Below are 68,594 nucleotides of genomic sequence, written 5' to 3'. Positions count from 1 at the left end.
GACTCTATGATTCCAGAGCAACTGGAAAAGGCTGTGCCTTGAGCATCCCTTGCTTGTGATGCAAAGAGATTTCTCAATTTCTTTTACCATTGCCTGGGGGAGGGGATGGGGGGGGAAATTCTTGTAGGATTTCAAGTTGTAAATTTGCAGAGTGTTTTCCTCTTCTTGGTGATGCCCAGCAACAGGACAAGGGGTAATGGGCACAGACCAGAACACAGGAAATTCCACCTGAACATAAGGAAAAACTTTCCCTCAGAGTGCTGGAGCAGGCTGCCCAGAGAGGCTGTGGGGTCTCAGTCTCTGCAGACCCTCAGAACCCACCTGGATGTGATCCTGGGAAACATGCTGTAGGCAAACCCACTGTAGCTAGGCTGGGGTGAGCTGCATGGTGTCCAGAGAAAGCAACTTCTGCCATTCTGTTATTCTGCAATCCTGTGATTCCTTGTTTGAGACCATCACTGCCTTGGGGAGAGGCTGCAGGTCCTCTTGCCATGCTTAGGACCTCTTTTACTCTGCAACTTCTGGGATCTAAATAAGACCCCTGCAGAAAAGAGACACTTTTCATGCTGAGCCTTTGTATCACAGTATCACAGTATCATCATGGTTGGAAGAGACCTCACAGATCATCAAGTCCAACCCTTTACCACAGAGCTCAAGGCCAGACCATGGCACCAAGTACCACGTCCAGTCCTGCCTTGAACAGCCCCAGGGACGGCGACTCCACCACCTCCCCGGGCAGCCCATTCCAGTGCCCAATGACTCTCTCAGTGAAGAACTTTCTCCTCACCTCAAGCCTAAATTTCCCCTGGCACACCCTGAGGCTGTGTCCTCTTGTTCTGGTGCTGGCCACCTGAGAGAAGAGAGCAACCTCCTCCTGGCCACAACCTCCCCTCAGGTAGTTGCAGACAGCAATAAGGTCTGCCCTGAGCCTCCTCTTCTCCAGGCTAACCAATCCCAGCTCCCTCAGCCTCTCCTCGTAGGGCTGTGCTCAAGGCCTCTCCCCAGCCTCGTCGCCCTTCTCTGGACATGCTCAAGCATCTCAATGTCCCTCCTAAACTGGGGGGCCCAGAACTGAACACAGCACTCAAGGTGTGGTCTAACCAGGGCAGAGTACAGGGGCAGAATGACCTCCCTGCTCCTGCTGGCCACACCATTCCTGATGCAGGCCAGGATGCCACTGGCTCTCTTGGCCACCTGGGCACACTGCTGGCTCATGTTCAGGTGGGTATCAATCAGCACCCCCAGATCCCTCTCTGTCTGGCTGCTCCCAGCCACTCTGACCCCAGCCTGTATCTCTGCATGGGGTTGTTGTGACCATGGGGTTGTCTCTGAGGCAGCTTTGCCTCTGGGAGCCAGACACTGCGGTGCTGGCTGGTAGAGCCTTTCATCCTTTGGCATCAGCAAGCCTATGGATTTGGGGGAGTTGCCTGTGTGAAGTGCTCACCTGAAAGCAAAGGGCCTTTCTGTTTGGTCCTTTCTAATTTCTGCTTCATCACACATTTTTACAGACAGGTGGAATGGTTGTACTGTTCCAAATTAAAAGACAGGTTTCTTTTGAAAAGGAGGCCATGCCTGGAAGTTGAGTGTGGAAAATGCTGCTTGTGGCCTTTTGTTAGCTTCATTCCCTCTGATCTATCTGCCTTGGCTGCCAAGGAAAGCATAAACAAATGGCAGGGCATTGGCTTTTCCATAATGAGGTTTAAACCAAGGACATAAAAAGCTTATCCTATCTGACACTACTTATGAAACAACTTTAGAATCACAGAACCAGTCAGGGCTGGAAGGGAGCACAAGGAGCAGCCAGTGCCAACTCCCTGCCATGCCCAGAGACACCCTACCCTAGAGCAGGCTTCACACAGCCTCAGCCAGCCTGGCCTCAAACACCTCCAGCCATGGGGCCTCAACCACCTCCCTGGGCAACCCAGTCCAGCCTCTCACCACTCTCCTGCTCAACAACTTCCTCCTCACCTCCAGACTCACTCTCCCCACCTCCACCTTTGCTCCATTCCCCCCAGTCCCCCCTGATATCCTCAGAAGTCCCTCCCCAGCTTTTTTGGAGCCCCCTTCAGATGCTGGAAGGCCACAAGCAGGTCCCCTGGGAGCCTCCTCTGCTCCAGCCTGCACAGCCCCAACTCTTCCAGGCTGTGCTCACAGCAGAGCTGCTGCAGCCTCTCATCATCCCAGTGAATATTGGCAATGCCTTTTCCATCTCCTGCAGGTTCCACATACTGCACACACTTCGATGTATCTCTCAGAAATGCCATGAATTCCAACTGGAGGATAAAGAGGGCAGTGTGCCAACACCAGCAGTGCTGCGGCCAGGTCTGCTGCCCACAACATAAGAAGGACCTTGACCTGTTGGAGCAGGTCCAGAGGAGGACACAAGGATGATCAGAAGGCTGGAGAACCTCCCCGTGGGGACCAGCTGCAAGAGCTGGGGCTGTTCAAGAAAAGTGAGGCTGTTCAGGTGTTCAGGAAGGGCCTGGCTGGGGCACTTAGTGCCATGGTCTAGCTGATTGGGCAGGGCTGGGTGCTAGTTTGGACTGGATGAGCTTGGAGCTCTCTTCCAACCTGCTTGATTCTATGGTTCTGTGTTCAGCCTGAAGAAGGCTCTAGGGATACCTTATAGGACAAGAAGGAATGGCTTTAAGATGAAAGAGGGGAGATTTAGGAAGAAATTCTTTACAGCAAGGGTAGTGAAACACTGGAACAGGTTGCCCAGGGAGGTCATGAATGCCCCCTCCCTAGAGGTCAGGTTGGATGGGGCCCTGAGCCACCTGGGCTAATGGAAGGGAGGGGTTGGAGCTGGATAATCACAGTATCACAGAACCATAGAATGGGGTCAGTTGGAAGGGACCTCCAAAGGGCATCCAGTCCAGCTCCTTCTGCAGTAAGCAGGAACATCCTCGACTAGATCAGGCTGCCCAAGGCAGGTCTTTAAGGTCCCTTCCAACCTAAACCAGTCTGTCATTCTAGGTCTGCGGCAGGGTAAACTTTTGACATATCTGCCTGTAAAATGTTTGGCTTTAAAATAAACAGAAGATGCAATCCTCTCGAATCTGCCTGTGAAGGCCCAGGGCGTGGCAGACAGAAGGCTCTGCTTTGGGTGTGTAATCTCAGGATTTGGATGTACCAAGTTGGTTTGGGTTTCAGCAGCTTATACAGGAGGTGCCAGGTGCCAGATCACAGCAATATAGAAGCGCAGGATGACAGAACCATGGAAGGTCTGGGGGCGGAAGGGAGCTCAGAGCTTTGCCATGGAGAGCAGCGCCCGGCAGCCAGCAGGAGCCTTCCCCTGCCGCTGCTTCCCTCTCGCTCCCACGCACCCAGGCGAGCCCGGGGGGCTCTGCCCGCTGCAGCACCCTCACCTGGAAGTGCAGAGGAGCAGGACGGGACCCGCGGAGCCACGTTCCGCGTCCCTCGGTGTCCACGCGTGGAGCCGAGCCGCAGCGGCGCAGTGCCGGGATGGCGCTGCCCGTGGTGCTGAAGGGGCGAGCGGAACGCGCAGGGACGCGCAGGGACGCGCAGGGACGCGCAGGGACGCGCAGGCCCCGCTCTGCTCCGCGCGGGTTAGCGTCGGGGCCTGCTAGTGCCGGGGGACGTAGCTCTCCACACGCCTTAGTCCTGTGTTCGCCTCTAGAACCCTCGCTACAAGAAAGACCTTGAGTGGGGCCAGGGAAGGGCAACAAAGCTGCGGGAGGGTCTGCAGGGCAGGTCGGGTGAGGAGCAGCTGAGGGAGCTGGGGTTGTTCAGCCTGGAGTAAAGCAGGCTGAGGGGAGATCTTGTTCTCTACAACTACGTGAAAGGAGGCTGTGGTGAGGTGGATGTTGGTCTCTTCTGCCTAGGGACAGGTAGAGAGGACAAGAGGAGATGGCCTCAAGGTGCACCAGAGGAGGCTTGGCTTGGGCATTAGAAGAAGCTTCTTCACTGAAAGGGTTCTCAGACACTGGCGTAGGCTGCTCGGGGAGGTGATGGAGTCACCATCCCTGGGGATGTTTACAAGATGCAGAGGGCCATGGTTTAGTGCCAGCCCGAGCAGAGCTGGACAGTGGTTGGACTCGGTGTTCTTGAAGGCCCTTTCCAGACAAAGTGATGCTGTGACTCTATGAAAGCTGTTCCCAGACAGAAGCGAGAGTGGTTTGGTGAGACTATCACACACAGCCCAGGCTGTGGTGGCAGCCTTGCATTGCTGTTCTAATTGCCTTGCCCACCCTTGTTTGTCACCTGAACATTTCAGAGCCGCTTATCAATAGCGCTCTGTGTGCCACGCTGCTGAGAAGCATCCCAATCAATACATTATCATTGCAGAGCCTGATTATGGAGGTGAAGGGCATCGTCAAGGGCATCTGGAAATTCTGATCAGTGTTCTGCAATCTCTGATCAGCTTCAGTGCTCTTCAAGCACTGGAACAGGATAACACCAGCATGGCTAACTCGAGAGGCAGTGCCTTATCTTCTGATTCATCCCAACCCTTGCACCAATAAATAAAGACGCAGACAAGCAGCAAAGGTGGCATCTGTACGTGAGTCCCTCAGCATGTTCTCTGCGCTGCACTCCATCGCAGCTGCCATGCACAGCAATGCTGTGCTGTGTGCGGTTCTCCTGCCTGAAATATCCAAGGCAACAGCCAGGCAGAGAGAATGGAAACATCTTACAAGTGGGGAGGCTGTGTCTGTGTGTGTGTTGGTTTTGCTGATGGTTTGTTACTGTTGTTGTTTGGGGAAGGTTGTTGGGTTTTTAGTGACAACGTTGCACAAATAACATAGATGTGGTACTCTGGGAATGACAGCAGAAGTACAGAATGGTAGGTGCTGAAGGGGACTTCCATAGACAGAACAAGGGGACACAGCCTCAAGCTGTGGCAGGGCAGGTCTAGGATGGATGTGAGGAGGAAGTTGTTGCCAGAGAGAGTGATTGGCACTGGAATGGGCTGCCCAGGGAGATGGTGGAGTGGCCGTGGCTGGAGGTGTTGCAGCCAAGCCTGGCTGGGGCACTTAGTGCCATGGTCTGGTTGGTTGGGCAGGGCTGGGTGCTAGGTTGGGCTGGCTGAGCTTGGAGCTCTCTTCCAACCTGATTCATTCTATGATTCTATGACTTCTGCACACCTTCTGCTCCAACCCTGCTGCTAAAGCAGAGTCGCCCACAGCAGGCTGCCCAGGACTGCGTGCAGGTGGATTTGGAACCTCTGAAGAAAAGAGGTTCCATGACCTCTCTTGGACAGGCTGTGATGTGACTCGAGGAAGGACCATTTGTAGTTTGGTGTTGGAGGAGACAACACTTACCCCACTGCAACAATTTCTTGTCCTCTGCTGCTTTATTTTTATTAGGTGACCACTCTGTGTATAGAATGGAAACAAGAAACTGTTTGTCTTCGATAAGGCTTTTTGTCAGGAATGTACAGAAATGTGATGCAGAAAGAAGCCCAAACCCCTTCTTTTCTCTGTCCTGCTTTGCAGAAATGGCAGAACAGAGCCTCTGCACCATGGGTGAGTACCTGAGCTGTCTGCACAGCTGAAAACATGCTCCAGCCGGAAGAGGTAGGAAAGAGCCTGCTGTGGTGTGCACATCTCCTGGGCTTCTTGGGATTCCTGAGACATTGTGCTTGCCTGAGGAGCAGCCTCCTCTGAGGAATGGCAGGCAAGACAGAGTCCTTCATGAGTGCAAAGCACACTGAGGTCTTGAGAAGGAAGCTCTTGTGGAGGCACAAAAGGGCCCCATCAGTCATTTATTTTGCAGCTGCCCAGGCTGCTGGCTCAGAGCAAGTTGATTCAGGCTGTGTCATTTACAACAGAAGTTCTGAGGGAAATCAGGGTGATCTCAGGGCCTTTCAATAGAATGGAAAGCACAGCTCATGTTCAGGAGCTGCATCAGCATAACTTTGCACAGCTGCCGAGGATCTCTGGTGTGAACAGGAGAGTCTTTCTAAGCAGCTGATTTTTGAGTCAATGGGCTGTAACACTTTTGAAATCAATGATTATTTAAGAACTCCTAAACCTGCACATTGGCTGCCTGCAGTGCACACAAACGTTGGATCTGCTCCACTCTCTCTTGGCTCTCTGCAGATGGATGATTTGGATCTGAGGTCTGAAGGCTCCAGCCAAGCCAGTAAAACATTCACTGTGCAGCTTTGCAGCACTTCTGTGTTTCAGCACTTCCCAAGTGTGGTTCCAGGACACTCATTGATTTTCATAGACATTCGTGAGCACAAGATCTGCTTGTTTAGGATTCCACCACTGCTGCTGTCCACACAGTTTATTTTCATCTAGTTTCACATTCTGGCTGACACCTTGGAGTTACAACCCACTGTACAACTTACAGATGGGACTGCAGACCTGGGAGCTGCAAAGCTAGCAGCTTAGCCAATGTCCTTTGGGTGCTTCTGTCCTGCCATACTTGGAAACAAATGAGTTACAGTAGAGCTCGTGTTTGGATGAAATGTTGAAGAACAGCTCCTCTTCTGCCTTGAAATCCTCCAACACTGCTTTTCACAAGAGATTTTCTCTGGGGTATTTGATCTCTGTTGTGTGAGTTAGCTTTTGAAAGCTGTAAGTGGTGCAGACATGACTAATGCTGATACAAGGATGGTCCTGCTTTCTAGCAGTGAAACTGGTGGGCAGGTCACAAAGGCAAAGGCAAAGGCTGTGTTCTGTGAGCTGGTGATGACTCCAGAGCATCATCTCCTGTTGTACAGACAATGTGTGTAGTGCTGAGTGAGGTGAAGTGGTCCTTACACAGCCCATATGCTTTGCACTACCTAAAGGGAGAGTGTCAAGAGGATGGGGCCAGACTCTTTGCAGTGGTGCCCAGTGACAGGACGAGGGGCAATGGGCACAAACTGGAGCACAGCAAGTTCCATCTGAACATGAAGAAAGACTTCTTTCCTGAGAGGGTGCCAGAGCACTGGAGCAGGCTGCCCAGAGAGGTTGTGGAGTCTCCTTCTCTTCACAGATTCCAGACCTCCCTGGACGTTACAACCCTGGCCAGTCTGCCATGGGTGACCCTGCTTTAGCAGAGGGGGTGGACTAGATTGTTCCCAGAAGTCCTTCCAACACCTAGCACCCTGTGATTCTGCAGAGCACGTCATTTGTCCGTCAGTCCTGTCCCCGTGGCTCTATTCCCAATTACCTGGAATTTGTTTCACAAAACCACCACAGCCCAGACGTCTTTCCTCCAAAAATGCCATTTTGTGAGTCAGACACAGCACTGTGATGAGCCTTGGAAAGCAAAGTCTGATAAATGAGACAACTGCTTTCGTGCAGTGCTCTCAGGTAGTAATATTTGTCAGGAAAGACTCTCTCTTGCCAGGAAGCTGCCAGAAAACAGAGCCTTACAAAGCCTTCCATTTAAAGGTACAAAAACGCCATTGTAAGGCATAATAGGAGAACAACTTTAACTGCTCCGAAATGCCTCTCGACCCACATGTGTCACATACACTCTAGGACACTCCCAAGTGAAACCTGAGATAGGCTATGAAGCACAGCTCCCTTGCAGCTTTTCTTGTCGTGACTAAAATGTCCTTATCAAACAGATCCTGCAAGAGACGTTCCTTTGGATGAGAAAGTAGCATCCCACTTCTGGGGAGCCTCTGGCTGTTACAGTCGTGCACTTCAGAAGAAGCCACTGAAAGAGTGGCAGAGAAATGCAATGCTTCTGAATAACTTAGGTTTTACCAAGGCCCCGGTGGTGTGGAGCTGGTGGTGGTGGGCAGGGCAGAGGTGCTGACAGCAGCTCGGACCTTGCAGTCGATAGTCTTTGGCATTCACAACACTGTTTTGAGCTGCCTGGACAGAATCACAGAACGGTTTGGATTGGAATGGACCTTTAAAAGCCAACCTCCTGGCAGTGAGCAGGGATGTCTTCAACTAGATGAGGTTGCTCAGAGCCCTGTCTAACCTGACCTGGAATGTTTCCAGGGATGTGGCATCTGCCACCTCTCCAGGCAGTCTGTGCCAGTGTTTCACCATTCTCAGTGTAAAAACAATGTCTTCTTTCTGTCTAGTTTGAATCTCCTCTCCTTTAGCTTAAAGCCACTGTCCCTTGTCCTGTCACAGGAGTCCTTGCTAAAAGAAGATCGTCCCCAGCTCTGTTATAGTCCCCCTGTAGGTACTGAAGCACTACAATAAGGTCTCCCCAACATCACAACAGCAGCTCTAAAATCTAGAGGTGAATTGATTCCTTTTGTTTGCCTGGGAAAGGAGGGTTTCTGCACGGGGCACGGCGTTGGCTAAGTTCTCATCCCTTCTTCTCCCTTTGAACATCTAAACACTGATGCAGGTAGGTACTTCAGCACTTCCCTGGGGAGGAAACTGTATCTAAAGGTAGCCACGAAATCAAGTAGTGACTTGGAATATTATTGTTTCCCTGCAATTACTGTGAGACCAAGTGCTGCAGACATCTACACGAGAGCACAGTGATCTGGGGAGAGACGCCAGGCTGGCCTGTGCTGCCTTCTGCTGTGCAGGAGGAGACCCTGCCACCATAAAGGGAAAGAAAAGGAAAACCAACAACCAACCAACCAACCAACATGAAAACAAACATGGCAAAAAAGCACACCTCAGCATTTCTGCCCTGTGAATCCCGGCTGCAATCCTCCCACAGCTGGGCTGCTGGGCACGCTCTCAGTTGGACAACAAAGGAGCAAGGAGACTAAACACTGCACTTTCCTCAGCCCCCCTGGAGATGGAAAAGAGGAAACCAAAACCAGAGTGACAGAAGTTTGTCCCCTGCCGTTACAGCAGAGACACTCAGGGATTGACAGCTATTAAAATGGTACAAGAATCTGGGTGATTGTGAGCTGCTGTGGGTGCCTTCTGCCAGGCTGCTGGCACCGTGCTCTGTGAGCAGGCAACGTCAGCAGGCTGGAAGGCAGGGCATCCTGGAGCTAAAAATGTGGGGCCACACAGAACCATGCAGTGTAGATTCCTGCTCCAGCCTAGCAGGAATGTAGCTCTTTAGAGAAATAATGGGAAAGAAGAGGCAGTGCTGAGACAGGGTAAATAAGGAGATAAATCACTTGGCAATACGGTGCGAGCCAAAAGCTGCAAATGAACAATTACTTTAAATCATATCAAGCACCCATCACAAACATCACATTTATACAATTGATCCATGTGTAAATTAGCCAATTAATTCCGGATTGGAACACTAATGAAATAATAATTATCTGTTTACAGAGGAATGGTAGGACCGTGGCTCTAGGAACAGAAATAAAGAAAGACTGCAGCAAAATCCACTCAGCTCCATCAGCTCTGGGCAGGGGAAGGGGGGGAGGAGCGGTCAGCGCCGGTCTTTAATGTTCAGTTGTTGCTGAGGGGACACAAATAAAATACATAAATAGGTGAGAAACCTGTGGGCAGCGAATGACGGGGAAAGGCTTTTTTAGAACATTAGTTGCCTTTTTTCCCCCCCAGGAATGAAGAATTGCAAAGTGGAAATGTAACATCTTCAGAGGCTGGAGTGGTTTCCTGTCCCTGCTTGGCTTTCTACCACGAATAGCTGTTTACTCTGAGAGACGCCAGAGGAACTGGGACCTCGCCGTCACCAAATCAGTGAAAGATGGATGGAAAGGGGTGGGAGTTTCACTACGGAATTATTTTAGTGACTCAGGGATGAAACGAAATCTTCCCTGAGATGGACAAATGCACTGGAGTCTACTCTAAGAACTTTGCACCCTCGGCTTTTCAGATCAGAGCTGTAAACAGATAGAATGGAGCTTTAGCCAGGTCCTCACAGGATAGGCGAGAGCCATGGTTTGGCGACTGTCGGCTGTTTTCTGGGTAGAAACTGCTTGGTTTATGTCTCCCGTTTGTTTTGCTGTGTGCTTTGCCTGGGAGCTGAGGAGTGCTCGTGCTGAAGTGGCGTTTCTTTGAAGAATTCCTCACGACCATTACTTTACCTGATGCCTTTAAGTGACACAGTTGTTAGCAAGCACGGGATATTTCTGTACACGTCTGTGAATTGCCGAGCCCCCATCCCTGAGACGTGTTTGGTGGATTTTTCACGTCTGCACCTCCCCGTTCATCTAAACTGCTCCTCACCGTGGCACTAACAGTTCAGAAATGGTCACAGAAGAGATGGGGGCTCTGAAAAAAAAGTCACACGTGCTGAAGGCAGATGAAAAAGCACGCTTTTTGCAGCCACAACTATTACATGCTTGGGTCTCTGTAAATGTTCCTGAGATTTAAAACCTGAAACGTTTGGAAGGAAGCAGAAGTCCTGGGGGTAGCTCGCAAACACAGAGAGAGAAGTCTGACTCAGATAGAAGATGTCGTGTTTCCAGCTGCCAAGGAATAGCAAGAGAAATCATTTGTGTCTGGTCAGGGCATAGAGACCTTTAACTGCAGAGCCTGTTGCCCGCCGTGCACACTTCCAACTCTGGCACTGCGTGCTCAGATGCGTTCAGGTGCTTAGAGCATGGCAGAACGGAGACCCTGGCATGCTTGCTTCTCTCTCCTTCCTCCTTCCTCCCTCATTCCTTCCTTCTTTCGTTTTTCCTTTTCCTTTCCCTTCCCTTTCCCTGATGCTGCTGTACGTTACCGGCTCAGCTGCGCACGGGACAGTGCTGCCTGCCGAAGTGCCGCCGACAGCGAGGCTGTGCCCCGGCCCATAGGTGGTATCGCCGCTGTACCGAGAGGTTACACCGCGGCCCGCAGGACCCAGGGCCGCCCGGCGCGGTGTCCTGGGATGCGCCGTTAGCCTTGGCCCTGCCGGAGCCCCGTGCCTGCGTGTCCCGGGACACGGCGCGCTCCCGCGGCCCGGCAGGGGGCGCCGTGGGGCCGGCGGCGGGGCCGGGCCTGGGAGCGGCAGCGGGCGGTGGCTTGGACTGGACGGGGCGCGGGCACCGCAGCCCCCCGCCGCGGCCAAGCTGTGTCCCGGAGCCCTCGCCGCGACCGGCAGGGTCGTTATCCCCTCACCTCGCAGCACCTCCGCCGTAGGCTCGACGTGTCCCGCAGCCCCGGCTCCCGATCTGGGGGGAACCGACGCCGGGAGGCAGAGGGACTCCGTGGGGAGGCTAGGGCGGAAAGGGCACTGCACGGGAGTCAGTGCCGCCCGGGGACAGCCCTCCCGCCGCGCCGCCGCGCACCGAGCCGCAGCCTTCTTCGGAGTTGTTTCTGCCCGAGGCAGCAGAGCCCGGCCCGGCCCGCGCTTGGCGGAGAGCGGCGGAGGGGTCCCGGTAGCCCGGCTCAGCGCGGCTCGGCCCGCCCGGCCGTCCCCCGGCGGCTTTTGTTACTGGCGGTGCGGGGCGGGGAGCTGGAGGCGGGGGGACAGGGTGGGGGGGTGGGAAGGCGGCGCGGTGGGGCGAGGGGAGGTTTTGTGGCAGGAGCGGCGCGGTTGGTGCCATTCTCCTCCCGCCGCTGCCGCCCTGCTTCGCGCCGAGCCCCGGGATCCCTTTGTGCTAATAGCCCCGTCCTCATTTGCTGCCTAATTGGACTATATAAAGCCAATAACGGGCGGGCACTCGTAGCCTCCAGCCACAGCAGCCAGCACGTCGCAGGCGGGGTTGGGATTTGGGGGGGTCTGGGGACGGGGGGGGGGTGGGGGGGGGTTGTGGGAGGCCGGGGCCGCGGCGGCTGCGGGCAGGGGCTGCGCGGAGCCTTCTCCTCCCGGCTGCCTTCCCCGCCTAATCCCATTTGCCATTGTGCGTGCCCAATCGTCGTGTGCTCCCCGCGTTTAACTTGGATGACATTTTGATTTCATCATTAGCATCCGGCGCCAGGTTGACGCAGCAGCGGCGGCGGCGGCGGCAGCGACGACCCCGGTTCTCCGTTTACCCGCAGCAGCCCCCCGGTGCCGCGGGCTGCGCGGGTCCCTTCGGCCCCCCGCCCTGCCGCCCCCCCATGCGAGGGGGCCCCGGTCGGCCCCGCCGCCGCGCTCCTACGCCGCCCAGCCTCGCCTCTCCCCCGCGCCGCCGGGAGCCGCCACCTGCGCGCCGCCGGGCGCGGGCTGCGGGGCCAGCGGCGGGCAGGAACCGGGCGGACACCGGAGGATGCCGGAGACCGGGCAGGAGCCGCCCAGCGCCCCTCCGCCTCCCCCTAAGGAGTCTTTCTACATCAAGAACCTGCTCAACGGCGGCCCCCCCAAGGCACCCCCCAAGCAGCCGCGGGCTCTGTTCGCCCCTTCGGGCAAGGCGACGGTGGACGGCGGCGGCTTCGCCCTCTCGCAGGTGGGCGACCTCGCCTTCCCCCGCTTCGAGATCCCGGCACCGCGTTTCGCCCTGAGCGCCCACTGCCTGGAACGAGCCCAAACCTGGTGGTACCCGTACGCCCTGACACCGGCCGGAGCCCACCTGCCCCGCACGGAAGGTACTGCTCCCCCCCCTCCCCTTAATTTTTCCCTCCCCTGGCGGGCTGCGGCGGGGGCCGGGGAGCGACGGCGGGAGGGAGACTGGCGGTGGGACTCGGCCGATTCGTCCCGTTTCCCTCGACGGGACGTGGGAGACTGGGCGGCGAAGGTGTCTCTTTGTGTCCCTTATCCCCCCTCCCTTCCCTCATCCTTCCCCTCCAGCCGCGGAGAAATCTCTTCTGAGGGACTCGTCCCCCGCTTCGGGCACCGACCGGGACTCCCCGGAGCCGCTGCTGAAGGCGGAGGGGGAGCAGAAGGACCTGGACTCCAAGAGCCCCGACGAGATCGTCTTGGAGGAGAGCGACTCGGAGGAGGGGAAGAAGGAAGGAGGAGCGGAGGACTGGAAGAAGCGGGAGGAGAGCCCGGAGAAGAAGCCCTGCCGCAAGAAGAAGACGCGCACGGTGTTCAGCCGCAGCCAGGTCTTCCAGCTGGAGTCCACCTTCGACATGAAGCGCTACCTGAGCAGCTCGGAGCGGGCTGGCCTGGCCGCTTCCCTCCACCTGACAGAGACCCAGGTGAAGATTTGGTTTCAAAATCGTCGCAACAAGTGGAAAAGGCAGTTGGCGGCCGAGCTGGAGGCAGCCAACCTCAGCCACGCCGCCGCGCAGCGCATCGTCCGCGTCCCTATCCTCTACCATGAGAACTCGGGCGCGGAGGGGGCAACGGGGGGCGGCGGAGCCCCCGGTACCCAGCCCCTGCTCACCTTCCCTCACCCCGTCTATTATTCCCACCCCGTGGTCACCTCCGTGCCGCTTCTGCGGCCCGTCTGAGCCCTCCCTCCCGCTGCCACCGCTACGCGGAGAGGCGCGGAGAGGCGCGCAAGTCACCGGCCCGCTTGTAAGTACTCCAGTCACTCGTGGGATTCATCCAGCCGGTGTCTGTGCAGCTGCGGGGGGTTGTGGGGGGTGGGAAATGTGGGGAGGGGAGAGAGAGTGGGCTACGGAGGGACCCTCTCGGCAGGTGGCTCTTGGAGGAAAGTCACGAAAATTTAAGATTAAAAAAAAAAAATCAAAACTAATAAAAATTGGGGGGGGGAGGGTTGGGGGGGAGGGAAAGGAAAATAAGGAAAGCAAAAGCGGGAAGTTGTAGAGAACCCTGGAGCTGTCACACCTTTTGTAAACGTGGACAAACGCTGCGATGGTCTCTGTGGCTTTAGTTTTATTTTTGTAAGAAAAAAAAAAAGGAAAAAAGGAAAAAAAAAATATACAAAACAAAAAGATAAATAATGCTAATTTAAAAAGAATAACACTAATGACCCCAGGCCACTCCTTGAGATTTGCCAAACGCTAACGGGAAGCTGAATTTCTGTTCCTTTTGGCCCTCTCCTTCTGCCTCCAAATTGTTCAGGCTTCTGATGCTGTCGTGACTCGAACTTCAACCGGCCGCGGCTCTGCGTTCCCGCAGGCTCGGCACCCAATTGCCTCTTTGCTCTCCCAGGTTTTGTACCTTTCGGTTTCTGTCGTGGGGCTTGGTAACGAGCAAGAAATACGGCCTCAAAGTGAGCCGCTAAACACCCCCCGCACGCTTTGAGTCACCTTTATTTATTATCATCTACTTAGGTATTTTAAATTCTTGTTTCTAATTCCCGGGTTCCTATCTGTTGGCTTGATTTTTTTTTTTCCTTGTACATTTGTTTTGTTTTGGTTTAATTAATATTTGTTTTATTTTAATTAATATTTGTTTTGTTTTAATTAATTTGTTTTCGGGGGTTTTTTTTGTTTTGTTTTCTTGTTTCTGGGCTTTGTTTGTTTGGTGGTTTTTTTTTGGTGTTTGGTGGTTTGGTATTTTTTGGGGGGGAGAAAAAAATCTGTACCTATTTGCTTTCTTTTGTAATAATTATTATTTTTATTATTATTAATAATTATTGTACTTTTGAACTGTGCAATATTGTATGATGATTCTTGAAGCACTGCTTTTATTTGAACGGTGAGGAAAGAGGTTTTTTTTTTAGCGTTGTATAATTGCATTCGCTCATGTTGTGAGAAATAAAACTTTAAAAAAAGAAAATGAAAAAAAAAAGGGGGGGGAATAATTAAAAGCAAAAGGAAGTGAGAAGAAAGGAGGGATGGGAATTCCCAGGGCACGGGAATAAGCATCAGCCCAGCTTGTGCAAATAAATACGGGAGATGGGGTGAGCTGGGCGCTTTTAAGTGAAGGACAATCAACTTTAGGGCAATTTTAATTTATTTGCTATGGTGTACAGTTTTCTTCTGAAGCCCATCGGTTACGTGGATTTTAGTAGGCAGAAATCAAGTGAGGAGTGGGCACCTCTAGTCTCTCTCCGTCTCAGTGTCTGCTCACCTGTTGTCTGACAATTGTTTGCTGTCTTCCCAAGAGTTTGGGTTGGTTTATTTCTTTGATTTTATTTTAAATACTGATATCCCCACCACCCCTCCCCTTTCGGTTCTGCCCTCTGCCCTCTCGCTTTCTTTTAGGGATCGGTCCTATTTTTAAAACAGCCTATATTGTTATAAACTTAATGTTGTGGTGGAAAAAAAAAATCAATAAAACCCGTTCCTTAACATTTCTTAAAGTGTGGCTTCGGGGAAGGAAAAAAAAAAGGTGACTAAAGCAAGGGTTGTCTGGGAGCGCTGCCGCCTTGCTCAGCCGGGGCTGCTGCCCAGGGCGGGGGCCGCGGGCACGGAGCTGCCCCGGTCGGGATTACCGGGTGTCCAAGGCCCTCTTCTAACGGGGATCGGACCGACGTGGCAGGGGAAGTGAAGCTTTCTGGGGGCATTTCGGCTGACTGACCCCGAACGAGGGGGTCCCAAGCTCCCAGAGTAGCCCCCCGGGGAGAGCGGGAGGGGTCCCTTCCCACGACGAGGGAGGCGCATCCCCGGCGGCTTCCCCTGAACTTCTTGCCGCCTCTTCCGGCTGTTCCATCTCCCGGCGAGGGGGTCGGTGCTACCCTTCCCCTTCTTCGCCGTTCTCCGGGGGTTTGTCTAAAGGCACCCCAGGGAGTCACGTCTCCCTCAGCCCGCGCTGCGCCCTTTGTCCTTCCAGAGCCGTCACTCGTGTTCACAGAGCCGGCAGGGTTATTTCGAGATAGGATCGTTCTCCGCTTCTCTCAGATTGGCCCGAATCGAGGTGTTTATAGCGCCAGGGGCAGGATTTGGGGCCAAAGAAATAAAAATAAAACTCAGCGTTGCGAAAAGCTAATCCTGCATTTTCTTTTCGTTTGGGATAAAAACCCTGGCAATGGGTCGTAAATGAAAAATAAACAGAGTTTCGGAGTCAAAATACGCTGCTCGCTGTGTCACCTACAAACAGAGCGATGCCTTTCCTGTTGGCAGTACTAACTCTGGGACAAGTCGCTTGCGGCTCATTAAAAATATTGTTGTAACAGCAAATACGATTTTCCCCCAGTTTACGGCGCGGTAGCACGATGTTATCAAACGGCGAGGGGGAAAAAAACCTGACTTTATTTGTGGTCGGTGCTCAGAAAACGATTCTGGCCCGGCCTTTCCCCAGCCAGGGAAGGAGCAAGGGGATGACACTTTGCGCGGCTTCATCCCCGCAGCTCAGCCCTTACGCCGGTGCGGAGAACGAGCACTGGCCTGTCCTACACGTCGAAGGGAAGGTTTGATCTCGGTGGGGTCTGATGAGGTTCAAGTAGGAGCTTATCCCTTTTTTTTTTTTTTTTTTTTTTTTTTTTTTTTTTTTAAGATTTAAGGGAAAAAAATAAAACTGATTTAAAGCGGCGAGTCAGAGAGCAGCTTTTCTATTTCTTGCCGCCCTGGCACAGCGTGAAAGCGACAGTAGACAGCAGACTGTGAAGCCCGCAATGAAGCTGGGTGATAGAGTGAGGGCGTGTGAGCCGAATTCGTTACCCTCTGACCCACACCCGTGCCGCAGCGGGGCTGCACGGGCAGGGCCGGGCTTTTCCTCCCTCTCCGGCTGTCAAGAGCCCTTGGAGAGGGATTCTCCTTTCTATTCGCAACCGGAGTCAGCTGAGTCTTTTTTCAAGCTCTGCAAAAGTCATCGCAAACTCCGTCCTATCCCCAAATGCTCAGTAAAGCGGCAGGCGGGAAGTCTGTACTCTCACTTATCGGGCGGACACGACATTTCGAGGGGGATCCCCACAGAGCACAGGCTCTGCTGCATTCCCGGCTTTCCCGAGCCGCTCTCGGCTTAGGAACACGGACAGGCTGCCAAGGTACCCGCCCCACCCCTCCTCCACCCTCCCACCCCGGCAGCTCTAGTCCTGCCTAAAGTTTCTGGAGAGCTCGCACCAACTAGCTGGATGGAGTGAAAGCAATCGCCCTGAGCGATGGAAGCGGGGCGGGGACGGGGGACGGGGACGGGGGACGGGGAGGGGAGCGGAGAGTGTGTGGGGGAGGGAAATAATAATAATCATCATCATAAAAAGTAAATGATCTTTACAAAGACAAAAAGTGTTTGGCGGGGAGGCTGGAGCGATTCGAAGAAAGTTACTTCATTCTTCTGAGCTGTAGCAACTCAAATCTCTGCCTTTGTTTGCAGTTCAGGAGATAAGGCGGTTTCTCTCGGCCCCTGTTTTGAGCCTGGCTGAGCAGACCTCGCTCTCCTGTTTGTGGTCGAAACATACATGTATTTCTTTTATTTGGTAGTAAACAGAGGCTTGCTGTGTACAGCAAACAGCGAGAGGGGAAGATATAAACTTCCCGGCCACCAGATTTGGGGATTCAGAAGAGTTTTGCCTCCCGGAGGGCTGAAGTAGGGACACAGGGTGCGGGGGTTCGGCCCCTCCAGCAGCCGCACGCTGTCGGCGAGTCGGTTTGGGAGGTTAGTATTTTTAAATTATTACCTTTTTCTTTCTTTTTTTTTTTAACTTTGATTTTTTTCCCCTCCCCTACATCCGAAGACCTACTTTCTGATACGGGTCGGTGGGAAATGCTTGATTATGCTAGGACGTGCAGGACAGGCGGCAGAAGTGGGGACACAGGGAGGCGGTCACAGCTCCGGAGGAATAATGCCGCTTTAAAACAGTGGTGGAAATAGGCACTTTGGTGGTTCGGAGAGGGGGGGGTCTTTTTCCTTTTTTATTTTTTCGTCCCCAAATATGCTGCAAGTGTCTCTGTAATAATCACTTTACTCTATCGACTTGGTCTAGTGTGCTAACGGAATGAGAAGACCATTAAGAGCATTAACAGATTGGTACAGCATAATGCTTCAGTTCATATTGATCGCCAAACGTCTGTAAAATATTGTTTCAAATGAATCTATTGTTCCTGCGATCTTTCCGCGGTGTTGATGACCTTGGTTTGTTCTCGCACATCCGAATTACCCTCCCGCCACTCCCGTCTCATCGGCAATGGGGCAGCGGGACCCACTGTCCCCGCCGCTGCCCGGGCTGCCCCCGAGGACCCGCGCCTAGACCGAAGTGCAGTCTGAGGGGTCGGAACCACCTCCAAAATGAGCAAAAATCGGAAAAGCTCGGCCGGGTTTCCCCTCTCTCTGCGCCGAGCGTGGCTGTCGGTGCGGTGGAAATCGCCTCCCCCGGACCGTAAACCCAGGGCCAGCCTGAAGAGTTGCCCAGCGAAGAGGTTTAGACCTGTTTCTATCGATCTCAAGTCGAAGCAGGGAGGCAGATCCTACAGCCCTTTCCCCCATCCCACATCCCCCTGGGCTGGCTCGGGCCAGGGCGAGGGGGGACGGCTGCGAGCGGAGTCGGTTCGTGTCTCTTCCGAGCCGCCCGTACGCATTTTACAGCCCGAGTCAGCCAATCTCTCGCCATCAGCGCGATGTTTCCGATGTAAATCTCCCTCACCTCACTCCCTGCCGCTCTAGAAGGGGCCGTGGGACGCTCGTGTCCCGTTCTCCCCCCTCCTGGCGGTGGGGACACACGTGTCGCCGGGGCAGCGTGCGGAGGAGCCCCGCGGGCGTGGGAAACGGCAGCTCGACGGGAATAAAAGCTCCGCTTCTCCCAGGTTTGGTCACCTGCTCTCGGCTTCCCCGAGCTCCGGTATTTAAAATAAATATAAAGAATCTCTCGCTCTCCTCAGCTCTATTCGCCTTCGTGATGGAGTGGAACCATCAGATTTTCATCAAAGTTCTATTAAGTGAAACATAGGTTGCAGGGCACCCTCTGATTGAAACAGTTTAAATTTTAATTGTGTTTTTAATTTGACATATAGTTGCAGAAAGGAATGACACTACAACGCCAAGGGGCGGTCGATTTTCTTAATTTCTCCCAGAGGAATTGATGAGTCTATCAGGCCACTAGATTGGAAACACATTAAAGCTCTCTGGTTAGGTTGTTAATTGGAACTTGATGGATAGGGGGCCTTGGATAGGCTATGCTGATCCAATCTTCATGACTTTCTGTTTTCCAATAAATTACACGATTCATTTTCCAGCCACAGATTACATAAATTGTACACCTCTAGGGCTCTCTTTTTCAAAGAGGGAGCCCTTTTCCCCAAAAGCCTATTGCAAGATGTCATTTGCACCAAAAAACGAGCAGCAGAGGCTCTTGAATGAAAATCGAAACATAATCAACGTTTATACTTAGAAAATTTATCGAGATCATTTTCTCTGGTATTTCCTTATTTTAAAGTTTGGACGCGTCATATATCATAATCCACACGTGTAAAGGGGACTGTGTTTAATATTTATCGAAGCTTGATTCCAAGATCAAACTTGTTTATGACTTCATCTGTCATTTCAGAGGGAACCTTCTCCCGATATTACGGCCGCTCAACAAGCCTATTTTCCGAGTGCTGCAAAAGCAGCGGAGATCAATTTTTATTAGGCTCCCTTTGAAAGCTTGCTCAGGGCCACTTTAATATCGAGCATTGTAATAATCTGGAGATCTAAACTTTAAGCGTTCGCTCTGTCTTTCAAAGTTTATCTTTGCCGCGGTGTTTGATCATCTGTGCCCTGACGGGACCGGCCGCGGGGACGTGGGGGGACGCTCCGGGTTACCCCCACGCCAAAGCTTTAACGTGGCCGCCCTGATGAATATTCGATCAGATGCTAATGAGAGCGTGGCTGGGCTGCTTCACCCACCACGGGGAGCGGAGCCAGGGCCGGTCCGACTCGCCGGTGCTCCCGTTGGCGAGCACCCCGGAGAGGTTACCTTGACTTCACTTCCTCGCCAGCGGAGCGGCCATTTCCCAGGTTTCTCCTGAAATGCTCGTTTCTGGGCGCTCTGGTGGCTTTCAGGCTGTGCCTGGGCCGTGCTTGTTAATTCCGCCTCGGCCAGCATCCCTCTCACCATCCCGCATCCCACCCGGGTACGACCTCCTTCCGCGGGGAAGGGAGAACAGAATCAGGGGCACACCGGTCTGCTGAGGGGCTCCGAAGGAAAGGAGCTCTGGCGTGGGAGGCAGTTGGAGGCCAGCGGTGCCATTGCAATGTCACGTCGAGGGACCGCCGGGGAAGTGGGATTGCTGCTTAGTGGCTCTCCTTCCCTGCTCCGGTCCCATCCCCGTGAAGGAACAGGCTGCCGGCCCCCAAGGGCTGCAGGCCGGGCTGGTTACCTCGACGGCTCTCGCCCAGAGCCCCCTTTCCCCGCTCGCCGCCCGCGGGAGGGGTGCTGTGCTGTAGATGCGGGTCCAGGCGAGGCGGCAGAGCGGGATGAAGGACGATTTCTTAAATTGTATTTCAGTGCGGGGTCTTTCCGGGTTAATGAGCTGACATCATGATTAAAGCTGACCATTTGTAATGTGTCGCGACCCTGTTGAAAAGCACTGAAAAGGTTAATGTGGTAAAACAGGACAGCACCTGCCCCTCACAGGGAGAGGAGGAGCTGGAACACTTTTCCTAATCAATTAGTCCATTAATGAGTCTATCAAGTAGTTAAGTAGTTAAAGATTATGCCGCTGGTCTGGGTAACAGTCGTCATCTCGCTATAGCTAATTATATTATAAGTACTTTATTCAATATACCAGACATAATATGGTGACTCGGAGTTAATGAAAATGTCATTTTAAAACGTCTTGACATTTGTCTCTATTGATTTGTATATTTCCATCTCATTCTTTGCTTCCCTCGATTTGATTGTTTCTAATTCTTGATTTTTTTTTAATACCTTTTTTTAAATTATTTTTTTGAGGGAGGGAGGGATATGTTTTGGAGAGGGGGAACGAACCGCACCGGGCAAGCGATCAGCAGCCGGAGCAGGGTCACCTCCGCCGACAGGGACACCAGCCCTATGGGCAATCCGAGGCTGAAGAAGCGCAGCCTGTGCCCCCCACCAAGGGTGTTGCGTCTAGATAGGAATCCCATCAAAACCAGCGGTATTTCCGAGGTGGAGCAGCGCTTGTCACTCGCTCTTCTCTGCAGCCTCCCTCCTCAGCCACACCCGAGGTGCTGCAGCAGTCCCCCAGTGTCGTTGTCCCCGGAGCTAAGGGGTTGGGGGGGCACTGGTCCAACCGGCTGCAAAACTCTCCCCGTCTTCGTGAATCAAGGATATTTCTGGGTGTGACTGGGGGGGCAGCCGCCGGCGCCTGGCAGGGTCTGACTCCGGACCCCAACAGTGAGGAGGGCGAGGGCAGAAGGAGAAGCAGGAGTCAGATCCATGCCGGCGGGAGAGGCTGCTCAAGGCAGCCGTCGGGGCTCGGCCTCCGCCTCGCATCTCCAGAGCAGGCCCGAGGGGAAGGCCCTCGCATAAGCGTGGTTAAGGTGACCCTCGGACCCCGGTGAGGGCCCAAGTTCTCAGCCCCCTTGCCCCCTCGTTCCTTTGCGGCAGGTGTGACACAGGGACTGGTGTCCCAGCCGGCCCACAGATTTCCTCTTCCAAGGGCGGGAGCGGCGGGGGAAAAGCAGCGATCGCCCGGATTTATTCCCCTCGAGACGAAGAGCCCCTGGCTCCTGACAAAGTTTATTTGGGGATGCAGAAGGATGTTCCCTGCCTCCCTGCAGACCCTGGGAAGGAAAAGCAGGAGGCATTGCATGAGACGTTTGTTAAGGCTGCAGTGCAAATCCCAGTTCCTCGGAGGTTTTCCACCCACCTCGCCGTAACAGTTGCTTTTCCTCTCCTCTAATGAATAAGAGAGGTAAAGATTCCCGAATAGGCACAAGATGTTTATCCGAGCATCCACCGCCCCAGCTGCCATAGAACATGCAGCCCACGTCCCTCTCGAGGTGGAGGCACGGCGGGAGCTCAGCGTTCCACCCCCGGGGGATGTGTGTGGAGTCAGAGCAGCCCCGAGGGCCGCAGTGAGGACCCCGCGGGGTTTCCCCCGGCTCACAGTGCTTACTACCCACCCCTCCCTCTCCATACACCCCATCTCTCCTCCCCGGACCCTGCGGGTTTCCAAACTTTCCGTAGACGCCACCGCCGTGATTGGCGCGGCGGAGGCCACCTCCATGCAAATGAAGCCCCGCCGCCCGCCGCCCGCAGATCAATAGGGACGCGGGGGAAGGAGCATGCAGTCCGCCTGGGCAGGCGTGGGGAGAGCCGGCAGCGGCACGCCGAAAACACCCCCCCCACACACCACCACCAAAATAAACCCCCTGGCCGGTTGCCGGCTTCCCCTATCCGCCCTCCTCTCGCACATCCCGGCCCCCCGAGCGCCTCTAAAGCGTGAGCTTCCCTCCTCTGCTTTCTTATGAACCCAGGATGAGCAGCAAAGAAGACCCCAGCAAATGCTGTCCGGCGGCTGCTCCCATCTCCAGTTTCACCATCCAGTCCATCCTGGGCAGCAGCAGCTCCGACCCGCCCCGGGAAGCCGGTGGCAGGGCGGCCGCCTGGCCCTCCCGCAGCCGGACCCTTTCCCTCTCCTCGGAAGACGAGGAGCCGGAGGAGAGCTGGAAACACCGCAGCTGCTTTTGCCCCGAGGCGCAGGGTCCCGCAGAGGCGTGCCACAAGCACCAGTCCCTCAGCTTCACCTGTATCGGTGAGTACCAGGATGGGACGGGGCGGACGGGGCCAGCCGGGAAAGGCCGCGAAGGGCTCGGCCCCAGCCTCTGCCGAGGTGGTTGTGTGCAGGGGCATATCGCACCCTCCCTGGTTCCGAGTCATAGCGAATCTGCGCCGTCCGTGGCTGAAGGAGGAAGAGGAAGGAATTCCGTCAAAAATAGAGTGGCTTTTTATTGTCCTTCCCACCCGTCCTGGGGCTGATGCTCCCGAAGGGGCGCGGATGGGATGGATAACGCTCGTTTTCTTAGATCCTGCGTGTTTATTTGTTAGCGGGCAAGGGGAGGAAAGACGTTTAGGGTTTTAGCGTTAATTCTGACTAAACGGTGTGCCACTTGCCGCGCTAGGAAGGCAGGTTTCAACCTGCCGGTACCCTAGCCTGGTACTCAGGTGCATTCAGCGAGGCATGCACAGCCACTTGTACATTCCTCCATCCTTCCATCCCTCCACGTGATGGAGGACAGGGATAACCCTGGAGGAGATGTCTTCCCCCAGTTAGCGATTCCACGGGCAGCGGAGGCGACGGGTACCTGCCCTGGGTCTCTCCTCGGTGCTTCTCTCAGCCGAAGCGGCAGTGGGGGTGCGAGCTCGGCCCTCGAGAGGTGCCGATCCCGGCCGGTGTACGACCCCCTCGTTGTCGCTCTGTTACAGGCAGCTCTAAGGGGAGCGGAACGGCGGGCAGCGGGGATCGGGGATCCTTCCTCTCTCCCCCCCAGCAGCAGGACTGTAAGGAGGAGAAGGAGAAGACGCTGGGACCTTCCTCGCCCTCCTGCGGGGACCAACAACGAGACGGCGGGGACCGGCAGGCCGGAGCCGCCAAGAAGAAGACGCGCACGGTGTTCAGCCGCAGCCAGGTCTATCAGCTGGAGTCCACCTTCGACATGAAGCGCTACCTGAGCAGCTCGGAGCGGGCCTGCCTGGCCTCCAGCCTGCAGCTCACCGAGACCCAGGTGAAGACCTGGTTCCAGAACCGCAGGAACAAGTGGAAACGGCAGCTCTCGGCCGAACTGGAGGCGGCCAACATGGCCCACGCCTCGGCGCAGACTCTGGTGGGGATGCCGCTGGTGTTCAGAGACAATTCCCTCCTCCGAGTGCCGGTGCCCCGTTCCATCGCGTTCCCCGCCCCTCTCTACTATCCCGGCAGCAACCTCTCGGCCTTACCGCTCTACAATCTCTACAACAAGATCGACTATTGAGCGTCCCCGCGCCGCGCTCCCCTTCCCCGCGGCCGTCCCGTCGGGGCAGGTACCGGGGCCGGTACCAGGAGCGGGGGCGCCGCGTGTTCTCTGAGCGGACTCTGCCCATCTCTGCAGCGAGGACAGAGGAACGAAACTGACGGGAGGGACAGGCAAACGGAGAGCCCGGGGCACGGTGGGGAGCACCCCCCTCGCTTCCCTCCTGCTGTCCTGCCACTTGAAGCCAGAACAAAAGCTAATAATAAAAGAGAAGGAGCTATTTCAGATCTGTACATATTTTTAAAGAAAGAAAGGAAATAATAAAACGTTTTAAGCCTCGTTTGTAAATTTGCCAGCTCAGTCGCGTGTTCCTCGCTCGAAGGTTACCGCGGGGACCCGGGCCGGGGACGGCGGGCAGCCCGCGGCGTCTGGCACCGGGTGCATGTGCGAGCCCAAACGGGACGTTACGCAGAGGGTTTAGCTCGGTTCCGTGTCTCCTGCTCGTTATCTCGTTTCCTGCGGGGACTCCCAGGCAGGGCCTGCCCGTCCCCCTGCCCATGGCCCCGTCGGAGCGGGGTGCGCTCGGTTGCCGGCGCTGGGCTGCAAGCTGAAGGGTCTTTTTCAAACGCTCAAAAGCAGTGTCGGAAGCGGGCCCTTTTTTTCTGGTTTCAGGACTATTCTGCCTAAGTCACGGTGACAGCTCTCGGCGATCGACTCCGGTGCTTGGCGGCTCCGGGATTGCAGCTCCCGGTGCTCGGAGCCTCTTCTCTCCGCCCCAGGGTACCCACGGCTGCCTCGTCCACGGAGGATGGAGTCGATCGTTCACATACAAAAAATGTATATTCCGCAGCAAGCGGTTTGTAAACGGCGGCCGCCGGTACCGGGCGTGGGGATGCCCGCAGCGGGAATAACAAAGGTGCCGTCCGCGGTAACGAAAAACCGGAGAAACAGAAGATCCTAAGGGACGAGTAAGATGATTTTCAATGGGAACGAAGAAGCTCTGCTGGAGCGTCGTAGCCGGGATTCTAAGCCGTCGATGCCGGTTTGCAGCCCGGTGCTTCCCTTGACCCGCGGCAGCTGCAGGCCGGGGTGAGGTCAGCCGTGCTCCGGTGAGACACCGGGGGGAGTGTGGGCACTCCAGTGCCTGTGCCTTCTCTGCCTTTCAGACCCTTCCCCCCGAGCAGTAACTCGTGTTTCATGTTCGACGGCTAACGCTATGAAAGCCCGGCAGGAGCTGTCCCTGCTTCTGCTGCACGGGACTCGCGGGGGCCTGCCGCCGCCTCCCGTGGAGGGAACCGGACGGCGCTTTCCCTAGCCGTGGCCCCGGGATGGGGATCAGGCCACCGCAGCTCCCCCCGGGGGACATCAGTGTGGCTTTCCGAGTGGGCCGCATGGCCAGCACTGAGTCCCCCCGCCCGGTAGCCCCTGTTAGCAGTCGATTACGATAGCGGGCGCGTCGGGGACCAGAGGCCTCCCGCCCCGCATCGTCTCTCCGTGACTGGCGGACTACACGTCCCAGCATGCCCCGCGGCGGCTCGCCGGAAGCGCGGGCGCGCGGGGCACGCCGGACGCGCCGTTGAGCCCCTTCGAACCGGCCAATAGCGAGGCAGCGTGGCGCGGCGGGGGCGGGGCACGCCGGGACGCGCCGCTCCGCCCTTTGGAACCGGCCAATGGCGAGGCAGCGTGGCGCGGCGGGGGCGGGGCGCGGCTGCGCGGGCGGCGGTTGGCGGCAGGCCGGCGGCGCGGGGCGCGGGGCGCGGGCGGAACTCCGAGGTGAGTCTGGGTTTGCCGCCGGGATCCGGGCCGGGAACGGGACCCAGGCCCAGGTCTTCCTGTTTGGGGTGAGAGGGAGTGCGGAGGCCTGTGTGGCACGGCTGGGCCTGCGGCGCGGCGCTGCGCTAAGGGGGAGCGGCCGCCGCGGCCTGGGAACGGCCTCGTCCCGCCCGGGCTGGCGGCTGCCTTCACTTTCCCGCCGCTCTCCCGGTTCTCTCCGGCTTCTCTCTAGCTTCCCTCCGGGATCGTGGGTGCCGGAGCTGCTCTGCTGGTCTCCCGAGCCTTCTCTCACTTTCTTCCCTTCCCGCCGCAGCGAGCAGCGTTCCTCGCATCCTGACGTGTTTCTCCGGGAGCGGACTGCGACTCTGACGCCTCAGCGCTTCCGTAATCCGCCGTTGCTGCAGGAAAAAGGCTTGTCCTCGGCGTTGCAACATGAAAACGGTACTTTCTGTGTCTCCTTAATGACAGCGTAGGCTGGGCGGCCCGGGGCTTCCCACAACGCGGCCTGCTTTGTCCCTGTAACGCTCAGTGTCCAGCTGAATGTAGAATGTGCTGCGTTCAGAGGAGCTATAAAAGCACTGATCTCGTACCCCTTCAGCAAAGATGAGCTTTGGGAATCATTGCAAAAGTGCACCCCGCGCTTGTGTTAGCACCGCAGTTTCAGTAGCGTCTGCCTCCCTCTGAGAGCATCTCGATGAGCTGTTCCTTGTGGTGCTGAAACGTTGTGCCAGGGCTTTGTAGTCCGAGGTGAGCTTGGCAGTTAGTGTCGCTGGACAGTCCTGGCTCTGGACCATCCGGATTTGTGAAAGTCCATCTCTTTGCGGGGATTTAGTTTTGGTTTTGTCCTTTTTTAGTTGTTGGTGAAAAGGAGATGCTTCAATTCTGATGTTTTATGCATTCTTTGGGATCAAAAATACTTTTGGGAGATCCTTCCAGGTTGCTGATGTAAGTAATTTCATTTCCAGGAAGTGCTGCTTGCTGATTGCTTCTGGGCTGCTCTGTGGCTGTTGTACCAGGCACATCAAATTCTCATGCTTATTGTTTGAGATTTCTGCCACCTTAGACCAGGCAACCAGCACCATCCCGTTTAGTTTTTGTAATTGTTTTGAATTCCTTTAGGTTTTCTGCCTTTGTGCATTCATCTGAAATGCTCCTCGAGGTGTATTTTACAGGTTAAACTCCAATAAAGGTGTAGCCAAATTCTGCACAGTGTTGCTGCAGAAATAAGTGTGGCAGATTCTCCTGCCTGTCTGTCTTTTGCCCGAGTGTTCTCTAAGCAGAGCTGAAAAAGAGGACAAGAAGTCATTTTTTTATTTCCCATTCTTAAAAGTTTGGTGTAATTTTCCTTTTTATTCTCACTTCATGTTTAAACAGCAGCAACAGCACTTGATGCTGGTGTAGTGAGTTGGCTTGTTTTTTGAGGGATGTCTTGCAGAACACCTGACAAACCTCCCTCTTAGGGAGTTTTTCCAGCCTCAGTATGTGTCGTGCTGCCATTATTATTATTATGCAGCTTGATGATTGGTGAGTTCTGACAAGTGCTGAATGGAATTAATGCACAAAATGTGAGCCTTGTCCTGGATCATCTCTGCTCGTTCTTCGCTGATTTATTCTCGGAGGTCTGACATTACCCCTGCAGGCTTACATACAGATTGAGGAGTGATAGTGCTCTAGAAGAGCTGATCTAAGTTACTTTGAGCGTAAGGGAAATGTGCTGTTGAGGCTTTCTGGAGCTTTACAAGTTGTGGTGGTTTTGTCAGTGTGCAAACACTTCTTCTTTCAGAGCATTTCACTTTGCTTTCCCTGATGAAATTTGCTGTTCACAGCTTCTGCTGTCCTTTGGTGTTTTACATGTGCAACTAACTAGTTCTGTGAGGCCAGTTCTGCAGGTACCTTCAGAGTCACTGAGCAGCCATTCAATTATTCATCTTTTTCTTCCTGCCACATGGCATTTACGTTTGCTCTACATTTCAGTAGCCCACGGAGCATAATTTTCCTTATTTGATTTTCTTTAGACTCTAAGAGAAAAGACAAAAATCTTAAAGCTGTTTCAGTGGCAGTATTTTATAGCACTTCCGGAGGCCTAAGGATTGGAAAGTTGCAGAGAGCCTGAAACTGTCTAGAAGATGAGGCAGTTGCAATGGTTGGCAATGTATGGCAGTCATAACCAGTAAGGAACAGCTCAACACTTCCTGTTGGAATTTTCAGATTAGATCCTTTCTGGTTGCTGGTGTTTGTTTTTGTTTTAAGTCACTTTTTGATGCTCACAGTAACTTACAAACACTTACTTTTAAAAATAGAGCTGCACATGGTAGAGTGGGAAAAATACGTTTGTAAGTAGCAGTATCTAAGCTTTGAGATGATTATAGTAATAATAAAGGCTTTGTGCTGTTTATTCCATGTTGTATTTGGTATTTAAATTTACAAGCTGTCTGCAGGGGTAGGAATTTGTTGCAGTTGTGGACAGTGGTCATGATCTTGAATTTTCCAGTGTCAGAAATCTGCACTTTCTCTGTGCAATAGATAGTCCAGTTTTCAAGCGCACTTCAGGTTCCCTTTAAGATGGATTCTGTAATTAACTTGGTAGGCTGATGTTTCCTTATTAGTAAAACTGTGTCCCTGTGTTATTGCCTCTCCTTCAGATGACAGGGTCAAACGAGTTCAAGCTAAACCAAACCCCAGACGATGGCATTTCCTCGGTGAAGTTCAGTCCAAATACATCCCAGTTTCTGCTGGTTTCATCCTGGGACACGACCGTCCGGCTCTATGATGTTCCTGCCAACACCATGAGACTCAAATACCAACATTCAGGAGCTGTCCTTGACTGTGCTTTTTATGTAAGTGTGTGAAGTGATTTTTAAAGATTAATATTTCATAGGTGTGTAGCACTCAAGACACAGGAAAAATTGCCAGTCCCTGAAATTAAAGAGATAGTGAAATCCTGCCTCGATTCTGGGCTAAAAAACAGACCTTCTGCCAATTTCTCTTCCTTTAATGAGTGCAGTTCTAGTGCTAAATATAGGCATTGCTGTGAAGAGTGCCAGGACACAAGTGATTGTGGAGGAAGTGGGGGGCAGAGGTAATTTGAGCTGGTTTATGCCGTTTCTGCAGTGGAATGGTAAATCGCGTGTGTGTCTTTGTTACAAAGAGCTGTACTGGTGGTGTACAGGCAGAAATCATTATTCACAAGAGATACCCATGGCCAATTGCTCTTTTCTTTTTAACCTTCTCCTAGTGGGCTGTTTTGGAAACGTGGCTTTGTTCCAAGGGAGCCATTTAGCAGATACTGCATTTCTGTGTTCTGAACGCGCTGGGTTTGAGAGGTGAATGGCTGAAGTTCATTGCTGCCACTTCTTTCTTTTGCCTTTTTGTTTTTGTGAGAAGCTTGCAATTGGCATCTTTAATTTTTTGGTTTGTTGTGTTGTGGCATGTCCTCCAGTGTTTGGTGTCTTAGCAAACGTTTTAAGGATCAAGTTGAAGTTTTTAATTCTGCTTGTGCTCTTTTCACTGGACGCTTTGTCATGCACCTGCCACCATCCTGTGGACCAGCAGACAGCTTCTCAAATGCTTTCTGTCTCTAAATTAGTTTTAAAAGGGACACTTCAGTTAGGTGAGGATCATCTTAAAATAAGCTCTGTGTGCTCTGCTGTTACAGAAATAGCAGTGGTTTGGTACAGCCTCTAACTACTTTTTGTTTCTTCTGAATTTTACTTTGCTTAAACAATTTGTGCAGCTTCTGGTGTCTGCCTGTTTAAATCCAGACTGGATCTCAGTCCTCATGTCTTAGTTCCCATCATCCCAAAACTCTGCAGAGCAAGTCCTCTGGTATGAGCCTAGCAGATTAAATGCATAGCAGTCAGGGAGACTTTTAACATGTGCCCTAAAGGTGAAATGTTTTGCTTTGTAGGATCCAACCCATGCCTGGAGCGGAGGATTAGATCAGCAATTGAAAATGCATGATTTAAACACGGACCAAGGTAAGCAGATTGAGGTCTGTGTCAGAGATCTCAGCTGGCTTAGGCTTCAGATTTTTACACTTGGATGAGTAGAACGCATTTCAAGCTTTTGAGCTGGAGGATATTGCCTTTCAGTAGTGTCTTCTGTTGGTGTAAGTTGTCATGTTAGTGCTCAGCAGTCCCCTTTATCGTCAGCCGTCTCTGGTCACTGAGGCACTGCACAATGCTGTATTCCTTGTGGTATAATTGAAGATTGTGCTGTAACACCTTTGACAGAAGGGCTGAATGCCTCCCTGCCAGAGGTAAAACTTCTGTCCTAGTGAACATTCATTGATGTGTATTTCTTCGATTTAATTATTTTAAGGTGACAGTGGAAGGAAAGAAACAGCTATATACTCGTCACACTGATTTGAGGTTCACAACATATATGCCTTTATCTAATAAGTACCACCTCAAAGCTTGGAAGCATTTAACAGTTGGTTAGAAAGCTTGCTAGGTGCTTGTAGGATGCCTTGAATTGGATTTCTGATGATAATCCTGTGCTGCCCTAGGCTGCTGTCTCTAAATTAGGGGGAGTTAGCTGAACTGAGCTGAGCATGTAGTTTGCAAAAGGTTGTGGTTTAGAGATACTTGGAACACTCTGTCCTACCTATGGCAGAATGTGTGGAAAGCTTTTGCTGTACCGAATGTCATGGCTTTATACTATGTGGTTTTTCCTAACAAAACCTATCTCAAAAGTAACAGTTCCAGGGCCTCACTGGGGCAAAAGGTGTTGCTACTTTGTCTAACCTTTTTTGGGTTGCATCAAAAAGAAAAGCAGATTTCAGCCTGAGACAAATGTGTTTGCCAGAACCAGCCAATAGCCAGGGCCTGACAAAGTTGTGAGCAGCAATGTTATGGAAAAGGTCAAGGTTCTGTGATAGATGACTTCTGTTAGTGTTTCTGTCTTTATTAACATGTCCTATGAATTCCTTCACTCAGCATGTTAATGTATACAAGCTCCAGTCACTTGCTGTAGCAGTGTCTGCATCAAAGGTGGTGACGCCATTTGATACTGAATGCCTCTGTAGGTGCCTAAAAACTCTTCCTTTCACAATCTCAGAAGACCAAAGTTTAAATTCAACCATCCTTATCCTGGCAGAAGTTATGCTTCTGAAGACACAAGTATTCTCAAAGGGACTTGTGCATATCCATACACACCTGGGAGTGCCAGCCAATTCGTGCTGCAGTGCTGTGTCCTTTTCCTGTTCGTGGTTCAGCTGTTTCTGGTTGCAGAGGCAGTGAAGCTACACTGTTGTATTTTCTTGCAGAAAACCTTGTGGGTGCTCATGATGCTCCTATCAGGTGTGTTGAGTACTGCCCAGAAGTGAACGTCATGGTGACTGGAAGCTGGGATCAAACGGTTAAACTGTGGGATCCCAGAACTCCCTGCAATGCAGGAACCTTCTCTCAGCCCGAAAAGGTATGTGCCTGGGGAGGTGTTCCAGGTGAGAGGGTGAATCTGGTGAATCGTGCAGCCAGTGACCAGCTAAACTCATCACACTGTCTTGAACTGAACTGAGCTTGGAAAGTTCTGCCATGACATTTGTTAAAGTTGCATTTGAAAAGCTTAATGTTTTTTCAGCTGAGAAAATAACAATATTCAGAGATGTTTTGATTTTAGGTGAAGGCTTCAAGCTTTCATCAGTAGGAGAGCACAGCTCAGCACTTGTGCTGGACCAAATTCCAACAGTTTAGAACAGACTTGGGGAATTAAAAGCTAACAAAAGCAGCATGTGAAATGGTGCAGTGGTTAATAACCCTCGGTTTAGCGCTAATACGCCCTAGTGATGTCCTTAAACATGAAGACCTTCAGATCTCACTCCCTGGCAGTCACAGGTCTGATCATGTGGAGATGTGCATGGAGCCATTTATGTTGCCTGAAATGATGTTGTGGGTTTTTGTTCCCCTTGTATTGTAGCAGCAGTCTTTGTGCTAATGCCTGGTAAACTCAGTCCCTAGTAGTAAAATCCCCTGTGCTAACGAGGGAGCAAGAGACGGTAAATTGTCACGTCTGCAGCTTTTTTCTCCACTGTGTTGATCTTTCTCCTGGTTCCAGTGGTGTCGTTGAAAGAGCTAGAGTAGTAATTGCTATTTTTTGCCTTAGACTCCTAACCACAGGCTGGCTTGCTGGATAATTTTACATATTAGTGGGGTGTTTTTCTGCCTGTACCTTAAATTTCATTATGCTCTGTCACATCATATTGCCAAGTCATAATTGTGAGCCCTCATTACCTTTCCTCTTGCATCTAAATAGCTATTACTTTTGCTGCAACATAGCTGCCTCTACTTCTGGCAAGATCTTTGTTCAGAATACAGTAATTGCATTATTTCTAGCTTTGATTTATTGTGGTGTGTAGCATGTAAAAAGCTGTGATAAATTGCTGACAGAATATCATATAATGGACAGCCACGGCGAGTCAAGCTGCTTATTGGTTCAGCAGGGTTCATTATGTCATGTTTTTAATATTGCCTTTGATAAATGTCTACACCTACTCAACTACATGACAGCGGCTTCCACTGATTTATGGTTCTCTGGTGCAGAAAGAATACTTCCTATACAGGTGTGACATCAGTTTGTAAAGAAGATTTAGGACATTTAATGTTCTTTATGCCTTTGTTTCCATACCTGTGTACTAACACGTTTTTGTGCAACGCTTATTAATGGCTTTGGATCGATCCCTGCAAGAATAACAAAGGGAGGTTTGCTCTTGGCTCAAAGTTTTCTTTGCCCTTTTTATACTTACATAAGATTTAGCAGTTTAGGTCATCAGAAATTTTAGGCAATTCTTATGTGAATGTTTAAGATATTTCTCATCTTAGCACCTGAGTTTTAAGAGGGATGTTCTATAATCACAGTTTAGAGTGAGATTTCCTGTCGGATGATGGATTGGTTAAGTGACTAAGTATATGTCCAGATCTACAAACACACAGCTCTCTGCTGACTTTGATACACATCTTTAATTACAATTAAAAAAATTCTCCAGAAATGTTTATAGCAAATGAAAAGTTATTTTGTTGGGAGGAATTCAGTGGAGCCTTGGCAGAACCAAGCAGCTTTACTGAGCTTTATCAGAGAGCCTGAAAGTGAAGCTCAAGGTACTCAGTGAAATCATACAAGTGCGTGGCACAAATAAGTGGAATCCTTCTGGCAGGATACCAGATCTCTTAGACTTTGGATCCTTGATCTGAGGTACATACAGTATCTGCTTCCTGTGGGTTTAGCTGCATTAGATCAATTTGAGAAGTTCATTCTTGTGGTTTGCTCTTGTTAGGAGCTCAATGACAGGACAGCTACAGGTAGCTGGGATCTGTGTTGTTGCACACCAACAACTTTTAATTCATCTGATAGCACAGATTTTGGTTGCGCATTATTTTTTCTTTCTTCACTTATTTTTTCTTTAACATATTTCCAGATCAGCTGCATTCCAATTGCATCTGTTCTGGAAACAGAACCATTTATATGCTGAGTATTTCAAGTTGAGGTTTGATAAAGAAGGATTTTTGGAGTAGAGTTAAAATTCCAAGCCATAGTATATTTTTTTAATGATGTCAAGCATTTTGCTTCCTTCAGGTCACTTAGCCATACTGAAGTATGCAAACTGCAGGTTTTTTAAATTGTATTTTTGCCAATTTATGTCCCTTTATAGCTCAAGTTGGAATCATTGTGTTTGGGAAGAATGCCACATGATTAGCAGAGGAAGGAAACCCAAGGAGGAAATGTGTAGCATGGTGCTGTAGGCTTAAACTCAAGGATCATGCATTGATAGTGGGGAATGCAGGCTGTGCATACCAGGCAAAGGTGCATTCCAAGAGCCACACCTTTCCACCCCTCTTACTTTGTGTCTGTTTTCCTCTTGCCTTCAATCACCCAATAAATACAATGCTTGAAATAATACGAGGAGAGCTCGCATAATACTGGTTCCCTTTTGAGTTATACAGGAATGCTTGGGCACAGGTGTAGCATTTGGAAGATGGATAACACCAGCAAAATGAAGGGATCTGTGCTGAGATGATCCAGATATCACTGAGAACTGGGGGCTGGCAACTGACCTTCGGTGCCTGACATTTGGAATTGCACATGTACAGGAAATACTTTCCTTTGACCATGTTAGTTCTGTGTCGTGTGGAGCTGCACTGGGCTTGGTGGGTTTTGGTTTGTGGTTTTTTTCAGCTGTGTGCTAGGATACAGGATTAAGAGTGAGCTTTTGAAATGGTGCATGAATGTCTTAGCACTAATCAGCTGCACACTGCTGCTCTTTATCCCAAATTTCAGCTGGAAATTAAAAGCTAAAGGGAGTTCTCTAGCTCTAGACTTGATTGTAGGGGTCACTTGTTTTGTTGTTGTGTGTTGCTGGTGGTTTATTTTGTGCAAAGAACCATGGATATCCAGGCTAGTAAGTGTTAAATACTGCTATTTGTTTTGTTTTAAAGGTCTACACACTTTCTGTGTCTGGGGATAGGCTGATTGTGGGGACAGCAGGTCGAAGAGTGCTGGTGTGGGATCTGCGGAACATGGGTTACGTGCAGCAGCGAAGAGAATCCAGCCTGAAATACCAGACCCGCTGCATCAGAGCCTTCCCCAATAAACAGGTTGGGGAACCATCCCATAATTACATTTCTGCTGAATATTCTTCAAGAAAAATGGGGGGTTATTTGTCAGGTTTTCTCCATATTTAATATCATTTTTTCTGATCTTCCCAGTTCTGTAATTAAACTCTGGCGGGGGGACGGGGACAAGAGGCATTGAAGCTTCTTGTTCCAGTGCAGCCTAGGAATGTTTGCCACTCATTTACCAGCATATTCTATTTTCTTTTTTCCTCAGTGTTGCCTCCTCTTTAAAATATAACCTATTTAGTGCATCACAATACTGACCTGTAATTGAAAGCCAGTAAAAACAATCCCTGCACCAAGTTGCAGCCAGAGAAAGAAAGAGCTGGTGGTTGCTCAGCAGCCTTTGTACACTGTAGCCCTGGCTTCTTCAGCAGGCTGTGAGCAGGGGCAGGATTAAAAGTAGTCAGTGTCGTTTATGTATCTTTCTTTCCTGTGGGTGTTTTTTTCACTCTGAGTCTGTGTGGTGCACTCAAGAACCCATGGCTCATTAGCTAGGGGAATGGCACAATTTAGTGCTCAGGCAGCTATTCCCTGTAGCTTGACATGCTGCATGGGTGGTGCCTCTGAGGTAAAGCAAGGAGATTAGCTGCCTCTGACAAAATAATCTGGGAGGGAATTTGTCCCTGTCCGTAGGGATAGCACAGGAATTGCAGGGCCCTGCTGCTTGTTCTTGAGCTGATGTGAACACTTCAGTTCCAGGGATAGTGAAACAAGCTGATCTCCCAGGTTGTACTGTGCCGTGGGTTTTAAAGGGCCTTGCTCTAGCTTAGCTATCGTTACAATCCCAGATCTGAAAAGATCTGCTATGAGCTTAACTCAGAAGTTATATAAAAGCATCTCAGGTTGCTCTCAGTCAGGACTGTAATTAACTGGATAAGTGGACAGCACTTAGAAGTAAGTTTCTCTGAAAATACTACCTCACCTTGAGTGTTGCTGGTCTAAAGCTCTGAACTGATTTTCACATAGTGTAGTTCTGAAAATAAAGAGGCCCCTGAGTATCTCTCATATTTCAGATACTTAGGCCCCAGGGGATAGGTAGGCAGATACAAGGCAGTCCTAAATTTGTTTGGGATGCAAATACAACAAATACTGTTGTGCTGGGACCTGCATAGGGGTAGTGGAAGGTCTGACTCAGCTTAAAACTGGTGCAATGAGAAGCTCACAAAGTTGTTTCTGCTGTGGTGTTTTTCTCTTAGAAGTAGGTTTTGTGGATGCCATGGATGCGTGGGAACAAACAATTCCTGGCTGTGCCCAACTTAAGATGTGAAGTTTACTCCTCTAAATTGAAGTGGATGATACAATAAATTGTACTGCCCTCCCTTCTCCAGTTGTAGACTTGTAAAATGCACCTTTCCAACTGAATTTTGTTCTTGGTAGGGTTATGTTTTAAGCTCTATTGAAGGTCGTGTTGCAGTGGAGTACTTGGACCCGAGTCCAGAGATCCAAAAGAAGAAATACGCATTCAAATGTCACCGTTTGAAGGAAAACAACATTGAGCAGATTTACCCAGTCAATGCCATTTCCTTCCACAACGTCCACAACACCTTTGCTACAGGTAGAGACTCGCTTGTACCGTGTGGATTCCTCAGTGTTGCTGTTAAACAGTGTTGGAAAAGACCTTCATATAATCGAGTCCAGCCTATCACCTAATCCTTCTCATTAACTAGCACATGGCACTGAGTGCCTCATCCAGCCTCCTCTTAAACACCTCCAGGGATGAGGACTCCACCACCTCTTCGGGCAGCCCATTCCAATGCCAATCCCTCTTGCTGTGAAGAACTTCCTCCTAACATCCAGCCTGATCCTGCCCTGGCACAGCTTGAGGCTGTGTCCTCTTATTCTCTCCCTGGGTGCCGGGGAGAAGAGACCAAGCCCAGCTGGTTACAGGCTCCCTTCAAGTAGTTGTAGAGAGCAGATCAGCCTTTCCTTCCTGTGTCCTTGCTTTTTAAAGCGTTTAAATAGTGCTTCCTGCAATGGGCTGGGTTTTCACATTCCCTCAGGTTGTGAGAGTTTTCAGCAGGAATTCTGCCTGATGTCTGCAGCTCTGTGTAGCTGCTTTTACTGACAGAAAGTTGTGTGGGTTTGCTGATAAAGGAATTCCAGGTGCTTTTCTCTTTTTGCTTGTTTTCCTTTCCCCCTCTGCTGCATCTTTTCAGTCTTTTCTCGTTTTGCTTGTTTTCTTCTCCCCTTTGCAGTATCTTTTCAGTCTTTTCTCTTTTTGCTTGTTTTCTCTTCCCCTTTGCTGTGTCTTTTCTCTTTTTGCTTCTTTTCTTTTCCCCTTTGTGTCTTTTCTCTTTTTGCTTGTTTTCCTTTTCCCCTTTGCGATATCTTTTCAGTCTTTTCTTTCCCCCTTTGCTGTGTCTTTTCTCTTTTTGCTTGTTCTCTTTTCCCTTTGTCTTTTCTCTTTTTGCTTGTTTTCTTTCCCCCTTTGTTGTGTCTTTCCCCATTTTGCTTGTTTTCTTTCCCTCTTTGCTTGTTTTCCTTCCCCCTTTGCTTGTTTTCTTTCCCCCTTTGCTTGTTTTCTTTCCCCCTTTGCTTGTTTTCTTTCCCCCTTTGCTTGTTTTCTTTCCCCCTTTGCTTGTTTTCTTTCCCCCTTTGCTGTGTCTTTTCTCATTTTGCTTGTTTTCTTTCCCCCTTTGCTGTATCTTTTCAGTCTTACCCCCTTGCCCATATGCAGTTGACCAGCAGATGTCCAAAATTGCTTTCCAGGTGGCTCCGATGGGTTTGTGAATATCTGGGACCCGTTCAACAAGAAGAGGCTGTGCCAGTTCCACCGGTACCCAACCAGCATCGCCTCGCTGGCATTCAGCAATGACGGCACCACCCTGGCCATAGCCTCCTCTTACATGTACGAGATGGATGACATCGAGCACCCCGAGGATGGGATCTACATCCGCCAGGTGACAGACGCAGAGACAAAACCCAAGTGAGTGTGCTTCACCTGTATCGGAGACCTTCCCAGCATTCATCCCAGGATTTATTAACCTTCCCAAATTCATGAATAGCATTACTGATGGCAGCAGATAGTGCAGCTTGACAGGAGCCTTGGGCTCGATTGTATCTTCTTCCCCCAAGCTTTCAATATCCGTCGGCTGATAGAGGGCTGGCAGGTAAAACTCTGCCTAGTTGGTTAGTGGGAGAAGAATGTCAAACTCTTCCCCCCTTTTGAATAGGTGCTATTATCTGAAGCTGTGGAGTTATTGCTAGCTCCTTGCTTCAAGAATTAAGTGAAGGGTTCAAAAATAATTTGAATGAGTGTTCCTGCTTGTGGCTCTCTGAAAGATGGGCATAATGAAGTCTGTAGGCGTGGGGTGTGCACCCAGCTGTCAACCGCGCCCCTGGGAAGGTGCGGGGGGAATCCAGGGAGAGCCTTCTCAGCTGCCACGGATGGGAGCTTGCTGCAGCCCTCTGCTAACACACTTCTCTATCATTGCTGCTGTCAGAGTGGGGCACGCTGATTGATGGAGGTAAAAGATTTCTGTTAAGCTGGCTTTGGCACCAATGTTCCACAGAAAAATTGCTGTCATGGTGTAGAATTGCACCGCTCTTCATTATGCCAGCACAGGAGCAGTTGTTTTTGTTTCCAGATTCCTCTGGCTTGTCATGTCTGTGTGTTTTTTTAACTTCAAGACCTCAAACCATCTCACACTTCACCTGGTTATCTTTATTATTTAGTATTGAAGAGGCTGTGTAAATAGACACATCAGTGTTCAAAGTTCTTGGGTTGCAAACCTCAAGACCTCCCCCCTGCCTAAAGTGACTTGTCTGTTGCTTTCAGAGCAGCCATTTTAGTGCTGTGGAGATGGGAGGTGAGAGTTGCAGAAGAAGAAACACACTGTACCTCCTCTCACTTGGACAGCTGGCTTTTGGGAGAGTTCTGATGCTCGTGAAGAAACTAAAGCAGAACTATTTCAGTATTTATTTCTGGGGCTTCCTCCAGTGAAAATTAAGTCCCAGTGTGGTAATTCAGATTTCTTTTCCAAACCAGGTTGTGCTTGTTCCCTCCATAGAGGGTTGCTTAAAACCAAATAAATGTGATAGAAGACTGCTTGCAGCTTATGGTCCTGCTGTAGTAGGAGCTGCTCTCAGTTATTTTTGTTCATTGCTAGTTATGATTGCTAATTGTGTAGATGCTTCTTTCTGCCTTCTGAGGAGGTTAATCTGCAATTAAACAATATTTCCTCTCGGCCCTCCATTATTTTCTGAAACAGATGGTTCATCATTTCCTGGGCTGTTAAACACAGCAAGGTTAAGGTTAGACTCTTGGGAATCAGCTAGTTTTGAATCTTATTAGGCTGTAGAAGAAAAACTAATAAGAATACTCCTTAATATCATTTTGCGACTGCCAACAATTATTTATTAGCAAACAATTGATCCCAGAAGGGCAAATTGTTTGAGTCAGTAATGAGCTGAGAAAAGACAGAGCATCTCTGTGTATTTGGAAAATAATTGTAACGTAATTGCAATGCGTTTAGGCAGGCATCTTTTTGGACCTGTTTCTATCTTTAAATGAATTTCTGAAAACATTAACGAGGTTTATCTGCTCTTCTGACATTTACAAGTTGCTGGTGCCAACCTTAGGGCACTCAGAGTGATGTGTGGATGTTAATGGTACAGCAGGGTGAGTCATCTCTGGCTCCTTCTAAAAATAAGTTCCTTGGAAGACCAAGAGTTGTTTCTTAGGGATCTTTTTGCATATTCATGTGGGTCATTTAGCATTTCTGCCCTCTGCTGTGTTCTTAAATGCATCAGGATGGTGCCAGATGAGGAAAAAGCCTGGCAAGGTCAGGTTTTCGATGACCAAGCGGTGATATATTGTGTCTTGGCACAAGTGCGCGCTGTCTGTGTACACGTTTCTGCTTTTATGGAGGGCTGGATGTTTTACCTGCTTATGACTGCTCCAGATATTGTTTGCTGAAATACAGTGTATTTATTTCAGGTCTACTTAGACTTCTGGTGATATTTCTTCTCTCCAAGAGGCGCCTGCCTGCTCCTAACAAGACTAAATGAAAACAAGAGAAGTGAGAAGAACAATCTCTGTACCGATGTGGCTTCTTAACCGAGAAACGTTTGTTTCTTGTAATCTGTCAGTGCTTGCCTCTTTAGAGTGGTAGCAAAGCTGTTCCCTTTGCCTGCTGCCTGTAGCTCTTAGATTAGTCTGCCTAGACCATCATTTTATAAAAACTTAGCACATTTTGTTAGTATCTCCTGTTGGAAGCTTCCAGCACTCTCTTAATTGTTCAATAAATGTTGGTAGTTTTTGTTAAGCGCTTTGTGTAGCCAGCTCCACTGCTTGTGAAAGGAGCACCAAGACCAAACCTTTACCTTGCAAGAATTCTTCCTGATGGAAAACTTCTGAACCTCTTGCCTTCTCCAATGAAGTGAATTGGGAATTTCCACATTGCCCAGGGGTGCTGGTTCTCCAGGTGATGTTTTCACAAGGCCTGAAGTTGTGTTTGGGCTTGCTTATCTCAGTGGCCCAAGTGCTACTGGAGAGCCAGGAGCCCTGTCTGGAGGGAGGAACCTGAACGCATGGTACTTGATATTTTTTCCCCATACTGCATGAAGACCTGAATTTGGTGATGCCTGAGAAGAGCTGAGGGCGCAGGGGAACAAATCTCTAGAGTTGTAGCCTACAGCTGAGTGATTTGTTTCAAGGCAGTAGATCTGCACTGGCAAGGCAGGGTTCCTGGGAGATAGAAAGGTGGAGCTTTCTCAGGGCCTCTTGGCTGGGTGGCTCCATGGAAGGACACTGCTCCTCTCCCTGTCTCCTGTACCATATTGCCAGTTGGTGAGAACTCTGATCTCTAACCAGATGTTGTAGCAGCCTCTTGAGGATTGTGGCATGGGGGTAGGTGTGAGAAGCTGCTTGGACCTGAACAAATGAAAAACTTGTTAGGAGAGTTGTTTTAGGAAAGCAACTTAGACACTGTGGTGTCTTTGCTAAGCAGGAATGCAGATCTGAGCAAGGGACTAAACCTACACATCTTCTGCACATTCCTGGCTGGCTGGTGGAAATAAAGCTAAATGCTGGCTGCTTGGTGCCACCGGTGTGGGCTGCCTCACCCAGCTGTGCTGGCAGAGCAGACTGACAGGAGGGAGCTTCTATCAGGCATCTGAGGAGGATTTGGTGCTCCTTGAGAGCAGGAGTGAAGAACCAAACTGAAGCTTAACCAAAGATGATTCCAGTGTGGGTATTTTGGGGTGCTGGTTGAGTTCATACTTTAATTCCAGCTTCTTGCTTGAGTTATCAGTGCCTGTGTAACTAGTGGGAGTACTTTACTACCTCTCAGAAAACCAACTTGTAGCTGACTCTTCCGAAGCAGGTGGTGATGGAGGGGAAGCTGGGCTCTGTGTGTGGAGAAAGCTGACAAACTGGAGCTGTTAGCAGGCAGCCATAGTAAATGAGTTGCACCTGGAGCATTTTATAGTTTATCATGAGTTAGATGTGGATTCTTTGATAACATAAACTGATTTTGGTAGGTTTGAAGAGAATAAACATCTTCCTGAACTAAATGCACAATGTTCACATTCCAGTAGCATGCAGCCTCTCTTCTGGTAGATGGACACTATTCTTTCTTCTAGTTTTAATTGGCATTTTTAGCACTGAGGCTATGTGACTGATTTTGGGCAAAGGTTGAGTTTTTGATGCCTCTCAGGCAATGATGACAGCTTAGTCTTTTGAGATGTTCTTTTTAGTGTGTTTTGTTTGAGGAATGAGCTGATAAATAGGGTCTGGGATCTAACCATGGGAAGTAGAGTTTTCTGCAAGGCTGACTAGCAAAGAACTAAACAAAATCTTTGGGCTGGGGGATAACTGTAGGCTGAAGCAGCAGAGATGGTGTTACAGACACTGTCAAGTGTTGCACAGTGTGTGTGCAGACAAGCACAGTATCTTCTTCCATCTTCCCTCAGCTGAGAGAGTGTAATACTACAAAATACAGGGCTGAGCCCACAAATAAATTGTTGCTACCTGAATGCATAACAGTGACCTTGCTTCTGGAGGAAAGAGAGCTGAAGTGAGAGTGTGTCCAAAGAGACAGAAATAGGCTGGGGCCAGTGAAAAGGTAGGGGAGATGTGGAGAAAGGAAGATATGAAAGAGAGGATGGAGTGGAGGCTTAACAGGGGTGGAACTGGAGGGAATAAAGTGAAGTAAAAAGAGGAACATGGGGGGAAACACAAAGCTGGGGGAATTCCAAATAGTTTGGTTAACAAAGTAGGCACAGAGGGGAAATGATGCCACTCCTGCAACATCTCGTTGGGAAGGATCAGGGCGAGGGAGAACTTGATGTACTGAGGTGTGCAAAGAGCAAAGGTAGCCCAAGGTACTTAGGAGGAGATGGATTCGATTGACTAGTTCTAGTCTGCCTTAAAACTGGCAGGAAATTCCTTGTGATGTGTCAGTGTTTGCCTGAAAGGTCTGTGGAAAATGCTGAGACAAGTGGGCATTAACGAGGGAGAAGCCTTAGCTAGTTGGGGCTGCAGCTGTGCCCACCTGTTGGGCACAAATCCATGCAGGTGGAGTATGGAGATTTCTTCCACAAGATCAATTTTCCTTCTATTAGCTCTCCTCTAGAAATGCAGGTGAAGGCAGAGGCTCCTAAGCCAGCGAGGTGGTGAAATGAGCTGCTTCTGATCTCTGCAAGAAGCAGCTGAACAAAGAGGGTGTGAGCAGAGGGGTTGAGATCTGAGGAAGCTCCTTCAGTCAGTGCTTTTGGCAGGGTGCAGAGGGCTGTACAGAAACCATGGAGTCAGAGCCATCATTCTAGGAGTCATCAGTCACCACTGACTGCGTGCAGGAAGAAGCAGCACAGGTTGTCTCTCACAAGAGCCTCCTAAGGCTGCGGTGTGAGAAGCCAGGTGGCATCTGTGCCCTGAGTGTTACAAAAGCCTGCTGCTGAGGGCACTCTCTCTGCTGGCCACTGCTGAGAGACCGCCAGTGTGTGGCTGCTGCACACAGGTCTGGGGCCCGGTTGCATCTCTGCTGTGCTTCGTGCTGCTGCAACAGTTCTAATAAGTATATCTTAAATAGAAAAGCATCCTTTAGGTGGATGTTTTCCCAAGCAGAACTAACCCTGCTTTGAGCTCAAAGCTGAACTCTGAGCCCTGAGCACAAAGCCTGCAGTGATGCTGTTGAGAGTGACCCTTAGGAAGCAGTGTAGGTATTGCTAGTTCCAAGCTCCACCTTCCCTCACTGCCTCACGCTTCTGTTCCCGGTGCTTTTTCCTGCCTTGGGGGATTTTTGGAGGCTGGAGTAACAGTCTGTAAGCTCAGCAGTAATGCAGCTGGGGGTCTGTTGAGATGGAGATGCCCAAGAGCTGGGCGTTTCTGCTAGTGGATGTGCTTGCAAATGTTGGCCTAAATGACACATCCACCATCAGTGATTGGTATTAGTGGTCTGGAGGAGAACCCATTTCTTTTGACTAGCAGACGTCTGCTCTGCTGATTACACCATTAGCTGCTTTTATGTTGTTTAGTATAATCATAACCACAAGGCTAGTAATTTTTTACTCAATATGCAACTGATCTAACTTCTAGTCCTCCAGCCAGGCAACATTTGCTCTGACATGTGCCAGCCTCCTTTGTTCACAATAGTATTTAAGTGATACTTGGTCGTACATTTAGAGGTGTAGGATTCAGAAATGAGAAGTCAAACACAGGACTGGCCCAGATATTCTTATAACTAATATGCTAAAGGCACTGCCTGTGAACCATGTCTTAATTCCTAAGCCTGTGTGCCTGGTGCTTTTTGCCTGTGTCGTCCATCACCCTGCAGCACGGGAAGGTGTGCATGTGCTAAAGTGTGCTGGCAACACAGGGGATGTAATAGGTCTTCAGAGCCTCTTGTGATTACCTGCAGAGTGGAAGGGAATAAACTGTTCTCTAGGTCCACCGGGACTGGGAGGAGGCATAATGAGCTGAAATTGCAGGAGAGATTAGTGTGGACGTTAGGAAAAACTTCCCAAGTGTGAGGATGGTTAAGCCCAGGAATAAATTGCCTGAAGGAGCTGCAGGGTCTCCGTCTGTGGAATTTCTGGCGCACAAGGTTAGAGGAACATCTGCCGGTTCGGAGTGGATCGGTACCGATGGCACTGGGGGTTGTTAGCAGCTAGGCTTTGTCTCCGAGGGCTGGCTCCCCTGGTGCCGCGGTCACAGCCGCCCACTATTCTCTGTGACAAAGGCAGCCATTCCTAGTCATCGAAAACTGCCATTCGTAGGCTGCTCTGTCCCTTCACGGCCCCCACCCCGCCATCAACAGACACACTCATTTCAGCCCAGCTTACCCTGGTGCTGTGCCCTGTGGCACACCGGAGCTGGGGAGCTTCATCTGGGAGAGAGCTCTGCACGGCTGCCTCCTGAACCTAGACCATCCCACTTGCCAGACTCTGTGTATGTGTTCATGTGGCAGGCAGTTTGGAATTTGTCTGAGGCTAGCAGAGCAGAGTGCCTGAGCTTATTTGCTGTAGAAATATTTTGTTTACACCTCTCTTAAACGATTGCAGTTTAAGCTTGCAGCTGCCTTCGCCATCCGCTGGCAGCAAACATCTCTCGTACCAGTGCAGCCTGAAGTTGTGTATTTCAATCAGTTCCTCGCTTACAGAAACCCACTGTGTTCGGGCACAAACAGAGCAAGGTGGCATCGAGGGTAGTTACTTGTGCCAAAGAGTTCCTCATCATTTAATTAAACTAAGCAAGGGTTGCTCAGGCCACTGCTGCTCTGCCGCGGCAGCAGCGCAGCAAAGACAGCAATTGCCTTCCTCTCAGCCCTGTGCAGAGGCATTGTAAGAAATGATTCTGGCTTGAGAATTTGCTCCCTAAATAGATAAGGCAGCCAGAGGTTGAGAGTGAAGAAATATTCTCATTCCACAGATGTCAACAAAGGCACAGAGTAAGGAAGTGAATTTGCTTGTCAGAGAGCATAGGCAGGACTTGAACAGATTCCTTGGCTCCTGGCTCACATCACTGGTTTGATTTTTTTCTGCCTCTGCTCTAGACTGACTGTGGGGAGTTGTTTGACTTAATCCTTTCTATTGCTCTGATGTCATTTTTTGGTCAATCGAAGGAGCAGTGCCTGTGCGTGAAAGTGAGTGAGAGCAAACTGTTAAAGGAGAGCTGAGATCCTTAAATGGCTCTGCTTAAATGTAAATGTTCCTCCCACGCTGATGCGGTTTGCACTGCGGTGTTGGTACACAGCACTGCAAAGTGGCAGGAGGGGGTTGCAGTAGAATGCCAAGTGTCTTGGCTTGCTGCTGTAGTGAAGGACATATGTGAGAGTTGAGAGCAGAAAGTGCAGGCAGCGATACAGGCTGTGCTTTCTAAAGTGCTGATGAAATGTGTCGCTGTGCTTCCGCGGAGCAGCGTCCAGGCACAGAAAGAAAGAATTCAGGTCCTGAAAATCAAAGAGTGCCAAGAAGGATTAAATAGAGGATTTGCCATCTGCTTTAGAAAGCTCAGAAGGAAAAAGTCCCCTTGCTGCAGCCTGTGCAGCAGGCAGAAGAGCAGAGACATCAACAATATGGAACCTTTTGTTTACCACGTTCCAGACCCTCAGTCTCTGCTGCCTCTTGCCGCTGGCTCAGTTTCCTGGCGGTGCTGTGCCGGCAGTGGCCGGCTGCAGCTGCTGCCATGCTGCCTGTGCAGCTGCGCTCCGGGACGCTCGTCCGTGGCTGCAAAGCTGCTGGGAAGCTGCAGGTAGGTTTTCCCCAGAAGCAAACGTGGGGCGTTCCTAAGCCTCCCTGCTCCCAGGCCTGCGACAGCACCAAGCCTGCTCTTTGATATTTGCTTGCTGCTGACCATCCAAACTGCCCCCTGCAGCCTTTGCAGGCGTCGCCTGGTGATGCAGACACAGCCTTTGCAGGTGTCACCTGGTGATGCAGGCACAGCCTTTGCAGGCGTCGCCTGGTGATGCAGGCACAGCCTTTGCAGGTGTCGCCTGGTGATGCAGACACAGCCTTTGCAGGTGTCACCTGGTGATGCAGACACAGCCTTTGCAGGTGTCACCTGGTGATGCAGACACAGCCTTTGCAGGTGTCACCTGGTGACGCCAGTGCGAGAAGGTGACAGAAATATATCTTGTCTGTGGCAATTCCATGCTCTGACAACATGGCTTTGGCTTTTTCCCTCATACATGTATACATAGAGTTGTTGTTGAGATGATTTGGTTCTTCACATGAAGGCTTTATGTAGCAGCCTGGAATGGGTTGCCCAGGGAGGTGGTTGAGGGCCCATTCCTGGAGGTAAGGCCAGGCTGGCTGAGGCTGTGGGCAGCCTGCTCTAGGGTAGGGTGTCCCTGGGCATGGCAGGGGGGTTGGGACTGGCTGATCCTTGTGGACCCTTTCAACCCTGACTGATTCTATGACCCTGCAGCCAGAGGATCACTGGAAGGTGACTGTGCCTAAGCGGTGAGCTAAGTGCCCTGCTCCTGTCAGCTTCTGCTGATGAGATTGTGGAGGAAAACAGTGAGCAGGAACTGTGGCAAAACTTTTCAAGGCAAGCATCTGGCTTTTTGTGCAGGAACCTCACTGCTGTACTGTAAATAAAATGGCAGAGAAATGGTCTCTGTCCCCTCCTGCTTACAGTCTTTGTTTCTAAGGTGATGTTCTTGTATTGGAAAAGAACTGCTTAATTCCTTGCATTTCCCCCTTGGTTATAATAGAGTCACTGTCATATGCAATCCTCAGATGCTTTTAATCAAACCCTCAGGCTTTAAATTATTAAGCATCTTTTTGGGATCACATTTTTTACTCCTAATTACAGGCACAAGATATATATCATGAAATATGCAGCGTGTAAGTGCGATTAAAGCGCACACAGCCTCCCCAAAGATGGCTCTAACAGTTTTACACATCCAACATTTAATTAGGCAGATAATGAGCTTAGAATTGAGATTTCTAAGGATGGAGAAGGAAGTTGTTGGAATTATATATAGACATGTGTATGTTTTTTGAATGGATGTGGAAATCAATATGGAGACTGCAAATGCAGAGCAGAGTCTTAATTCTTTCTTGATCTCCTTCTTAGACATCTAAGAAATGAAATTTAGAATGGAACTCTTCCACAATCAGAAGGAAACTTTTCCCAGGTAGATTTCTTGGCCCTTCCTTCCTTCCTGGGCACATTATTAAAGGCTGTCTCCTCTGCTTGGCTGCCTGCTTTCATGAGGATACAGGAATCTGATATCTTTGAGACCTCCTTCTTCTGTCAAACGCAGTCGTAATTGGTGCATCAGTTCCGAGGTTATTAGAGGGATGAGAGGGGAAGGGGACAGGGAGACAGACAGACAATTTCAGTGCACCAGCCTCATTTCCTTAGGAAACTGGAATAAAAAAAATCAATTAAGGCTAAGACCCTCCAGTACCCTTCTCAATTACCTTCTAAGAACAAAGCCTCTCCCCGAGCAGGCCACGGTGCACAGTGCCTTGGTCATCCAGCACAGGATCAAACCTACGCTGGCAGCTGTTGGGAAGTGGCCAAATAGAGGCTGAAAACCCAGGGGTTCCCATGGGCAGGAGCTGAGGTGGTGGGGCCCTGGGCAGTGCCAGGACTCACCTGCTGTAGGTCCATCAGGCAGACTCAAAAGGACACAACCTGCTCTTTATGTTCTCATGGGTGAGCACAGTGCTGAGGTTTCAAACACCCCTGGTGCTTCAGGGCTCTGCTTGCCATGGTGCTGTTCTTTGTGACACTTAAGGAGCCAATGAAGGGTCTGCAGCTGCAGCTCTGGAGGCACCTGAGAAGCCTGCTCAGGGCTTCTAGTAGCTCTGTAATCATGCTGCGTCTCAGGGCAGAGTGAGATAATGGTGCCCATCTCAGGTGTGTGTGGGGTCTTTGGGCTAGGGCTGGCACCAGACTCAAGGACGTTGGCCAGCATTTCTCACTGGGCTCTTCCAGGAGCTCCCTGCAAGCTGCACTGCTCCAAGGGCACTGGGTCCCACCCAGGCTTCTGTTCCAGCACCAGAGGAGGTTGCCTGCTGCTTGTGACCCAGCTCCTCCTGCCCCGGACAGTGGTCGTCTCCTTGCTGCCACACTCTGGACGTTTCTCTGCTTTCCAGACCGTTCTGTTCACCCTCCCAGGCCGTGTCACTGAGGAGCTCTGTTTTAAATATGTAATGTTTCATCCGAGCTCTGCTGGTGCCATCAGAGAGAGCTCAAATACAGATCACAAGTACCGAGGCAGCAAACCAAACCTTAGAGCCTTCACATGCTGCTTTTGGGGCTTGTCTTCTAAATCACCCTCTGAGTCCCCAGCTAGGACAACCTCCCCCCATGCAAGCAGGGTTTTGTTGTTCTGATTGTAGTCCAAGCCTACCTGAGCCACCTAAAACGTTCTACATCTCAAAAGCAGCAAAAATCCTCTCTCCCCCACCCCTTTTCCTGTTCTCTTTTCTGAGCAGAGGTGTCCAGATGGAGCCCTCCGGAGCCGTGGTTCGTTTTGCTTCGCTGTGCTGAGCTCTGTGCGGTGGAGCCGTGCCGGGGCGAGCGAAGCCAGCCCCGTTTGCCTGCCTCCTCTGCGGTGCGGGGGAACTTGTGGAGAGGGGGACAGGAGAGCTGCTGCTGACAGAGCAAGCGAGCAGGGTGCAGATGATGTCCTGGATGTATCCTCCTCTCTCTTCTGTTGCCTCTCTGCTTTTTTCAGTGCTCTAAGGACACTTCATTTAAAACAGAAAGGGATGCTTGAGGGTAATGCTCTGCGTCACCCCCAAGACATTTCGGTGGGACTTCAGTTACTCAGCTCCTCCTGGAAACCTCTGGAGCTCAGGGGAGGTGTTTTCGGCTTAGTGACTCTGTTACAAGGCTTGGAGGCGATTCCTCTGTCTAGAATCAATGAGAAGAGCCCTCGCTTCTGCTGGCAGAGGACCAAGCTCTGTGTCAAAATGGTGGCAAATGATGCTGTCCAGAGCCGGTTTGCTCCTGCCGCATCAGCATCACCTTTCCGGGCAGATAGGATGCTGCCGAGAGGGGGTTGATGTCATTTGCAGAGCAGTGCAGCAGCGTGGCCGTGGCTGGTCCCCCGCCCTGGAACTCTTTGTCTTAGAGCAAGCCAACTGCGTTGCAGGACAAGAAGGCTCCAGCAGCAGGGACGGGGCCGCTCTGCCTTTGGGGCTGGTTCCTCCTGCGGCAGCCCTTGGGTCCCTCTCCGCGAGCTTTACCTTTAGCCTAGAATCTTCCCCCCATTATCTCTAATGTATGATGATAAATACATTGTGGTCTCGAGTAAGTACAATTAAAAAGGGTAATTCGTTTCCCTCCCTCTCTCCTCTCCTCCCGCCCAAGTGCTCGGGTTTAATTCTGGTGATTAGGTTCGATTATGAGTCATTTCGAGCCAGGGTATCCAGGAGAGACCGCTCCTGCTCTGCAGCTCTTTTCAACAGTTGTTTATGGTAGTTCAGCCTCTTCCTGCCTCTCGGAGGCTCTTTTATTTTTAAAGCAAGGCAGACAAGGCCGAAAATTATTCCATTAAAGAGGTGCAATTTTTGTAATGGGACTTAGAGTGCTCTGCAGAAGTGCAGGCAAGTTTCTTCAATATCCTGGGCATTATTCGCTCATTTAGTTAAATGATGTTTCTAATTCCCTGGTAATTACATGTAATGAGGCACTCTTTCTCTTCTTGATGAGACTTTAGCTTAATATGAGATGTCGGGGCTTGGGGGGGGGGGTTTTTTTTTTGGCCCTCCCCTTTCTTTTTCTTTCCCCTCTTTTTTTTCCCTGTTCTCTTTTTTTTGTGGGGATAATTACCCTTCCCAGGCAGAGCAGGGGGTTTGTTGTGCAGAAGATGGAGCAAATTATTTTATTTCCTGCCATCTCGACTGCCAGTAAATTATAAAATTAAGTTTCAGTGGAGCATTAGCACCGTTTTGGAAAGGGCTTGAGATTTCTTTTTCTTTCCCCTTCCTCCTCCCCACCCTGCCCCCCTCCTTCGCGTCCTGATGTCCTTTGGGACCGCTGAGCTGTTGTTCGTAGAGGAGATGCTTTTCTGCCAGCTCCTGCTACGAGATGGCAATGGGAGCAGCCACGCAGGGTTCGTTTTGGTTCCTCCTTCCCCCCCCCCCCTGATATCCAGGGCAGGATTCTCTTGTTGGGTCTTCTTCATACCAGTGCTTATCTTTGCAAAGCTCCTGCCCACTGTCCCCTGCTCCAGTTACATCGGGGGGTAGGGCCTGCTCTAGTATTAAATGACGGGGGGGGGGGGGGGGGGGGGGGTGAGTTGTGTGTGTTGTGGCGTGTGTGAGGTGTGTGTGTTGTGTGTGGTGTGGTGTGTGTGTTGTGTGTGGCGTGTGTGAGGTGTGTGTGGTGTGTGTGTTGTGTGTGGTGTGGTGTGTGTGTTGTGTGTGGTGTGGGTGAGGTGTGTGTGTTGTGTGTGGTGTGGGTGAGGTGTGTGTGTTGTGTGTGGTGTGGGTGAGGTGTGTGTGTTGTGTGTGGTGTGGGTGAGGTGTGTGTGGCGTGGGTGAGGTGTGTGTGTTGTGTGTGGTGTGGGTGAGGTGTGTGTGGCGTGTGTGAGGTGTGTGTGTTGTGTGTGGCGTGTGTGAGGTGTGTGTGTTGTGTGTGGTGAGGTGTGTGTGTTGTGTGTGGTGTGGGTGAGGTGTGTGTGTTGTGTGTGGTGTGGGTGAGGTGTGTGTGGCGTGTGTGAGGTGTGTGTGTTGTGTGTGGTGTGGGTGAGGTGTGTGTGGCGTGTGTGAGGTGTGTGTGTTGTGTGTGGTGTGGGTGAGGTGTGTGTGTGGCGTGTGTGAGGTGTGTGTGTTGTGTGTGGTGTGTTGTGTGTGTGCTGGTGGTGTGTGTGGTGTGGTGTGTGTGGTGTGGGTGAGTTCTGTGTGTGTTGTGTGTGGTGTGTTGTGTGTGTGCTGGTGGTGTGGTGTCTGTGGTGTGGGTGAGTTGTGTGTGTGGTGTGTGTGTGGTGCATGGGGGGGTGTGAGTGGCATGTGGGTGGGTGTGGGTGTATGTGGGTGTGGTTCACTGCTGGCTGGCTGCCAGAATCTCTAAAACTTGATGTTGTTATCATTAGGTTTCAGTGATATTTTGGGTACAGGAATTAGTGAAAAGCTGTAGGGTACATAAATATGTTATTAGTAGTATGATTAGTATTAGTAGCAGTAGTAGCATTACTAGTAGCAGTATTAGCATTATTATTAGTAGTAGTTGTTTGAGCATTATTAGTACTACTATTACTAATATTACCACCCTTATAATAAAATATAATAATATAAAATATATACCATTAATATTATATAAGATATAGGACATCTAATAACATGTAACACAGAATTATTATCTTATCAAGATATTATTATGATAATTGTTATTAAACACAACGGTTTTAGTTTGTATATCATTATACATACACTATATTATATATAAGATTTAAATTATCATTTCTATTATAATGTTTTATAATAATTATAATAGCAATAATAGTAATAATAGTTATTATTGGTTGCTAATAGCATAATTACATTATATGTTAGTATATAAAGAGTATATATTATATGTAGCATATAATTATATCAATAATAATAATAATAATAATAATAATAATAATAATAATAACAGAATCAGCCAGGCTGGAAGAGAGCTCCAAGCTCAGCCAGCCCAACCTAGCACCCAGCCCTGCCCAACCAACCAGACCATGGCACTCAGTGCCCCAGCCAGGCTTGGCTGCAACACCTCCAGCCACGGCCACTCCACCACCTCCCTGGGCAGCCCATTCCAATGCCAATCACTCTCTCTGACAACAACTTCCTCCTGACATCCATCCTGGACCTCCCTTGGCACAGCTTGAGGCTGTGTCCCCTTCTTGTGTTGCTGGCTGCCTGGCAGCAGAGCCCAACCCCAGCTGGCTGCAGCCTCCCTGCAGGCAGCTGTAGGCAGCACTGAGCTCAGCCCTGAGCCTCCTCTGCTGCAGGCTGTCTCTGCTGTAGGCTTCCTCTCGATTTATACACAGAGCAGCAGACAGGAAAAGGGAATTTTACCACTGTGTGGGAAAGAATTTTTTTCAGGAGCTTCTTTAATTTCCCCACACGTGGCAGAAGAGTGCCCTGCAAGATTGAGAGACACATTGCTGAAAGTTTGAGGGGAAGAACTAGGAAGAAAATGGAGCAAATCAAGCTAAGGGCTGCTTCAATTTTGAAAATTGCAATTTGACAGCAATCCTGTGGGCTGGGAAATAAACCTGCAAGCCTTTGCCTCTGCAGTCGTTTGATTGATGTCAAATTGCTTAAGATGAAATAAAGAGTGAGATGCAGCCGTGGTTCTTTCCAGCTCCCTGCTGTAGAACTGGGGTCACAGTATTTGGGACCCAGAAGTCACTGATGACATTTATTTGCCAGTGCTGATTGCACTTTAGTCTCTCCAAATCTTGGGTTCTCTCATGAAGATGCAACTCTTTAGGCAGAACTTTGCAGCACCAGAGGAAATGTACACTGCTGATGCAAGAGCCCTGCTTTTGCAGAGCTTCAGCCTTCAGTCCCTCTGGGTTCTGCTGCTGAGCCTACAGAACGCTTCACCTGAAGGTATTTAGAATCACAGAACCAGTCAGGGCTGGAAGGGACCACAAGGAGCAGCCAGTGCCAACCCAACCCCTGCCATGTCCAGGGACACCCTACCCTAGAGCAGGCTGCACACAGCCTCAGCCAGCCTGGCCTCAAACACCTCCAGCCATGGGGCCTCAACCACCTCCCTGGGCAAACCAGTCCAGCCTCTCACCACTCTCCTGCTCAACAACTTCCTCCTCACCTCCAGCCTCACTCTCCCCACCTCCACCTTTGCTCCATTCTCCCCACTCCTGACACTCCCTCACAGCCTCAGAAGTCCCTCCCCAGCTTTTTTGGAGCCCCCTTCAGATGCTGGAAGGCCACAAGAAGGTCCCCTGGGAGCCTCCTCTGCTCCAGCCTGCACAGCCCCAACTCTTTCAGGCTGTGCTCACAGCAGAGCTGCTGCAGCCTCTCAGCATCCTCCTGGCCCTGCTCTGGACACTCTCCAGCATCTCCACAGCCCTCTCATCCCACAACCTCCCATGGCAACCTGTGCCAGTGTCTCACCACCCTCACTGCAAACAACTTCTTCCTCACATCCAGTTTCAATCTCCCCTCTGCCACTTCAAACCCATTCCTCCTCCTCCTGTCATTCCCAGACCTTGTCAATAGTTCCTCTCCAGCCCTCCTGTAGCTCCCTTCAGGTCCTGGAAGGCCACTCCAAGGTCTCCTGGAAGCCTTCTCTTCTCCAGGCTGCACAGCCCCAACTCTCTCAGCCTGTCCTCAGAGCAGAGCTGCTGCAGCCCTCTCAGCATCTTGGTGGCCTCCTCTGGGCTGGCTCCAACACTTCCATGTCCTGCTTGTGCTGGGGGCTCCAGAACTGCACCCAGGACTGCAGGTGGGGTGTGAGGAGAGCAGAGCAAAGGGATAGAATCCCCTCCCTTGCCCTGCTTCCCACACTGCTCTTGCTGCAGCCCAGCACAGGGTTGTGTCTGGGCTGCACTCACACTGAGTGTCTGAGAGCCAAAGCTCCTTCGCAGCCCTGAGCTGCTCAACACTTCCGTCATCTTTAAACCAACTGCAATGCTCTTCTCCTGCCTTCCAGCTGTCACACCAGGTAATAACTTCAAAGCCTGCCTAATATATGCAATTTTCTCTTGAAACAACAACAAGAAGCAGCAGCTCCTAGCGAGGAGAGTGCCTGTCTGAGCCGTGCTGACCCCCGCTCAGCTGTGCACTCTGCTAGCAGTAATTCCAGCGGCTTTCTAGGATGCGGTGGAGCGCTGGGCACAGAGCTGCTTCGAGCTGGCAGGGGTGATGCAGGAGGTAATGGTCAGCACCGTGGCTGATTACTCTCATCTTTAACTTAAGTAAAAACAAGGAGGCTGCTTCTGCTGCTGCTGCACCCTGCTGCTGGTCTGCAGGCTGTGCCTGTGTTGCCCGGCGTGGTGTGGGCTGTTGATCCCAGAGCAGGAGTGCCTCTCTGCCAGGTTTCCCCAGCTCCAGGAGCCCTCCCAAGTCTGTCACCAGGGTCATGCCCTTTAACAGCTTGGTTAGGTGGCTGCAGCCCACTTGGGTAGTCATAGAACCATAGAATCAAGCAGGTTGGCAGAGAGCTCCAAGTTCAGCCAGCCCAACCTAGCACCCAGCCCTGCCCAACCAACCAGACCATGGCACTAAGTGCCCCAGCCAGGCTTGGCTTCAACACCTCCAGCCACGGCCACTCCGCCACCTCCCTGGGCAGCCCATTCCAATGCCAATCACTCTCTCTGACAACAACTTCCTCATCACATCCAGCCTGAACCTGCCCTGCCACAGCTTCAGACTCTGTCCCCTTCTTCTCTTGCTGCTTGCCTGGCAGCAGAGCCCAACCCCACCTGGCTACAGCCTCCCTGCAGGCAGCTGCAGGCAGCAATGAGCTCTGCCCTCAGCCTCCTCTGCTGCAGGCTGCACCCCCCCAGCTCCCTCAGCCTCTCCTCACAGGGCTGTGCTCCAGGCCCCTCCCCAGCCTTGCTGCCCTTCTCTGGGCACCTTCCAGCACCTTAGCATCTCTCTTGAATGGAGGAGCCCACAACTGGACACAGCACTGTAGGTGTGGCCTGAGCAGTGCTGTCTGCCAGCCCTGTCCTGCTGGGGCTGTGGCTCTCTGCTGTGTGCACTCACCCTGCTGCAGAGGAGGGTGCTGAGCTGAGGCTGTTACAAATGCCTCTGCCCACTGGCACTGACGTTTTAAGCAAACTGGGATGTGTTTAGTACAATAATTACAGTTATTTGATTACCTTTCTTCTAGCCTGAAGTAGCAGGCAGCTGACAGCTGTGAATTCCCCCGGGACCAATCCCCTGCAATGCACTAACAGTATTTATTACGAGATGCATTTTATTAATGGGGCTTGGCAGTAATTAATTCACTGCAGTTGATGCTGTTAATAATTCCATGCAGTCCATGGAATATTCATGAAAGAAAACTGTGTACAGAAATGCTGCAAAGGTCATTTAGCTAATTAGTTAATAAATATCACCCAGGTTTCCTAGTCAGCCTCTCCAGTTCTGAGGGGTTTCAGGTTTTCCTGTGCCACGTAGTTTCTGAAGCCTTTTTTGCTCTGTAGGTGGAAATGGACCTTTGTACCTGACGTGGAAGTGACCATTCCTGCTTCTTGCTTTGAGCCAGCTTCTGGTCTGTTTGCTCTGCTGATTCCCTTTCCCTGTTGCTAGTGCAAGATGCTAATTAGAGATAGCACCAGCCCAATCCAATTTAGGCTATCAGTGGGCTGCGGTGTCTCCCGGTTTAAGGATGTATGAATATATCTCTGTCTTTTTAACTTGATTCCATTGACTTTTCCCTGGAATCAAATCACCCTCATCCAAATTAATAGCTGATGTCTCAACTGGGAAAGTCTTGGCATCAAGTTGGTCTGGTTAAGGATGCCTCTCCTGACTGCAGAGGGGCTTGGAGCAGATGACCTTTGGCAGTCCCTTCCAACTCAGAGCACTCCATGGTTGCATGATTCTTGTGGTCAGTTCTGCTCCCACTGAATTCAATGACAGAGCAGCCCTGAGCCTGTGGGAGGCAAGATCAGCCCCAGGGCTGTTCCTTCCTCAACACCTCCAGCAGCAGTGTTGCACTGGGTTGTGGCAGCCTTTCACAGGCTCACAGATGTCAGGGGTTGGGAGGGACCCAAGGAGATCATCCAGTCCAACTCCCTGCCAGAGCAGGACCATACAATCTAGCTCAGGTCACACAGGAACACATCCAGACAGGCCAGAGAAGGAGACTCCACAGCCTCTCTGGGCAGCCTGTGCCAGGGCTCTGGGACCCTTCCAGGCAAGAAGTTCCCCCTTGTGTTGAGCTGGAACCTCCTGTGCTGCAGCTTCCATCTATTGCTCCTTGTCTTATCCCAGGGAGCCTTTGCCATGGGATAAGCTGGTGCTAGTTGCAGAGCAAGGGGTAGGACAAGGGCACATTGCTAACAGGCTGTGGGGAACTTCACCCTCTTCTCAGTGAAGTCAGATGGCTTCTGTTTGGTTAGCACTGGTCTTTCAGAGAGGTTCAGATGACATCTGAACACTGAGAACCAGGGAGCCCACCACATCTGTTTGCCATGTGCTGCAGCAGCCAGGCAGGCTCACTGGTGGAGCACAGTGGCTCTGGCTGCATCTTCTTGCTGCGGGTCAGACACAAATGATTAGGCTCAGCGAGGGTTTGCTGTGTGAAACTCCTGGGGGTCCTGCTCCAGAGGCAGGCTTGGTGAGCTAACAGCAACAGCTCCCGCGGCGCTGTGAGAGCCTCCTTTGCACTTCACTCTGGGAGTGCTTCACGCTCAGTTAGAAAGCAGCCTTCAGCACTCAGCCTTTGGGCAGGGAGGAGAATTGCTGAAGGACTCCGGGGATGAGGAGGTGAACGTTGTGCTCCTGCAGCCAGCAGTGGTGACTTCAACACCTCCAGGCACGGTGATGCTGGACAGAGATGCGGAGAGGGAAAAGAGTAACATGCAATAAACAGATGAGAAAGAAGGGGAGTTCAAAGCCAGCCAGTGTCAGCCTTTTTGTTTGTCCAGGTTCTGATGGGGCAAAAGCTCCTCAGGCTCTCCTTCAGCTGATGAGATGTACCCCAGAGAGACAGAGACATGGCCTGGCCTGGCCTGACGTGGCCCAGGCACTTCCAAGTGCCATTGCTTCACATGCCAGTGTGCCAGCATGCCCAGACTTATCCTTGGGCATCTCATGTTTTCTGTCTTTGACGTGGACAAGGCTGAATGTGTAAACAAAGTCAAACCTGAAACGGCCACCAGAAGGTGTGGGTTACAAAGGCTGCCTTTAGTAGTGAGGAAGGAGCTCTTCAGCCAGTGGTGCCTGCCCAGGTGGCCTGCCCCGGGCTGGTGCCAGCCTGCCTGGTGCAGGGAAGGGCCTCCCCCTGCTGCCCCAGCCAAGCCATCGGAGCTCCTTGGCAGATGACAAGATTTGGGCTTGCACTGCTACAGGAGATCACTGAATAGGGAAACAGTTTGCCGAGATGATGGGAACTGCCTGCCCGGGAAGCTGCCAAGGAAGCGGCTCTCGTTCTGTGCAGCTCACAAACACCCTCGGGAGGAAAAGGCTCCAGCAGAAGCAGAAGCAGCAAAACGAGGCAAGGGGAAGGTGCTGGCCGGAGCTGTCCTGCAGAGCGCGCAGACCCTCGGTGCCTCTCCCTGCTCTGCAAACCGTTTCAGCCTTTATACTTCGTTACAAACAGTCCTCCCGAGGGGCAATTGCCTGCCGAAGGAAAAACCCAACCCTCCCCCCCCCGAGAAGGGACAATACTGAACGGCCTTGAATAAGCTTCCTAAGAGGCAACCGGTTCTGATAGAGCAGTTGGAAGCTCCTTGTCTCCTTATCTTCTGCCGACATCATTTTTCAGCAGGGGCAACAGGACGGCGCTAAATGGTTCTGCTGCAGACAGTCTGTCTGCCCGAGCGCTGCCGCTCCTGCCCGTCCCCAGGGCCTCCTCTGCTGCTTTAAGCCCAAGGTGGGAGGAAGGTTCCTCTGTGCCCACGCACACAGACTGTGCCTCCCTGGCCTTGCATTTCCTGGAGGATGAGGTGCACCTCCAGCAGTAACAGAGTCCTGTCGCTGCACCCCATGGCCATCCGCGGTTGAGAGCATCAGCAGCTGCCCACTCATTCTTGAGTCACAGAACCACAGAACCAGGCAGGGCTGGAAGGGACCACAAGGAGCAGCCAGTGCCAACCCCCTGCCATGCCCAGGGACACCCTACCCTAGAGCAGGCTGCACACAGCCTCAGCCAGCCTGGCCTCAAACACCTCCAGCCATGGGGCCTCAACCACCTCCTTGGGCAACCCACTCCAGCCTCTCACCACTCTCCTGCTCAGCAACTTCCTCCTCACCTCCAGCCTCACTCTCCACACCTCCACCTTTGCTCCATTCCCCCCACTCCTGACACTCCCTCACACCCTCCAAAGTCCCTCTCCAGCTTTTTTGGAGCCCACTTCAGATGCTGCAAGGCCACAAGAAGGTCCCCTGGGAGCCTCCTCTGCTCCAGCCTGCACAGCCCCAACTCTTTCAGGCTGTGCTCACAGCAGAGCTGCTGCAGCTTCTCAGCATCCTCCTGGCCCTGCTCTGGACACTCTCCAGCATCTCCACAGCCCTCTTGTAATGGAGGCTCAGCTGTCCTTGGTGTTCCTTATGCCTTCCTCCCCTCTCTGAAGCCCACCTGTCTGCAGGAGGCTCGGGGTGGGTTTTTGACTGAGATGCCGCTGTTAGGACTGAATGGAAGCAGTGATGGTGATGAGGGAGAAGGGAACTGGGCAATGAGATGCTGCAGCAGGCAAATGGGTTTGGAGAACCTGATTGCTGAATAACAAAAGAAGCCTCTGGATGTGTTTTAGTGCCTGCGGGCAGGGAGCGAACCATGGTCCTGGGACGTGTTTGTAAGGGCTGCAGTGCACAGTCATGGCCTTTGGATTGTGTCCAAGTGCTGCTCGGCCTCCCCGTGGCTCTTGAGCAGCATTAAATCAAGATGGATGTCACTTTGCATCTCATTGTGAATGCACTACCTGGAGCGTGGGTCTGCATGCAGCATTCCTGTCCAAGCAGCAACTTCTGCCTGCAGGGAGGTTTGATCCAGGCAAGGAGGAGAAGGAGGAAAGCCTTACACCCATTTTTTGTGTGTGCCACTCGTCCTGTTCCCAGCTGTGATGCACCAAAACCTCCTCTTTGAGAGCCTTGTGTGCCCAGGGCATCTCAGACCCAAACCAGCACTCCCTGTTACGCCTTTGTCCTGAGGACATACAGGAGGGGAGCAGAGGAGCAGCCTCCAGGCTGGAACTGGGTCAGTGAGTTGCGGCTGCGGCAGCCTCTCGGCTCCTGCCTCAGACGCCAGCTCCTGCGACTGCTGCAGCTCACTGCCTACAGCCTCATGCTCTCCGGGGCCTTCTTTGGCTCTAACGTCTTGGAAAGTCACAAAGCATCGGGTGAAGTCCTTTCAACTAGCATCAGAGGGACAGTCTGGGTACCTGGAGAGGGAATACTTTGTGGTCTCTATGTTGGGACCTACCTTCGGAGTTGACCCAGAGGCATTAGCAGGGAAGAAGCAGAGAAGAGAGAATGCAGAGGGACCTGGCCAGGCTGGCTGGGTGGGCAGAGGCCAAGGGGATAGGACTGAAGAAGGCCAAGGGCAGGGTTCTGCACTTTGGCCACAGCAACCCCAAGCAGCACTGCAGGCTGGGGCCAGAGTGGCTGAGAGCAGCCAGGCAGAGAGGGCCCTGGGGATGCTGGCAGAGAGGAGCTGAAGCTGAGGCAGCAGTGCCCAGGTGGGCAGCAGAGCCAATGGCATCCTGGGCTGGCTCAGGAGCAGTGTGGGCAGCAGGACAAGGGAGGTTCTGCTGCCCCTGTGCTCAGCCCTGCTCAGGACACACCTGCAGTGCTGTGTCCAGCTGTGGGCTCCTGAATTGCAAAGAGCTGTTGAGGTGCTGGAAGGTGTTTGGAGCAGGGCAGCAAGGCTGGGGAGGGGCCTGGAGCAGAGCCCTGTGAGGAGAGGCTGAGGGAGCTGGGGGGGTGCAGCCTGCAGCAGAGGAGGCTCAGGGCAGAGCTCATTGCTGCCTGCAGCTGCCTGCAGGGAGGCTGTAGCCAGGTGGGGTTGGGCTCTGCTGCCAGGCAAGCAGCAAGAGAAGAAGGGGACAGAGTCTGGAGCTGTGGCAGGGCAGGTCTAGGCTGGATGTTGTTAGGAAGTTGCTGTCAGAGAGAGTGATTGGCACTGGAATGGGCTGCCCAGGGAGGTGGTGGAGTGGCCGTGGCTGGAGGTGTTGCAGCCAAGCCTGGCTGGGGCACTTAGTGCCATGGTCTGGCTGGTTGGGCAGGGCTGGGTGCTAGGTTGGGCTGGCTGAGCCTGGAGCTCTCTTCCAGCCTGCTGGGTTCTGTGGTTCTATGACTTGCAGCTCTTTCCCCAAGAGCAGATTGCCATGCAGAGAAGGTAGAATTAGTACATCCTTAGGTATGCAGCTAAGCAGTGTCATTTTTATGCAAGAGCTAATGGCCTGTGAAAGGAAGGACAGGACATTGTGAAGAGAAATTCTACCTCCTTGTGCAGAGACCTTAGCTTTAAGCATCTTCAGAGAGAAGTGGAAGCCTCACCCTATCTGCTCTGGCAGTACAAGTGAGGCAAGAGCAAGGTGTGTGTGACAGCAGGGCTCTGAGCTGTCCGCTGCCCAGGCAGGTTTATTCCAGCTGAGAACCAAAAGCAAGCCAGGGGCACTGCCACACTGCTGGTGGGTTTTCATGTGGGCATCCAGTCAGCCTGCCTGTCTCTGTGCCATGGTTGTGGTGTGTGAGAGGAGTGTCCAGCCTGAACTGGGAGGGCATTCAGCAGTAGAAAGCCTTTGGTGCTGAGTGAGTTGCTGTGTGTGAGGCAAACAGCCGCAGTGCCAGCAGCGTTCTGTGGCCGGTGAGGGCAGTGTGCTCTGAGCAGCTGTGGCTCCAGGGCACAGCTCCAACCTTGCTTCCCATTCCTGCTGCTTTAGAGGCAAACAGAGGCTGGAAGGACAGGCCTGACCCTGGGGCCAGCCTCATCCACCTCCACCTGCAGTGTTGCAGAGCAAGCTGGGCCTGGGGAGGGCATGGTCCCAGCACCCTCGTCCTGCTCCACCCCTGCACAGGGCCCTGCAGCAGCGCAGCAGAGCTTTGCTCACTGTGAGGATCCAGCCCTGTGTGTCCGTGGGTGGTTTGCTGTCGTGTGCCTGCCCCACTGTGCTCCCAGCACTGATGGGCACAAACAAAGATGACACAGGGTGGAACTGAAGAAAGGCTGGAGGAAGCAGGGAGTCAGGAACACTTTTCTCTGGGAGAAGAGCCCCCAGAAGGTGTTAGCCAGATTTAGTCCTTGCCTAGCTTTGTTTGGCCACCACTTGTGAAGTGCTGTTGCTGACCTTGGCACAAGCACTGCAGGATGCTGCTTTGGGCAGTGGTTCCAAATGCAGGCCTGGACAGGGCTGTATCTAGAGCTGGTTGGGGACAGCCCAAAAGCCAGCTGCTTTCCAAAGACACAAGCTGTGGCACACAGCAGAGCAGAAGCTTCTCTAAAGCCCTTTCCCCCCTACCCCTCCTTCTCCTTGCAAACACATTTGTAACCATTAGCTGGCTGTCATGTTCTGTGATGGGGTATTTTTGCCCTCTGCATCCCCTCATAGCAGGGTGAGGGCTGTGAGAGGCAGGCTGGTGCCTCTGCAGCCCTGCTGGTCATGAATCATGTCAGTCTAGAGGGGAACCCAAGCTGCTCCCCAGCTCCGCAGGGCTGCAGGCTTTGCAGCTTCCCTTCCTTCATTAGTGGCCATGGTTGCATTAGAAATTAATTAGAAGTGTTTAGATCAAGGAGTCCTCTGCCCTGTTTCACTCAGCAGGTTCTCTCCTCACTGTTCATGTGCCAAAATGCAACGAGGAGGAGACCAAACACCTGTTGAAAAAGGAGGAGCCCAAAGAGGCCAAGCAGGGCACCTGCTTTGTGCTCATTGGTACAAGCTCAGCAGAATCACAGTTCACAGACTCAGCCAGGTTGGCAGAGAGCTCCAAGCTCATCCAGCCCAACCTAGCACCCAGCCCTGCCCAACCAACCAGACCATGGCACTCAGTGCCCCAGCCAGGCTTGGCTGCAACACCTCCAGCCATGGCCACTCCACCACCTCCCTGGGCAGCCCATTCCAATGCCAATCACTCTCTCTGCCAGCAACTTCCTAACAACATCCAGCCTAGACCTGCCCTGGCACAGCTTCAGACTCTGTCCCCTTCTTCTCTTGCTGCTTGCCTGGCAGCAGAGCCCAACCCCACCTGGCTACAGCCTCCCTGCAGGCAGCTGCAGGCAGCAATCAGCTCTGCCCTGAGCCTCCTCTGCTGCAGGCTGCACCCCCCCAGCTCCCTCAGCCTCTCCTCACAGGGCTGTGCTCCAGGCCCCTCCCCAGCCTTGCTGCCCTGCTCCAAACACCTTCCAGCACCTCAACAGCTCTCTGCAATTCAGGAGCCCACAACTGGACACAGCACTCCAGGGGTGGCCTGAGCAGTGCTGAGCACAGGGGCAGAAGAACCTCCCTTGTCCTGCTGCCCACACTGCTCCTGAGCCAGCCCAGGATGCCATTGGCTCTGCTGCCCACCTGGGCACTGCTGCCTCAGCTTCAGCTCCTCTCTGCCAGCACCCCCACTCCCTTTCTGCCTGGCTGCTCTCAGCCACTCTGGCCCCAGCCTGTAGTGCTGCTTGGGGTTGCTGTGGCCAAAGTACAGAACCCTGCCCTTGGCCTTGTTCAGTCTCATCCCTTGGCCTCTGCCCACCCATCCAGCCTGGCCAGGTCCCTCTGCAGGGCTCTGCTACCCTCCAACAGCTCCACAGCTGCTCCTAGCTTGGTGCCATCTGTAAACTCACTGCTGCTAGACTCAATCCCCTGCTCCAGACCATCACTAAAGTCATTGAACAGGACTGTGCCCAGCACTGATCCCTGGGGCACACCGCTGGTGCCAAATGCCAGCTGCATGTGGCACCATTCACCACCACTCTCTGGGCCCAGCCCTCCAGACAGTTCTTGACCCAGCACAGAGTGAATCCATCCCAGCCAGGAGCTGCCAGTTGTGCCAGGAGCTTCTTACGGCAGAAGGTGTCAAAGGCTTTGCTGCAGTCCAGGCAGACTACAGCAAGTGATAAAACTGGAAGTGATGAAACTGGAGACTTTATTCACTCCCTGCTCAGTGTGTAAATCCTGTGTAAAGGAAGCTTCCAGTTTAAGAATCTTAATTAAAACCCAAAAGATTAGGACTGGAAACAAAGAAACCTCTTTTCCCCAGCATACCATTCCCTGTCAGGGTATCTGGCTCTGCTGGATGCTGAAAGGTTCAGCCTGGCAGAAGCCTGCAAAGAAAAGCTGGGGAGCATTTACTCAGGCACCAGCAGAAAGCAAGAGGTGGAGGTGGGAAAGGGAAGGAGTTGTGGATGTTGTCTTTTCTCTAGTGAGAGCCTCTCAGGCAGCTTACAGAGACCTTTCCTTTTTCCCCTCACTGACTCCAGGCACGGCTGTGTGCTTGTGTGTGCCCAGGGCGATGCCACAAGTGCTGGCAGCTGTTTGGTGGCGAGGCTGGGGCCAGCCACATCTGCATTCCTTACGCTCCTCTTTGCTGCTCCTCTGCTTCCAGACTGTGAGGACAGCTCCTCTTTCTGCCCCTCTCGGCTGCTGCAGCTCTTGCTGAGGACAGCTCAGGAGACACCAGAGGCAAGGCAATGCTGGTTTTGTGTTCCACCTGTAACTGCTCCTCGGGTTTGCACAGGAGCTGTTTTGTGGGCAGCTGAAGGGGGAAGCATTAAACTTGCCTCTGAGAGTGCATCTGATTGTCCTGTGCTGCTGCACCCCAGCAGCACCTGAATATGCCAGCAAGAGTTAGAACAGCTCCAGCTGGGCCTCCCTGTGACTTCCATGCTCTTAAGAGCTGGAGTTGGAGGAGATTTTGCTCTGGGGTGGAAATTTGCCTTTGTAAATCAATACTCTCCTGAAATCCTTGTTCTTATCCACCTCAGCCAGCCTGCGAGTGCAGCAGCCATCAGCAGTGTTTCCTCTTCACAGCCCAGCAGCTGATTCCTCTCACCCAACTACCCCAGCTAGGCTCAACCTAGCACAGGCTGTCAAAGGAAAAGCATTTCCTAGGGAAGTGCAGTTGGCTCTGCAGAGATGCTGGGCGGTGATTTCCTGTGTTTAACTGGCAAGGTAAATGTTTGCCTTCTCCTTATGCCTTATTTGCATATTTAATTACCCTAATTATGTAGACCAACTCAATAGGAGAACAATTTTCTGAGCTGGTTTGAATTGCCTGCCTTGGCTCCTCCGCCTTAAAAAGGCCAAAATGCTAACCCTGAGTTTTGGTTAGCAAAGCTCTGTTTTGGCTGCAGAAGCATTTGGTGATACTGAGTTTTGTCTGGGCTCTGGCTGCAGCATGGACCCGGGGCTGAGCAGCAGAGAGGGGCAGGGGCTGGGAGGGGCACGGGGCAGCAGGGGCACAGCCAGCAAAGGAGAGCTGCACAGGCAGCAAAGAAGAACTACACAGGCAGCAAAGAAGAACTGCACAGGCACCAAAGAAGAACTACACAGGCAGCAAAGAAGAACTGCACAGGCACCAAAGAGGAGCTGCACAGGCACCAAAGAGGAGCTGCACAGGCACCAAAGAGGAGCTGCACAGGCAGCAAAGTAGGGCTACATCCCATTGGCCTCTGCCCAGCCATCCAGCCTGGCCAGGTCCCTCTGCAGGGCTCTGCTACCCTCCAGATGAGTGACTAGGATGGAGGGAACAAATAACAGAGCTTCTGATGGGGGCAATCTGCAGGACTCTCAGCGGCACTCCTGCAGTCAGGGCTGCAGGTGGCTGCAGTGGCTTTGGGCACAGTGTGTGGGTTCCATCCCGTTTGACTCGGCTCCGTGTGGCAGCAGAGCAGCCACAGCAGGCTGAGTGTTGTGGCTTCCAAGTGTTCCTTCAGCACGTCTGCAGAGCAGGGCTTTAACGTATTAGGGTGAAGGCCAAACTCTCATGTTTAAGGCAGCTGAGTTTTCGGTGCAGGTCAGCAGTTGAGCTTGGCTTTCTGATGCTGAGAGGGACACTCAGTGCCGGTCACAGCTCATTTCCTCGGCGGCAGAGTGGGGAGCTGACTGCCAGCTTTCAGAGGAGCCTGTGTGCTTGGCTTGTCTGTTTGTACGCAAGGTTTACCTTCCCTGCTTGTCAGTAGCACTACCCCACCTGCCCTGTGCAGCTTGTAGTGCTCAAGCCTATTTGGAAGCCCCTGTGAATAGGGATTTGCATCACTACAATTTCCTCTCCATTTAGGAAGCATCTGCTATATCTTTAAGAGTAACAGGTTTGAAGAGGCCACAGGCTGTGAGACAGACTGAAGCATGATTAAAATGAAACAAAAAACTTGCAGAGAAAAGCTGGCTGGACCTAATTCAACAGCACTGCCACCAGTTCTCCCACCCCCCCTCCCTGCTCTTTTTCTTTTTCCACCTTGAAAAGGTTAAAAGCACTTTGGGTCCTTGTGGGCGCTGTAATTGTGCTCCAGCCTTGTTTGTGTGCGGCTCTAAGGCACGCTGCTGAGCCGCCTCCTGGGGAAGCCCTGCGCTGCTGCGGGAGGCACTCCTGCCGCCCCACAGCCCTTGCTCTTAGGTAAGCAGTTGAAGCCTACCTGGAGCTTTGGCCTGCCCCACGCCACACCAAACCGAGCAGCCTCTGCTAGCAGGCGCAGAGATGTGGCATGGAGTGCTGCTGGCGGCCCCAGAGCTGCAGGGACGAGGATGACCTCAGCTGCGGCTCCCCTTGGGGACAAGCCGAAAGCAAAGCTGTCTGAGGGTGTGCTGGAGCAGGCTCAGCTAAGAGCATTACCCTGCTGACCCTCCTGCAGATCAGCTGCTTGGGCAGATGGAGCTTTTGGCAGGGCAGTCTGTGGAATCACAGAACCATGGAATCAACCAGGCTGGAAGAGACCTCTTGAGTTAAATCCTTCACCCCTTGTGCTGCCACAGCAGGCCCTGCTCAGAACTGGGCTGCTGGGCCAGCTGGAACCTCAGAAGACATTATTTATAGAACCAGAGAATCATAGAAGAAAGCAGGTTGGCAGAGAGCTCCAAGCTCAGCCAGCCCAGCCTAGCACCCAGCCCTGCCCAACCAACCAGACCATGGCACTAAGTGCCCCAGCCAGGCTTGGCTGCAACACCTCCAGCCACGGCCACTCCACCACCTCCCTGGGCAGCCCATTCCAATGCCAATCACTCTCTCTGCCAGCAACTTCCTAACAACATCCAGCCTAGACCTGCCCTGCCACAGCTTCAGACTCTGTCCCCTTCTTCTCTTGCTGCTTGCCTGGCAGCAGAGCCCAACCCCACCTGGCTACAGCCTCCCTGCAGGCAGCTGCAGGCAGCAATCAGCTCTGCCCTGAGCCTCCTCTGCTGCAGGCTGCACACCCCCAGCTCCCTCAGCCTCTCCTCACAGGGCTGTGCTCCAGGCCCCTCCCCAGCCTTGCTGCCCTGCTCCAAACACCTTCCAGCACCTCAGCAGCTCTCTGCAATTCAGGAGCCCACAACTGGACACAGCACTCCAGGGGTGGCCTGAGCAGTGCTGAGCACAGGGGCACAAGAACCTCCCTTGTCCTGCTGCCCACACTGCTCCTGAGCCAGCCCAGGATGCCATTGGCTCTGCTGCCCACCTGGGCACTGCTGCCTCAGCTTCAGCTCCTCTCTCCCACCACCCCCAGGGCCCTCTCTGCCTGCCTGCTCTCAGCCACTCTGGCTCCAGCCTGCAGTGCTGCTTGGGGTTGTTGTGGCCAAAGTGCAGAACCCTGCCCTTGGCCTTGTTCAGTCTCATCCCATGGCCTCTGCCCACCCATGCAGCCTGGCCAGGTCCCTCTGCAGGGCTCTGCTACCCTCCAACAGCTCCACAGCTGCTCCTAGCTTGGTGCCATCTTCAAACTCACTGCTGCAGATCTCAATCCCCTGCTCCAGATCATCAATGAAGATATGGAACAGGACTGTGCCCAGCACTGATCCCTGGGGAATTGACTCATCCCAGGACCTCTCTTTCCTTCATTAGGTTCTCTGTGCCTTTGAGGCTGGACAGCACCAGCACAACGTGCTGCTGAGTTTACTGTTTGTCTAATGGGAAAGCTCTCCACTGAATATTTCTGCCTGCTCATTTCTACCAGGCTTGGTCCATTACTCTGCCTCCACCAGAGTCCTGCACACCCAAAGCTTCCTCTTATTTCCCTGGAGTGGGGTCTGCACTCTGCTCCCCAGCTTCTCCCATGCTCTGGGTCTCTCTGCCCGAGCAGCAGCTCTGCGGGGAAGCAAACGCAGCCCCCTCCTGGAGCTGTTTCGGAGCAGCAGGATATTGCCTTTGTTTATGTGTTTGTTTGCCTGGCTCCGCAGCCGTCGCCTGAAAGCCTGGCTTTGGCTTCTCCTGAGCCCCATTGCACACATCCCACGTGGAAAGGGAAAATATAGCTCTGCTTTCCAAAAGCACTCAGCTCTGGCTCGTACTTGCTTTCAGTGGGAGCAGGGTTTAGCCAGGGCACAGCGAATCCCATCCCAATCTCGGCTGGAAACAAGGGCCAGAGAGCACTTGTGCTGCTTTTGAGGGATGGCAGCCTGGCTTTCCAGGCACAGCTCCTCTGATTAGTTCTGCTTCTCCCCTGCTCCAGTAGTAGAAGCTTCCTCTCTGTTTCCTCTGGCAGCACTGCAGTTCTGTACTGGTGGGCAGGCAGCACAGGGCTGCTGTCAGGAGGGTTGCCCCTGAGCTCCTGAGGAACCTGTGCGAGTGTCCCTGTGCTTCAGAGCCGACTTGGAGCCCTGCTGCTCTGAGCACTGCACCTGGCTTGGGCACGACGAGAGCAACCCTCTCTTTGCACACCAGGCCTTGTGGAATCACCTCCCACCTGGCACTGCCAACTCAGTGCAGCACTGGAAAAGCATAGAAATATAGAACCAAGCAGGCTGGAAGAGACCTCCAAGCTCAGCCAGCCTAACCTAGCACCCAGCCCTGGCCAACCAGCCAGGCTTGGCTTCAACACATTGAACTCCATCTTGTCTCAATCCAGGGCTGGACTTGTCTGAGTCGTTTGTAAGTTCTGGTCTACTCCATTGCAGAGAGATATTGAGGTGCTGGCAGGTGTTTGGAGCAGGGCAGCAAGGCTGGGGAGGGGCCTGGAGCAGAGCCCTGTGAGGAGAGGCTGAGGGAGCTGGGGGGGTGCAGCCTGCAGCAGAGGAGGCTCAGGGCAGAGCTCATTGCTGCCTGCAGCTGCCTGCAGGGAGGCTGTAGCCAGGTGGGGTTGGGCTCTGCTGCCAGGCAAGCAGCAAGAGAAGAAGAGGACAGAGTCTGGAGCTGTGGCAGGGCAGGTCTAGGCTGGATGTTGTTAGGAAGTTGCTGTCAGAGAGAGTGATTGGCATTGGAATGGGGTGCCCAGGGAGGTGGTGGAGTGGCTGTGGCTGGAGGTGTTGCAGCCAAGCCTGGCTGGGGCACTTAGTGCCATGGTCTGGTTGGTTGGGCAGGGCTGGGTGCTAGGTTGGGCTGGCTGAGCTTGGAGCTCTCTTCCAGCCTGCTTGATTCTATGATTCTCTGGTTCTATAAATAATGTCTTTTGAGGTTCCAACTGGCCTAGCAGCCCAGTTCTGAGCAGGGCCTGCTGTGGCAGGACAAAGGGTGAAGGATTTAACTCAAGAGGGAGATTTAGGCTGGATAAAAGGAAAAAGCATTTTAGAGTCGGGACAGTGAGATACTGACACAGGTTGTGCAGAGGTGGTAAAAGCCCTGTCCTTGGAAACATTCCAGGTTAGGTTGGAGAGGGATATGAGCAACTTGATGTCTTTGAAAATGTCCCTGCTCACTGCAGGGGGTTGGAGTAGATGACCTTTAAAGGTCCCTTCCAACCTAAAGCATTCTGTGGTCCTGTGATTTTATGATTGCTCCCTGCAGTGAGGACACTTCTGTGAACAACCTTCCCAGCAAAGAAGAGATCAGCAAGACGTGGCAGAGGGATGGGCAGAGGGGAAGAGCTGGAGTGGTTCTCTCTTAGAGCAGCAAGGGAAGCAGAAGGTTTGGCTGTCCTGAGCCCACCTGTGTTTTGCACAGTCCAAACAAGGGTCCAAAGCGCTGCCTGCGCCGTGGTGCTGCCGAGATGCCTGCAGAAGTCCATCCAGGCTCTTTCTTACTCATCCTTTCTTCCCCAGGGCTACCTTGCTAAGGAGATTTCTTTTTCTCTCCCGAGTTCTGTCGAGGTCGGGGGTGCCCCTCTCGGGAGGCTGTGTCGTGCTCCCCGCCAGCAGCCCGCTGCGTTGTTTGCTGGAGCAGGAGGGAGCTCTGGGGCCGGTGCTTGAGCTCCTGCCCTCCGGCCCTGGCTGGGTCATTCTCCCTGCAATTAGCATTCACGGTTAGCTGAGCAGAACTTCTACAGCACAGCTTGGCTGCTTTGAAGGTTACCTTACACGATTTCAGAGTGGCCAAGAGAAAGGATTCCAATGTGAAGAAGGTATCTGGGAACATCCATTGTCTCCTGGTGCCTGGAATGCTTGCATTTTGGGTAGGGTTTCCTTGCTATTGACTCTGCTTCCAGCTGTTAGCCCTGGTGAAGTGGCACAGGCAGCAAGCAGACTGCTCTGAGATCTGTGCAACACTTCCTGTTGAGCTCTGTCCCATTTCCAGCCCCCTCTCTGCTCTGGGAGGAGAGGTGGCCTTTGCATTAGCCTCACGGAATGTTCACAGCCCTCTTCTCAGAGGCTTTGCATTTTTTGGCAGATAAAACAAATGCATTCTTTACTAGCACTGAGCAGGTCCAAAGTGCAGTGAATTTTCTCTGGTCCACCCTCCTGCTGCTCAGAAGGCAAAGGCTGATGACACTTCCTCTTTCAGGAGGGAGGGTAACTAAGGCAGGAGCAGCCTAAATGGCAGGTCAGAGCCCCGGAACAAACTGCCCAGAGAGCTTGTGGGGGTCACCTTCCCTGAGATTCCAGACCTGCCTGCAGGTTGTGATCCTGGGCAGCCTGCTCTGGCTGACCCTGCTTTAATGGGGGGCAGTGGACTTGGTGGTCTCCAGAGCCCCCTTCCAACCCCCACCATTCTGTGACCAGCGAGCAGTGTTTACCCCCGTCCCACACAGCTGGTTCTCAAGAGCATCACAGAATCACAGACTCTCAGGGGCTGGAAGGGACTCCAAAGCTCATCCAGCCCAGCCCCTCTGCCAGAGCAGCGTCACCCAGAGCAGAGCACACAGGAATGCATCCTTGAAGGTTTTGCACATCTCCAGAGAGGGAGACTCCACAGCCCCCCTGGGCAGCCTGTGCCAGGGCTCTGTCACCCTCACAGGTTAAAAATTGCTCCTCCTGTTTAAATGAAACT

The 68,594-nt window shown here is 52.0% G+C and overlaps 3 protein-coding genes across 4 annotated transcripts; all 3 read left to right on the top strand.

The window, feature by feature from the left end:
- The first annotated feature begins 11,898 nt into the window (after nucleotides 1-11,898).
- Nucleotides 11,899-13,238, top strand: HMX3 (H6 family homeobox 3). Its single transcript, XM_064140170.1, has 2 exons — nucleotides 11,899-12,302; nucleotides 12,505-13,238. The coding sequence occupies exons 1-2, from the start codon at nucleotides 11,987-11,989 to the stop codon at nucleotides 13,110-13,112; spliced, it is 924 nt and encodes a 307-aa protein (XP_063996240.1). The 5' UTR covers nucleotides 11,899-11,986; the 3' UTR covers nucleotides 13,113-13,238.
- Nucleotides 13,239-21,849: 8,611 nt separating this feature from the next.
- On the top strand, nucleotides 21,850-23,665 carry HMX2 (H6 family homeobox 2). The gene is made up of 2 exons (XM_064140159.1): nucleotides 21,850-22,166; nucleotides 22,838-23,665. Exons 1-2 carry the CDS (start codon nucleotides 21,890-21,892, stop codon nucleotides 23,380-23,382), a joined length of 822 nt encoding a protein of 273 aa, XP_063996229.1. The 5' UTR covers nucleotides 21,850-21,889; the 3' UTR covers nucleotides 23,383-23,665.
- A 1,395-nt stretch (nucleotides 23,666-25,060) lies between these two features.
- On the top strand, nucleotides 25,061-39,010 carry BUB3 (BUB3 mitotic checkpoint protein). 2 transcript variants are annotated; one of them, XM_064168249.1, is made up of 9 exons: nucleotides 25,061-25,134; nucleotides 25,448-25,575; nucleotides 27,777-27,971; nucleotides 29,042-29,111; nucleotides 30,401-30,552; nucleotides 33,564-33,722; nucleotides 35,121-35,298; nucleotides 36,453-36,669; nucleotides 38,683-39,010. In XM_064168249.1, the coding sequence occupies exons 2-9, from the start codon at nucleotides 25,567-25,569 to the stop codon at nucleotides 38,690-38,692; spliced, it is 990 nt and encodes a 329-aa protein (XP_064024319.1). In that variant the 5' UTR covers nucleotides 25,061-25,134; nucleotides 25,448-25,566; the 3' UTR covers nucleotides 38,693-39,010. The 2 variants fall into 2 exon arrangements, with proteins under 2 accessions (XP_064024319.1, XP_064024327.1); XM_064168257.1 differs by lacking the exon at nucleotides 38,683-39,010 and having other exon boundaries at nucleotides 36,453-36,673.
- Nucleotides 39,011-68,594: the final 29,584 nt, after the last annotated feature.

The sequence above is a fragment of the Pogoniulus pusillus genome, chromosome 3 (genome assembly GCF_015220805.1).
Source record: "Pogoniulus pusillus isolate bPogPus1 chromosome 3, bPogPus1.pri, whole genome shotgun sequence".
NCBI lineage: Eukaryota > Metazoa > Chordata > Aves > Piciformes > Lybiidae > Pogoniulus > Pogoniulus pusillus.
Note: the sequence above shows the minus strand (reverse complement) of the source record. Positions and strands in the feature narration are given on the sequence as shown.

What these genes read in the sequence shown, in the direction of transcription:
- HMX3 (XM_064140170.1), top strand. Translation starts at nt 11,987, where the DNA reads ATGCCGGAGACCGGGCAGGAGCCGCCCAGCGCCCCTCCGCCTCCCCCT. An exon ending in CCACCTGCCCCGCACGGAAG is followed by an intron (nt 12,303 to 12,504) that starts GTACTGCTCCCC and finishes CTTCCCCTCCAG; the next exon opens with CCGCGGAGAAATCTCTTCTG.
- HMX2 (XM_064140159.1), top strand. Translation starts at nt 21,890, where the DNA reads ATGAGCAGCAAAGAAGACCCCAGCAAATGCTGTCCGGCGGCTGCTCCC. An exon ending in CCTCAGCTTCACCTGTATCG is followed by an intron (nt 22,167 to 22,837) that starts GTGAGTACCAGG and finishes GCTCTGTTACAG; the next exon opens with GCAGCTCTAAGGGGAGCGGA.
- BUB3 (XM_064168249.1), top strand. An exon ending in CCTTCTCTCAGCCCGAAAAG is followed by an intron (nt 30,553 to 33,563) that starts GTATGTGCCTGG and finishes TTTGTTTTAAAG; the next exon opens with GTCTACACACTTTCTGTGTC. An exon ending in GAGCCTTCCCCAATAAACAG is followed by an intron (nt 33,723 to 35,120) that starts GTTGGGGAACCA and finishes TGTTCTTGGTAG; the next exon opens with GGTTATGTTTTAAGCTCTAT.